Source organism: Ixodes scapularis, unplaced genomic scaffold (assembly GCF_016920785.2).
Source record: "Ixodes scapularis isolate PalLabHiFi unplaced genomic scaffold, ASM1692078v2 PGA_scaffold13__105_contigs__length_92229423, whole genome shotgun sequence".
NCBI lineage: Eukaryota > Metazoa > Arthropoda > Arachnida > Ixodida > Ixodidae > Ixodes > Ixodes scapularis.
This window is the reverse complement of record NW_024609839.1, coordinates 8501693-8573781: the sequence shown is the minus strand read 5'-3', so window position 1 is coordinate 8573781 and position 72089 is coordinate 8501693. Positions and strand designations below refer to the sequence as shown.

At 45.0% G+C, this 72089-nt stretch overlaps 1 protein-coding gene and 2 pseudogenes across 1 annotated transcript; all 3 read right to left on the bottom strand.

Annotated features, from left to right (window-relative positions):
* Positions 1-22362: 22362 nt before the first annotated feature.
* LOC121835507 lies at positions 22363-23026 on the bottom strand (annotated as a pseudogene).
* Positions 23027-50464: 27438 nt separating this feature from the next.
* Positions 50465-54156, bottom strand: LOC115317573 (annotated as a pseudogene).
* A 1070-nt stretch (positions 54157-55226) lies between these two features.
* On the bottom strand, positions 55227-57493 carry LOC121045523. The gene is made up of 2 exons (XM_040499709.1): positions 56161-57493; positions 55227-55360 (listed from the first exon to the last, which is right to left on the bottom strand). Exons 1-2 carry the CDS (start codon positions 57491-57493, stop codon positions 55227-55229), a joined length of 1467 nt encoding a protein of 488 aa, XP_040355643.1.
* Between the last annotated feature and the right edge of the window lie 14596 nt (positions 57494-72089).

The window sequence follows — 72089 nt, the reverse complement described above, 5'->3', positions numbered from 1 at the left end:
TGAACTGCCGTAAAACGTGTGAGAGGTATCCAGGCATCTCATCTGTGGAAGTCATCACATGCCGAGAGGTCGGATGTATACATGGCCACTTGCGCAACTGAGAGCTTTAAGCTTAGGTATGCATAGTTAGCGAATTTGCAGTGCGGAACCGTTTTGTTTTTGTGAATTGTAAGCTAAGTAATGGCATTCCAGGTCAAAGTTTTGTAAAATATAAAATACATGCCAGAACTAACGCTCACAATGTTTGGTGATGTGCGGCAAAGCCACTAGGAAGAAGACGTCGGCTGCCCCAAATAAAGGTATGTCGTAGTTTCTCCCATTTGGAGGTCATAGGTTACGCAAGGTTTTGCCACCACAAGTTAGTTTAAGTCACCGCAACGTGCCAAAGAAGGTTTAAAAAAAACTATATAAAAGATGAAATTTTTTCATTATCTACGCCCAATCTTGCACTATATCGAGAAATCAGCTGCATTTCCGCGTTACTATCAAGAAGACAATAAAGGGTGGGGATATTATCTTTATATATTCGTAAAAGTAATTTAAATACGCGCATTTAGATATGTTTTGTAAAGTATTATGAAACATGGTTTATTTGTAAAAATATTGTGAATATGTGTCTAAAACGTGTTTTTATGCCACATATGACTTTTTGTTTGCATAGAAACATTTCACTGATATTTTTATTATTTTGTGTATGTGTTGCATATATTTTGTAAAATGTGTTAAAAAGTTATGATGAGGTGAAAGCTTCGATGAGAAAATGACCACTGTGCAAAGTAGCACCGTGACATCTCAAATTCCAGCCCTCGAGCTTCCCTATTTTATATATCAAAAAACAATTGTTACGGCGTTGATATATAGCTGAATATTCCTCCCAAGAACATGGCTTTCATATATAGTTTTATCAAAAATATCAAAACTATGACCCGGACCATCATTGCACAAAGTGACGTGGAATCAACCTGCTGTGAGTAATTAGGGTATAGGAAACGCAAATGATCCATATTGACATCGTATTACCATAGCCAAAAAAATATTAACAGGTCAATATACAGGGTGTCACAAAAGAAAATTTACACGGTCTTTTTCACCGCAAAAATAAACTAGGCATCGCCGAACGCTCATTGTCCGCCCAAAGGAAGAGCTAGAGGTCACAACCAGATGCCAAAGTTTCAGCCCGATCCGATAACTTAATCGAAAGTTATAAGTGATTTTCTGAAAATTTCAATGGGAAAATGGAGGCCGACGGAGTTTTCAAACACATGGGGCTCTATGGCACCAGAAACCGAAAAAGGGCAAAAATGGGCTTCATTTTCCCATTGAAGATTTCAGAAAATCACTTATAACTTTTGATTAAGCTATCGGATCGGGCTGAAACTTTGGCATCTGGTTGTGACCTCTAGCTCGACCTTTGCGCGGAGAATGAGCGTTCGGCGATGCCTAGTTTATTTTTGCGGTAAAAAAGACCGTGTAAATTTCCTTTTGGGACACCCTGTACAAATGGTACCGCTGGTGCTTAAAGGGATGGTGAATCGAAATTTGGATTTCAAAAAAACAATGCTGGAGATGTAGGCGGGACGCTACAATCCTCACAACACTACTAGTAAGGCGATATCTCAAATGGACGACCGTATTTTTGGAAAAAGAAGTCGAGACTGAACCAGGCCGACGAGGCGCGTGACGTCAAGATACCTTGTTTCCTCCTCTCCTCGCTTCTCTCCCTCAAGGCCTCGAGGTGGAGAAAAGGCGAGGCCGATCCCTCTCCTTCTCGGAGAAACATGGCGTCAACATTCCTGCCAAATGCGCCTCTTTTTCTGAAAAAATACATTCATCCGTTCGAGATATCGCTGTATGAGTGATGTTTTGGTGTTTGTAGCATCCCGTTGCACGCTTTTGCCGCGTGTTTCGGGGAATCCAAATTTCGGTTCAGCATTCCTTTAAGCTATCTCTACGATCAAACAAAATAAACACAAACACGAAGGACAAGTAACCATCAGGATAAGAACAGCGACGAAATACAGAGCGCTATTTTCCTGTACATGATGACCCAAATGCCCGAAAGGATCACTTTGAAACTTCATTATGCGCACCTAAAGTTAGCCATTAGGAGCATAGTTTTGATACATATTTTATCATGACTAAGTTATTCTTGAATGGCATTAATGGTGATTGTCAATGATGGCTATGGTGCATTTGTTATGGTGGTTATAATGGTGTGTATGGTGTATCTGTTGTGGTGCATATGTTGGCCTGAGTTATTATTGAACGGCATTAACAGCTGCTTCGATAATATCGGGTGTTATATAATGCTCGAAAAAACGTCTTCTGTGATATTTGCCGCAAATAAAGTTCAATATCGACGACCGAGCGCTTCAAACTAAGGCTTTCCACAAACCTAAATTTACACGCTAAGCACCTAGTACTTGTAAAGCAACAACACTGCATAGTTCGGAGCAAAGAGTATTTCTCCATATTGTTCTAACATCGGGAAAGCTGCCATTCAATTACCATAATCTGCTACTCTACAAATTCCGATAAGTACGTCTTTTTTGCTCAAATGCCTCAGTACACGCATAGACCGTACACAATACGCCTACAACAGAGCGTGGTTATTTTTAACAACCCTGCTTTGTTCTATCGGCCATAAAAAGCTCAGCGTCGTTCTGTATTGCTATCCGCCCCGAATACACCTTTTTCACTCTCTTTTCTCACCCTCCATGTCAGCGGCGACGTTTCCTACGATTCGAACTCCGGGGTGCCATGGTGGCGGTTCAGTGTCGGGACACCAATTAAGAGAACCCGGGTACCGATGGCTGCTGGGAGGTCCTGGGGATTATTTTCAGACTTTGGAGCACCCAGCTGCAAGGTTCAAAGCTACGAAGTTGTCTCGCAGTTGGTCACGGTTCCGCTGACCAGCGTCAAGGCTTCTTCCGCATCTTCTTTTTTATTGTATGCACTCTTACCGCACCCACGTACTAAATGTGTACACGTACTATAGCTTCTCGTTTCCTAAGAGACTGATATTTCTGCTCCAGAAAGAAAAAATTATTCATGCACTAAACCGACCAGCTTCATCTGTTATGCGAATTAAGCCGCAGTTACGCAACTCACACACAATACAAAGTACACAGTTTTCGGATCAAACGTGACGAAGCGTCTCAAGCAAATTAGAAGAATCTTTGCTTCAGAGATATACGAATGCTTGTGACATGGCTCCAGAGGTATCTTATTAAAAGCGCAACAGGACGGTCATGCAATAAAGAAACGCGTCTTAGACATTCTCTGCAGACTCTCTTTTCTATATTGTATTCGAAGTCTGCCCAATAACTGCCATTGCATTCGAAAAACACAAAAATACGAAGGATTCACGGAACTTGTTTTATAAAGTCGCACCGTCATCTTCTCACTCTGGCTTTCCCATGGTAGGAAAAGGAGTTTGCGGCGAGAATAATATTCGAAAGCGATGGATTGAAGTAGAAATACCGAAACAAAAGCGAAGAGAGTAGGAGTGTATTTAATTTTACAGATCACCCGTTCATTAGACTCTTTCGCTAGAACTAGTAACACAGGTCGCGATTGCGTGTATTTATGCCAATGTCGATCCTTGTTTGTTGGGCTCTATGTAATGGTATTTCATCTAGACAGGATGCGCAGTCTGCAAGCTTGCAAATGGTGTTTACTGATGCGCAGCCGAAAATTTTAGGAGTAGTTTTTATGGTCGGTTAGGACGATTTAGCAAGCTCGTGAGTCGTGACTTCACTAAAATTCACATATTGATGAAAAAAAAAGGTTCTGTGGTTCCCTTTTGTTTATTATACTTTAGCTTTCACTGAATTTTTGCGAGCGTGAAGAGTAATCATTCTTGTGTCCTATTTTTAAGCATACACTAGATCGCGGATTTAAATATAAATTATCGCATTCTTTCTTTGAAAATGATAGAGGTGGCGACATGCGCTCCACATGAGGGCCGCTGATCTCGTGGGCGTAGGATCGTACAGGTTACAGCAAAATTTAATAAAATAATGTTGCTTTAAATGCACCTCAAAACGTTTCGTCTACTTTTCCAAATGTTCTATGCCAGGCTGGCAAGATAGTTTCATAAGCTCAAGAAAATAAAGAGATCTCATTGCAGTCATTTCATAGCTTTATTAATAAATAATCTAGTGTCGCTAGAGATGATCAAAGTTTATTTTGAGAATTTTGTTTAACAAAACCATATTTGCGCAAAAACTACCCGAGCCCGTGACAGTGGCCTCCATGGTGACGCTTATGAAAGGCCTCTAACAGTAAGATGGGTGATTCCAAGTCCAGGGAACTAATCCCTCCGTTCTTCGGGGTACATAACAACACTCTTTGCTGGTGGCCCGTCCCTCGTGTTCGGATTATTGATTTTTCGCAACGAGCAAGATACTCTTATCATGACCTTGTCCGTCCTTAATTTAAAAACCAGCGGCCCAAGCTAAAAGTTTAGCATTATTTTAAAGAAAAAGTGTGCTTCCTGTTTCTCAATTTTGTGTCACAGCCTTCTCATTCAAAAGAGACGAGTAACCTCGCGAGCTTACATAACCCCGTCACCGAATAGACAACCATTCTCTTTTCTTAGCTTTCAAAGCCCCTGCGTTTGCGAAGCGATATGAGGCTCAGGGATGTCGGCGTCGTAGTCCACAGCGTCGTCTCCTTGTAGACGCTTACTTTTTTGGAGTTTAGTACGTACTCGCACACGAACCTTAATAGCGGTCCACACATCTATCAGTTATGAGTTTCCCAAGCTTGCTTCTTGCGCCGGCGGCGTCCACCCTGCACCCTCATTTTTTTTTCTCTTTAAATAATTGAGTTAGAACATCCGATGGGTCTGTGCCGCCAAAGGTTTATTATTGCGTTCGGACGAGAGGATTGCACGATCACCGCAAAGAGGAGAGACTGAGGTCTTCTCGCAAATAAGGAATATTACGGCTAAGAAATTGGGAAAACAGAAGAGCGAAAGAGAAAGAAAGCACAAGTGAAAATATTAATTTCTATCGCGGCTCGTCGTGGACGTTGATATGGTTATGTTTCACTGTGTTTTCTTTTTTTTAAATTTCTGTTTTAATGTGTGTTGATCTTGTAGCAACGTATGTTTAGGTTCTTTTGTAGTTTTAAACCTACTTGAAATGTATCACGCTTTGTTTTTAGGGCCTTGCAACAATTTTTGGATGTTTTCAGTACGTACCGTTTTGGATGAATACTTGGCCTTCGTAAGCAACGCGGCAAGGGCAAAGACCAGTTAATTTTTTCTTTAGTTTTGTTTCAAATAAAGCGAAATACGAAAAATGATTGAAACAATAGACGGGGTAGTTTTGTTTTCACCTGCGGCACAACCATAACTCTGCAAATAGTAATACAATGTTCGATCTCTTCATTTGTGTAAGCAGCTTACTTCTTTCCCTGAAGTGCAAGTGGTGTTGATTCCTGCAAACAGAAAATGCTGCGCTTTTAGGCATGAATCGCAAAGCCACTCTCGCCCGCCGCAATCGTATCACACCTTGTTTTAGTCCATCCTATCCTGTTTTGTTTTTCGGTAGCGGAGAAATGAGCGAGAGAAAGAAAAGTAGAGGAAGAAAGAAATAGGGTGTTAACAGAGTGAAAATGATGCTGAATAGAAAGTGAGTGAAAATAGATACAAAGCGAATGCGAACAATTGGCCAACGTGAAAAGGAGAGACTAAAAAGTAAGCAAAAAATCTTTAAGAAAAAAAGAGAAAGAAAGAGAAATACAAAAATAAGAATTAAAAGGCCGTTAGCGGCCGAAAGAAGGCGAGAACAAGTTTTGAGATTCGAAAGTTGTCCTGGGCGTCAAAGTATAATAAATAATAATAATAAATATTTATTTTCAAGTGCCCAAGTGTATCATCTGCTTCGTCGAGTTACCTTTGTTGAAAACGGTATTTTCGGAACTCGAATCGTGGAACGCGAAGGCCGGGTTATCCCCGCAGTGTCTGTTTTAATCCCGCGGAGTTTCTACAAGTTTCGGAGCGGCGGGTGACTAGTAAGTTTGTGGAAGACGATTGAGAGCTTAGGGGTACGCGAGTCTGGGTTGAAGTCTTAGTACGACTCGACGTCCTGCGTCGGGTGGTTTGACCAAACCGGTGTGCTTTCACGATGTTGATCCTGTCGGCTTCCAGATCTGTAGTGAGTGTAGCGTCTCCTTTATCTTCATTGATGGGGTGTTTGTCATATGTTACCCCTACCATGTAGTATGGCCGTAAGTCTGAAAAAAACTTGGACGGCGATCTTTTCTCAGGTCCTTATGTAATTAAAGGCAGCGCAAACTATTGCCTGAAATGGAGAAGAAAAATTTCTTCTAGTCCAAGCCATTTAATTCTAAAACATCATCTTACCCCCTCTAATTGAATTGGGTGTGACACGTGAGCGTTACCTTCCCATGATCCCGAGCGATTCGGTGGTCTTCTCCTAACCTGCTCCATTTCCGTGCGAGGTATGGCGGCGGCTGCGTTACTTACGGCCCAGCAGTAGGTTCTTTTTCTTTTTGTACTACAACTCTCTGTGGCAACGCGATGCCATCTTGCTGCACTGCGAATTGTACGAGCCGCGCTGTAAAAGGGAAGAATATTTTTTACCATCCCGAGGGAAAAAGTAAATCTTCAGCGACGAAGACAATGGCTCTTACGGATTTGTTGGAAAAGTCTTGACTGCCTTCGAGGGATACTGTGCGAGTTAAGTGATTGTAGAAGTCTGGATCGTAATACTTGTCTCTATAGGTCTCGTCGATAATGATCGCCTAATACGATCGTGAGACGGGACAAACACGGAAGTAATTCACCCGCATGAAGAAGTTTGACGTGTCTTTTCGCGCGTATTTGATAATACGCGCGCCTTCCTCGTATAAAGGATTTGAAGTAAATAACCAAAATAAAGCGTTGACGAACGCGCGTGCAAGATGCCATTTGTTTTGGGTATTTGCTTTAGAAACGTTACTACATGCGGATCATTGCGAAACGAAACAGAGGCAGCAAAACGCGTACTCGCATCTGTATGCTTTCTCTTTTTCCCCCGGGACCACGCATCGAGACCTTGAGCAACTTTAGAGAATGGGTGCTGAAGGTGAAAGACAACAGCTTGGAACGCTCCGAAGAGTTTTGAGGTTGAATTGCAGAATTCCGGTGTCAGGGTAAAAATTTCGAAACGGTCTGAAACATTTCAAAATATTCAGTAGCATCTGCCAGACGGCCTCGGACGCTGCTAAAACTATCACTGGTTGCTGCCCGCGTTGCCTTCTAACGTCTGGAGATGCAGACCATCACCATGCTTCCAAACTATCGATTGGCTAGGTCCAAGGCAAGATACAATTCACAAAACGTTTGGGGTTTAGGCGTGCTTCTGCTTGTAAATATTAAAAGGACACCGACACTCCCGAATATATATACATATATATATATATTTTTCCAGGCGATCCATTACATGGTGTCAGAAGACTGCATGTTCAATGTGTTGCTACAGTGCCACGTATATTTCAATAAGGCAAAAACAAACGCAACTGTTCAAAACCGAAACCGAAACTGGACTGGGGAGGAAGAAGAAATATAGAAAAGAAAGTTATCCGATATTACGTGTCTGTGCAGCTTTCGTTTTCTTCAATCAAAGTATTTGCAGCTTTTTAGAAGCCACAACAAATTGGTAATATAGTTTTTTTTTCCATTTGTAATATTGAATCTGTACCTTCGATGACCCACGACTTTGATTATCGTTGGTGGCTATGTTCAAACCATAGAAAACGGCGTGTGACCAGGCAGAAGAGAGTGAGCGCGACTTAAATCGGCCAGTCCTCGATCGGCGGTTTTCTGGAGGAAAGAAAATGAATTCTGAGCAGCAAATTGTGTTCCGAGTAGTTGGGCTCTCCCATGTCATGTACAAATAAAAAGCTCGGCGACCATAAATACCCTGTCATTGTCCTTTTAAGATCAAGGTACGTCGAGTTATACGACGGACATTGAGAATGTTTCCCAGTTGAAGGTCAAAAATTAGTATGAACAAACGAGTTGTACCTTTTCTGGCAACCTAAGTATCTATGCACTGAACGCGTATACCCATGAAAATGAAGAGCTACTAAACTTAGAATGTGATATTTTTTATTTCAGAAACTGTATCGCGTATAAATATGCGGCATTTGGGTGCTCAGATATTTTTCTTAAACTTTTTAATTTAAAAGCAAAATCAGACTTTTATTCATGCAGACATCACCAGCTTTGGCAAATTCTGAACTGTAGGACCAATTATGGTAAATAGAGAATACGTTACACTTTGCCTGTTTTATTGAATATATACTTTGTAGAAATGTTGATGTTGTACATCTGTCCGAAACCACTATCCTTGAACTGTTCATTTAGCCTTGCATATTGCCCATTATATGTCATACTCACACACTTTGTAAATAGATTTCCCTGTGCTCTGTCGTAGCTGCTGAATGGCGGGGCCGGAACTTAGTCAAGCTGCATTTCTTCAACTTTTTTCGCCGGCCTCCCATTCACCACATGTATCTGTGGTGAAAAATAAACTCGTATCGTATCGTAACTCAAAACGTTTGCATCACTTTAAAAAATCTTTTCTGAGAAAAGCACATGAATATGGCATTGAATAGTTTTAGAGCTTAATAGAGTGTCAACAGTGTTGCTTGAAAATAAGCAGAAAGAAAGGACTCTAGACACTGTAGGGGTGGTTCATTTAGATATTTGCATGATGGTATATAACGTCACATTGCCATGATATTGTTTAACAAACATCGACTCGAGCACATCTGATTATTATGGGGCTTGTTAGAGTGGATTACTCAACATACGTGTTCGAAGCCAACGGCTGTATGTGCAAAATATAAGGTCAAGGGGACTCAGACAGGCGTTATGTCTTGGCATATTGAGATACTTCCATAAATTAAAGGAGGAATTAGGCGAATAAGAAAATTACACATAAAAGGGTAATAAAGCAGGAAGGGAGCTTGAGTTCCATATCGACGACAATTGATTGCATTTGAAACGGTGGTCTCATGAAATTAAGCGTAAAGTTTATCTCCAAATCTGGTTCGTGAAGGTGTCAATAGGTGTCAGTAGATTAGCCACAGTTCTGAACGAGTTGGGCCCTGCTTATAATTACAGACATAAAGCGTATAAGTTCAATATTAGGCAGAACGCACACAAGTACGCGTAGGCTGTAAAACATAAATCTAATGCGTGCTGTTTCCTATTTATTTCATTTATCACTTTGTATGTTTCTAAACATCGCTTATTAAACAAAACTAAATTGAAATCTAATCCTCTTCTTACCGAGTTACCCCTACAAAAATATGTATGGACGTCCTATGTCCATACTTTTGCCGTTCTATTACCTCTTTGTCCATCCTATGGATTCCTGTAGACAGTTCTTAGACCGTCTATGTACCATTGGTTTGCCACAGAATGGGCACAAGAACGCTATAGAGATCTTCGCGAAAGAAAAAGTTTTTCATTCCTTCCTATTTCCGTTCTATGGTCCCGGCGAGTCTATGGTCATCCTATTGCCTCCCTATGGTGTGACCTATATATTGGTGCATTAATAAAGTGATGCCGGGTAGACGTCTTCTTTGGGTGTAGCGAGGTGTCCGAGTTAAAGAGTTGTTAATTAAGTTCCGGGTATCAATATGTTACATTGATGTCTGGAGGCATATCCAACCTCAGGGTATACTCATTGTTGAGATGGAAGGGTTTAGTATGTGCCGGAATAATGTTTTTACTTTCTCAGTGGGAGGTAGGTATATGTGGGTCGCTGCGGCCCCCGTAGATATTCGCAACTTTCACAACCCATAGGGGGCGCACTGGTGCCTATCATAATTGCGGTCATCTGGATGATCGTTAAAAAGCGGTATACTAGGCTCGGTCTGCGCGCGACGCGTAAGTAATTGTAGTTTTGCTATATACGCGCAGTATCAGAGGCTTACTTTATGTTGTTTTTTTTCACGTCAGGAAAGTGTAGGCAAGCCATTTTATAATGAGGCCAATCATTTAGGAGCTAGGGAGTGCGATTCTCACACCGCGGTACCACCGCCGCTTAAAGTGGCTTCTATATGGACCCCGTAGTGACTCCGTGCAGACCCTGTATGGCATCTCTGCAAACTCCATAAGGAGCCCGTGTAGACCCTGTATGGCTTCCCTGTGGACACTGTATGGCTTCCCTGTGAACCCCTCACGTACTCCTTATAGACCTTGTATGGCTTCTTTGCAGACCCCTAAGGACCCTACACTCTTTAAAATGACTTTTACAGGGCACGTTTTTGCGTAAAAACAAATGGGGAAAAGCTCTTTTTGTAGAATCCTTTATTGGAGGTCAGTACAAAATGACAAGAGCCTGATGTTTGCATACACTTTTAGCTTACAGGGTTTTGCGGCGCAATTAATATTTTTTTTTACAGCCATGCCTCACCGGCGACTTCAGGTAGCGCGTCCCGACTTGGGTGCGTCCTAACTTCGGTGGCAATTCGCGGCGTGTCCGCCTGGGAAGCGGGGGTTGGCATCCCTGAAACCCCTCTTCTACCGTATATGTTTCGGCGCCAAAGTGGCCGATTAAAGCCAAAGCAGAACAGTCACATGCTGTCGAATATCGATAGTCCCAAACCAACACACGCAGTCGTGCAGTTCTCCAAGTGGCCGCTGCGGGTGGAATGGTGGCGTTGCGATCGCAATTAGTTTGGTTTTCGAGTACAGATCGGTGCCGCTTTTTCAGAGCAAGCTCTTTAGCAGTTTCCCAACTGACTTATTCTAGAAACGTTGGTCGGTGCGGACCCCGTAGCAGACCCCCTGCACACTGAGTGGCTTCTCTGCGGACCCTGTAGGGACTCCCTGTAGACCTGGTATGAATTTTCTGCAGACCCCATGAGGACCCTGTGTAGACCTTGTATGGCTTCCCTGTGGACTCCTTAGGGACTCCTTGTAGACTTCGTATGGGTTTTCTGCGGGCACCCTATAGACACTATAAAGACCCTGTGTAGACACCCTATAAAGTTCCTATGGACTCTATATGGCGCCTTGCCATGGAGAGGGTATAGGATGACCACACATCATCCATACAATAGGACGTCCATAGAACGTCCGTTGGCCAATATTTTATAGGGCAGCCATAGGACGACTTCACGGAGGCAACAGAGGTCGTGGTCTGCCTATAGATGCCTTTTGTTCTCCCTATGGACGCTGGTCTATAGAACGTCCTAGAAGTGTCCATACATATTGTTGTAAGGGTATATGCTCAGACAGGAACTTCATGCACGCGATGGTAAATTTGACGGGGTTGGCAATCCCTCGTGATTACTTCACGAGCACCGAACGACTAGACGCCCACCAAAGGTGCCATCGCGAGCATGCTGCATGTGTTGGAGGCTTGTCCGTGCCGGTGGTTTTTGTTTGTCGATCTAGTGGGACTCCGGCATTACAACCAAAGGCCCATTTGCACACTTGCGCTTGACTCCGACCGGCTGAGACAAGGCCGGTTTTTAAGACTTTTGTAATGGCGTACGATCGGCCGCATTGCTGCGCATTCCGTCGTAAGCCGTCGGAAAAGGCTTAAAAACCGTTATTGTTTTATTCGGGCGAGGCCAAACACATTTTGCACGCCTTGAAAATTTCAAATTCCATACGTACATACCTGAAATTGTGCGCGCGAACGTAGTTTCACCAGAAGCTTTATGTCTTTTTTTAGATCTCATATATGAGTTGGTAAAATGTTAAAAATAAAGCTAAAATGGAGTACATGCCTTTTCTCTCTCTTATACCAGCCTGTTTCTCGTCTGCGCACTGGTTTTTGAGCTCTCTCCCGGATGCTCGCTGAACTCAAAATCGGTAAAAATCAATAGCAGAGGCGGGGGGCGAGCAAGATTATCGCTATAGTTGATATTTTAACGAGATATATTAACAGTGCTTAACGAGGAAGCATACATACCTAGAAAATGAACGGCCGCAGTTTTTGCTTCATTTTAAATATTTTACCATCTCCCACTTGAACATTGCAGGTAGATCCTGTGAGGTTGTCGCAATGGGCGGCAGCAGTCGAAACGGCGCACCATCTTGAAGAGGTTTGTGGGTCCTGAAGACGCCGCTTGAAGGCGGCTATTTGTTTGTATACACGGCGGCCCTGTCTCAGAAGGGTGGTTGGTGGGGGGTCTTTCTTCGGCAGTGTCGGGCCCCGGTAATTGCGCGCCCGCGGCAGTGCAGCCGAGCAGACCCTGCACGGACGCGCGACACCGCGGCCCGCCTCCCCGCGCGGAGGCGGCTTGCGGTCGCGGCTTCGGGTGCAGGGATCTGTTGTTGAAAGACGGCCCCCAGAGAGCAGCCTTCGGCCATTGTCGGGCCGGGCATAAAACGGGCTAATGGCTTCGTTTCAAAACCCAAATGGTTGTTGCGACAAATCCCCGACAGACTGTGCTCAGCGTGCTGCTGTCGTCACTTTGGCTTTGATGGTACTACACCCCACTATGCGTGGAATAGGGTGCCCGTTCGGGCCTTGCGACCCTCCCTGCGTTCAAAGGGTCCTTGTTCCGGCCCCAGGGGGGGGGGGGGGGGGGGGGGGGGTGCGTGACCTCTCGCCTGTATGTTATGAGGGTGTCGCCGACTGCACCCAATAGAATGGCTATTGGACTGTGATTGGGTGGAACAAGTGGCGGCCACGAGTTTTTGAACTTGAGGAGGACTGGAGAAATGGCAGTTTTGTACGGGCTCCAGGGAGTCACCAGATATACGCTCCCAGCCCCGGTTTTGCCAGGAAGACACCTGCTGTATCCGGCAAGGATGACCGTTCTGTAAAATTTTGCTCTTGTAATTATTGCATTCGCTCTCAGTTAGTAAACGTCTTCTTGCTCTTGTTTACGCCAAATCTGCCTTACTCGACATCCTCGACGAGAGGCGAGACTTCAAAGACGACATCAAGCAGCCAGCATTAGCATCAAACATCATCATTCAAAGGAAAAGAACCTCATTGATCCTTTCGTGGATTATTAAGAAATGCGTTAGCATGACCATTGGGAACCGCTACTTTTTGGGAATCGCTAACGCTAAACGTTCACTTTTTTGTTTTGGATTTCTTTCTCTTTTGCTTTCTCCATATTTTGCTCCCTCTTTTTTGCCTCGTTATGGGGCCAGTGGTAGCGTTTCGCAAAGGGAGACCTGTGTGGCGTTCACCATGGGACCTGTGTGGCATTCCCTTAGAATTCACCAATGGATCTTCTCATTTTTTTACTCCTTTTCTTTACTCTGCCTGTCAGAGTACGTCGATGCCCTTAGATACGGTCACTCCTCTCACTCGAGGAAAACAACTACATCCATAGAATACGTAGAACGTCTGGCGAAACCACATTTGCGTTTCCAATTTCTAGTATGCACGTTTGAATGGAATTCCGGAAAGTGCGTCAAGCGTGTTAGGCTTTACGGTCGCAGTTTGTATTTTAATGACAAAAGACAGATACTGAGATACATCTGTATCTTAAGTAACGGCAAATTATTTAGATACTTCTAAGAAACAAAAAAAACAAAATTTTTGTTGGTCGGTGTGTTTGCTTGTTTACTTCCCGCTGAACTTAGCGGGAAAATTGGTGTCAGGTGACCATACAGGAATTCAGTTTTCCCGTTAAATTTCGCAGGAAAATCGATGTCGCGTAACCTGCCGTCATGGGATATACGGACCATTGTACTTTCCCCACTAAATGTAGAGAGAAAATGAACGTAGCGTGACCTATTTACCAATTCAGTTTCCTCGCTAAATTTGGCGCAAAACTTATTGCCACGTGACCAGACGTCACGTGACCTATACCTATACACCAATTCTGTTTCCCCACTATATCTGGTGGGGAAATTAATGTCATGTATCATGACGTTACGTGAACTTACACCCAATTTAGCTTTCCCCTGAAATCTAACCGGAAAATTCTATGTCAGGTGGCCTATACACAAATTCGGTTTCCTCGCCACATTTGGAGAGGAAATTCATACGGCGTGACCTGACGTCACGCCGTGACGTCAATTTTCCCGCTCAATTTTGCGGGATAATCGACGTCACATAAACTTGCATCGCGTGAACTCACCCCAATTTAGTTTCCCCGCTAAATTTAGCGGGAAAATTGACGTCACGTGATCCGACCTAACTTGAACTATATTTTTATATGCATATTTTGACGCCACGTTATCTATGATTCATATTGCAGTTAAATACAGAGTTTCAAGCGAGCTGGACAAGAAGGACGAAACTAATCCCTGGAGACGGGGAACAAGGACAAACACAAATCTCCAAACACAGCTAGGTGACTGGTGCGCGACCAAAGAAATCCGCCTGGTCCTGGTATCGAAACAAAGACGTCTCCATTTCCAGCGGAGCGCTCTACTGTCAAATATTGTATATAGCTTTTAGAACAAATTAGAACGATCTGTTTCAGTGTGGGGCCTTTGTACGAGATGCGGGTTAGGCCTTGGAGTTTGTGTGAAGGTGTTGTGAGTTGGGTCCGACCTTGTGAGTTGTGACAATGGGGCTTTGTTTGCAATGCTGTGTACGAACTGAGTACAGTGGTTTGAAATGAGGTCAAGACGAGATGTACCCTGGCTGGAAGTCCTAGGGGCGTGATCAGCTTCAGGGAGACGTGTCGGAGAAGTGGCATATAAATGACTGTGCCAATAAAATTTAGTAGCCGCTTTTGAGACGTTTTTTTTGTGTTGTCCCCTTTTTCGTCCGTCGTGTCAGGTTTTTCAAAACTGTGTAACTTCAACCAGCTCGCCTGCCTACTCACTTTATCTAGAACGGTCGGTTCTTAAAGTTGGCATTTTAAGAATCGCAGGACTTTGAAGGTTATGGTCGCTGACAATATTTTTTTTTTAAGTGGTGGTACATGCAGATGGCGCCGTCGTTGACTAATGCAAATGGTTGCTTGTGTTTCTCTCTTCGAATACACTGATGCACCTCCCCTTACCTAAGGCTCTACTGATAACTGATATCCATAATGCCGCTTAGAAATATCGCCCTCAGTGACCGTCTTGGGTACTGAAGACCAATCAACCACCGGCAGCCATGCTGGACTAAAGGTGGCTTCTCGAAATGCATTCTATCTTGCTGTAAGGGTGCGTTTACAATCGTCGTCTACGTGCTTATCAGTCCCCCAAGGTGGGGAGAAGGGAAAACAAAATGTAACCCCGGTCGGTCTTTATTGCATGTTTTAAAACGTTGAACTGGATGAGGATTATAGATTAAAGAACACTCCGGAATAATTTAACAGAATGATGGGTTTCGGAAAGACGTCCCCAGAAAAAAACGTCCCCGGAAAATATGTCCCCGGAAAAAAAGTTCCCAGGTGAAAATTAGGAAAAAATTACCCAAAAGGAACATTTTTCTACTGCCCTAACATCCACTTTTGGCTTTTGTGCGTGAATCCAGAGTCTGTCATTTTATTCCTGATTTTGTAACAATGCATCTCAACTGTTTTTGTTTGCTTTCCATTGTGAAATAAATATTTATAACACTTCTAGCCAAAACCAAATTACTGTGTTTGGGAAAATTTGAAAGGTAATTGGGTACCATTTCCAAATAGGTAAAAAGCGCGACACTTGGCACGAACAAGCAATCGCTAGAATATTCCAAAAGCCGGGAATCATAATGATCAAAAAAACTGCTCCGACTTTACTCAACAAGATTAACAATTTAATCAAACGTTTCGTCTCCCATGCAGGAAACATCGTCAGTGAAACCTACGAGCAGGAAGGAATTCCTGCTTGTAGGTTTGACTGACGATGTTTCCTGCATGGGAGACGAAACGTTTGATTAAATTGTTAATCTTGTTGAGTAAAGTCGGAGCAGTTTTTTTGATCAAGCAATCGCTAGTTTTTTTTTTGTTTTTTTTAGATCTTTTTTTATAGCAACGAAAGGTTAATTGTCATCAAAGTCATTATAGGTACTTAAAGTTCTAATTTGGGGATATAATGCAGACGGTAAAATTTCGTTCCCACTAATACTCTTTCTAAGTGAAATGTGAAAATGCGCCGATGTAGTGTTCGCGCTAACAATGTCGCGATGTGTACCTCGCTAAATCGTATATTTCCTTATTTGTTCGAGCCGTTTTTTCCTACTTGCCACACGGTGCCTTTTTTTCCCAAGGACATATGCCCGGGTCGTTCGAAGGCCATGAGGATCAGGGAAGCCCAGAGGTAGAAAATATTTTGGGGACATTTTTTCCTACTTTCCACCTGGGGCCTTTTTTTCCCAGGGACCTTTTGTCCGGGCTGTTTCTTTTCCGGAGACATTTTTTCCGGGGACATCTTTCCCTACACCCCAGAATGATTCAACGAGAAAGTTTGAAGTTGTTGTGCAGGATTCGTTCTCGTCAAATCAACAATTTTTGGGAAAGAAAAACAGCATTCATTTAGTCTCGCCCTTAAAATAAAGTGTCCGCCAACGTGCAGTCACCGGCGCATAGGATGTGAAGGTGAATGGCTCTTTAACATTCTTGAAAACTGCACTTATGTAGCAAAAACTTTCTTTTTTTTAAAGTTAACTTACTGCTTGACCAAGCACCCGCGAGACGGAAAGGTGCGAGTCTCAGCTACTCTCAATATTATTGTATTCCCTGCAACGCAGCGCTGCGTGTGTTCACTTTACAGTTCCCTCTATCCATCTATAATGGTAATCTTTTTCAGTGCCGTAGGTAACACCATAACGTTTGTCTTCCTTTATTCGTCTCGCTTACTTTTGTTTTCTGTCGCTTCTTCACGCAATAGTATTTTTTTATCCTCGGGCAAAAATACGGCTCTTGGTTATAGTCAGCAATACCTTTGTGGATTATTTTGACACTGAGATATTCAAGTTTCACGATGCACTGCGAGCATTCGAATTTCCTGACTGTGCAAATGTAGCCTAGAGAGCAGACTCCCCCTCCCCATGCCCTGCGTGCTCAAAACGCGCGTAGTCGTTTCAGAATAGCTCCGCCGTCTACACCCGTATATCTCTATAACCGTCACCAACGTAAAGATTAACGATGCATTTCCGTAAGCACTGAACCCACCCTAACGTAGCGTTTAGGCGCCTGGGACAAAGTGTAAGAGCCTTTGTGTTAAGGTCTTCTTATTGAGAAACACTGCGATTTTCGAGAATTTTACGATGAGGGAGTATCCCCCAGCGGGGCATCCGAATAAATGAGGACGGATTGTCTTTACTGCGGAAAAACAAGCTATTTCTGTTTTAGTGAATATTTTCGAAGAATAGCTTATCACGTTTGAGTTAAGGAAAGTTGAGACACTCTTGCTTTTTGCCGGGTTGATTCGCGTTGACTCCTTGCCTTCACTATCGGCACTGAAATCTGCGAAATATAGAGTGGGGCTTATTCTGTTTATGTTTTTTTTCCGCGATTATTTCTATGTCGTTGTTGTGGGCTAATGCCGCATACTCACTGACTTTTAGACTACAATAACGTACGTGTGGCATTGTACAACCCTCGGTTAACAGAGCTGCCCGCAGTAGCATCGCATCATATGTGGGTGGCACGCCGTCAGTCCTACTCGCAACACAAATACCCCAACGAGCCTTACCATGACATTAGCGAATTTTGAAATAACGTAAACTCGCGGCTATTTTTTTTTTCTTTTGCGTACACAATTTAATGGCGCCGCCGCCAAATATGCGTATGTCCGAAACGCGGTTTGGTCTTGGTGCACGTGCAATGGTCATGACGCTATTCTCTTTTTTCTTTTTTGCTGACGCAAAGTATTTACGTGGGCCATCCTAAAACTCACTTTCTACAACTTGTGTCGAAACAAAAACGTTTTTCTGTGTGTGTGCGTTTCTTTACCGCGAAAATACTTGTGCATGGCGGAGCGTTCGTTATCCTCCTACTGTAGTGCTAGTTGTTCGAACCAGATGTCAAATATTTGGATCTAACTTTTATCTTATTGAAACGATATAAGATTTTTTTTTTTTAAAGAGTTCCGTCTGACGAAGTTTAATTGGTACGTAAAATAAGGGTATTTTACACTGTACGTCGCATAACACAGCTAGTGTGCAGTTAAAGTGTGAAAACCTAACCACTAGCTTTCGGTGCTTAAAATTATCGTGTACTCTTATTGAGCGTAAAACCGAGTTTCTGGCTGAAATTTTTGGGTTTGTTACTTTGAATATCGCGTTGGATCCTAATTCGTTTAGTGTGGGGCACTAACTGGCGGCGTAAACACTAAACGCAGTCTAGACTTCTGTCTTTTTCGCCACTTAAATTCCAAAACACCTGTTTCGTCACCATTTTTTTTTAACGTGTGCTTTTTACAAAACAACGCCAGTGGCGAAAATACCTTTTAACAAGATTGCGACTCCTACGATTTGAGACACGTGTGCTGTACAATCCGCTTCTCCAGATGCTTTATTTTTCTTAAATTCCGTTCTTTCGCCTGAGCATTCGAATAAAGTTCGCTTTCTTTTCAATCGTCACTTTCGACACCGCACATTTACGGTTAGGCGGGGAATTTGAGCTTGTTTTCTCCAAGGACACATTCTATGGCAACATCTGTTTTTCCAGCCACGAAGGCCACTTTGCGATTCATAAAAAACAAATACGCCGATAAAAAAAAAAAAAAACACAATGAAGAACACCATGCGCGGCTTCTACTTTTTGATCTGTTTGTAACGTACGCGGATTTCGCCTGTGTATGTGCGCGTGCCGGGTCATCTTCGTGCCGCGTTGTGCACGCGACGAACTGTGCGTGTGCGCGCGCGTCATCTTCGTGGTGCGTGCCACGCGCCCTGCATCAAGGAAGAAAAGAGACAAAGCCGGAAAACAAAAAAATGGAGTATGTTTGAGAGGGCAGACCAGCGTGCGGCCTACCCCATGATATACACACACATATATATATAATTAATTCTTAAGTAAAGAATTAGGCTTTTTAATCTTGTTGTTGGAGTCCGCGGGAAACAAAAATACGCAATGAGCTATTTTCACGTACAACATAACGAAGACAGTGCAGGGTGATAAGGGAGGGAAACTGAAGTAGAGAGGAGCGACCTCCTTTCCTCAATGTTTTTTTCTCGTGCCCGCCCTTTTACCCCTCGCACTGTCTTTCTTTGTAGTATCTGACTATAGGCGTTGCGAAGAAAGACAATAATATACAAAAAAAATTGCAGCTTTTTCTTTATTTGCGCTTGACAATTTGATTTTTTTCAATTGGCACCGCTGTGGGGAGAGAGGGCACGGAAGATTATTTTACCTGTATAAATGTCCCTTTTTTCTTTAATAAAAATGTAACGATTTACAACAAATTCGTTAAGTCAACAAGCAAGGCAATTTGTCTAGAAAATGCATAACTATTCCGTTAAAAAAATTACTCACAAATGTAAGGGATTGCAAATAATGCCATTGCTTGTAATGGATTACGTACCAGACTGATCACCGTGGTACGTCATGCAAGCAAAAAGGAGTGATCAAACTTTTTCACCCTAGGGCACACGTGCGTCGAAGCTGGCCTGAAAGAGCCTGTAACAAACTGCGCATTTTCTCAAACACGTCTTAATTGGCAAAGCCTGCCTGAGCTAGAGCTCTGTCCTTCACAAGTGCGCGTCAATTCACTTTAGAAATAAACAACACCTTGCTATTTTTTTTCTTTTTTGTAGAACTAAGAAGTTGTTGATGCTTCAACCGACATAGCAGCTGCTTAGTGGCTTTCTGACCGTCTGAGAGTGTGACCGAGATATCGTCATATTTCGCGTATACCTTTCGCGCCTAAGATCCCATATATTCCACTAAAGCCCCGTCAAAACGTGATGTTTTGTGGCTCCAAGAGGTAACATCGTAACGTCGCTTTACGGGACGCCATGACGTCAGGCGCCTGACGTCATGACCAATAAACTTTAATAGTCCCGTGACATTACGGGACACCGTGACGTCACAAGACAGCAGAGAACCCGCGACGTGGCGAAATCTTTCTTTCTTTCTCCTCTACATTCCTGTGGCATCCTGGTACAAAAACAGTTTGCATCTGTAGAGAGAAGTTGTTTACCGAAAATCTGCCATATGAAGTTTGTGTTGGACGAATGCCTGTCAATGTCAACAGCCGAAGCAAAATAAAATGCACATTAGGTGATCTCTTACATCATCATATACCGTGGCATGTTTTGTCGTCGTTACTATGCTCGTGCAAATGAGGTCTTGGTCGCTCTTGCCCCCGCCACTGATGACCTCTGTAGAAACAGTCCCTTTGGGGCCTTTCTTCGCTCATCGCCCTCGGAAACATTGGCGTGACACTGTTGTTGCGTGACGTGACGTGGTGGCGTGACGTGACGGGAACATTGTCGTAACGCTGTAGCCTCGGCGTTGCCGAACCTCTTGGCCTTGACATTTTCCCGGTGATGACGTTCGACACGCTTCGGCTTGCCACCGATAAAACGCGCCTCTCCGTGTCGACACGGAAAACGCAGAAGATAAAAAAAAAAGATTAAAGAAAGCGCGGGCGGAGTTTTAAGTAGTTTACTTAGTTTAATTACGCTGTTTCGCTCCCTTACAATCTTGGGAATGCGCGAGAAGGATAGTATAAAACATTCAAGGAGCATGGCAGAGAAATGGTAACCCAAAAGTGTTGTTACAAAACACGAGAATCTCAGCCTGTGCGAACGTCATGCCTTTCTTGCTGATCAGACATAGAAAAATTAAAATACAAAAAAGTACAAAAACGAAATCGTCCTTTCTTTTTGTTAAGAATATAATTTTTTTTATCTTACTTTCCCAGCCTAGTTTTTCAAGACCATCATCTCACCTTTGCAAGCCCTTCTATCACTGACTTATAGCTCAGCTTCCCTTTCCCAGAACTAACACATTTTAATACTTTCACCTTTTTCTTACCATTACCGATTGTAATTCCTTGCCCCACACATTGTTTGTGAAACATGAAAAAAAAAGTATGTGTGATCTGAAAATGTTTTTTTGTAAATTATGTTATATATTTTTGCTTCTGCTTTCTAGTGTTCTATGCGTCATGTTGAAGTTACACCTCCCAGTCTCATGTTACGGGCTCATTTCTGACGGGAGAAACTCCTGGAATTAAAGTGCACAACTTGGCTTCTCTAATTCCCCGTGACTTCCCGTTTTATAATATTAAAATAGCAAAGTTTTTAGTTTGTAGTCGTAACAATAATTGTCTTTGGATTTCATTGTTTCTGAGTACGTTTGGGTAATTTTTAAGCTGAAATGAACTAAAGGCACCAATGGCCTTTGTATAATCTTTGGCAGTTGAGCACTTACCATATAATATAGTAGAACTGAATGCAATGTTCTCACTGCAACGCCCAAATACTTGCTCAGGAAAAATGCCGTATGCTTCTGCCTGTAAGTTTTGCTATTTTATAACCCGAACGTCCATCCCCCCTTCTGAAAAACGGGTTTCACCAAAACCTTGTTGTGCCCACTTAATATATAATTGTGCGGTCCGCTCTCTGAACCTGAATTGATCAGCCTCCAAATTTGTATTCTGATCGCTATATATCCACAAGCGGCGGCCGGTTTCAAGATTTTAATCAACGGATTGAAAGACAAATATAACCCCCAAAGCGAATTTACATAGTTAAGGTCTATGCGTAAAGAAAAAAAGAGCATATAAGTCGCACAGTTGTACACAACGTGCCACGACACTTTTAAAGAAAAAATAAATAAAATGCGACCTTAATCACTGTACTTTAACAGCGGAAAATTTAGTAATCGTATTGTATGTATGTTTGGCAGTGGGAAGTTAAGCACGAGAGCTTGAGGTCGCTGCATTGAAGCGTTCTGCCGGAGTTCGAGCACTCGCGCAAGAAATTAACCTCTCAGAGCGAGTAGCGCGGGCAAGCTCGGGCTTGTAGCTTTGGCTGCAGTCTCAGCTTAAAAAAGCTGTACAAAAAAAAAAAAAAAATTGGGTTGTGTGTAGGTATATACAGCCTAGAACTTGGTCTGCCTCACAGGGGCGACGAGTCTCCCAGCTGTAGATGAGAAATTTAGCCAGTGCGGTACAGCCGCTAGCCTGGGGTCTTTAACGTGCATCACGCAGTAGTGATACACGACCGCACGCCGGTACGATGCTCATCCAGATCGAGACGGGCAGGGGTGGGGCTCGAACCCAGTATCCTGGGTTCTGCAGCGCGAGCTTTCGCTCCACGTGCTTCGAGCTGGTGTGCGCTAGACCACTCGGCCACCGATACCCTGAGTTTTTTTTTTTTTTGTATTTATTGCATGGAAAGGTGAGAGGACAAACGGCAAACATACAGTTCGACAAAGTTATTACTTATAAGAATAACAATACAAACAATTAAACGGTTCTTGATCACATCAAAATATTGTTATCTGTTTACGCTCGGGAAACGAAGAAAGGATTCAAGATAAATGACATAAATAAAAATCAGGAAGATGGAGACATCGATCAATGAGAGCATACCAGTCTGGGCGTTCCTTAAGATGATCTAACACATTTCTCACGTGAGATACAGTTTCTATGAAGTTTGATTTTGTAGTCCGGGGTGGATCGGCGTTTCTGTCGATCATTCTCGTCTTCCAGAGACTATGCAAACCCATGAGCGTGAACAAATCATAAGGAAAACTATCGTTGGGTTTTAAAGGTAAAAACCGGATTGTGTAGGCGTTGACGTCCAAATCTTTTTTCAGTGTTTTCTGTAGGGCGTCCCAGAAGAGGTAGGCATCAGTGCAGATAATAAAACAATGTTCTATAGTTTCTGGTTGGTTACAAAGACGGCAATTCACTGACCAGGGTACAAAAATTCCTCGTTCGCGAAGCCAGGGTTTCACAGGCAACGTTGAAGTGTGAAGTTTAAAAAAAAAGAACCGCGATAGGTGAGACGCGCAATTTTCGGACACGCGTAAGAACATCTTGTCCTGGTCCATGGTTGAATATACTTCGATACAAAGGTACAGGAAAAGTTATGTCAAGAAGATCGGCATATAATGCTTTGCGTGATATTGTAAATAAATATTCCAAAGAAAAACGGGCTCTTAGAAACTCTATTGCGCTTACTACTTCTCTGAGGAATTCCAAGGGACGTGATGTTCCCGCCGATACCGATGAAACCACCAAGTAAAGTAAAGCATCTGAGAGTTCTGCCTGTAGGTAAGTACGAAGGAAGTGATGTGATGTTGTTCTGAAGAATAGAAAACGAGTTATTATTTGTTTTAAAAAGATGTGTAATAGTCCGACACCACCGACATCAACAGGGCGAAAAAGATTGTCCCGTCGCATAGGTTCGCAGGTGGAGTTCCACACGAAAGTAGCAAAAACCCTGTGAAACTTTTGAATGTGGGTTCTGGCACAGCAAATAACCTGAAGAACATACCAAATTTTCGCTGCAAGAAAAATATTACACGCTTTCGCTCGCCCAAAAACGAACCACTGATTTGTTTTCATAATGTTAGCTTGACTTTTGATCTTTGCCACTCGTTCTGTCCAGTAGTGGTAATTGTTCCGAATACAATTGAGGGGCACTCCTAAGTACTGGGGAGCGACGCAAGTCCACGATATGCCAGCATATTCTGAGGGTGTTGTGGCCCATTGCCCGCACCAGAAGCCAACGCATTTCGTCTTATTAATAAGAGCACCGGTAGCATCACAGAAGTTTTGAGCTAAAGTGAAGACATTGTCTATGCTTCGCTTATCAGCGCAAAAAAGGCAATATCATCGGCGTATGCTAACACCTTAACCTCTGTGGAGTACAAATGATAACCTTCCATGGTAGGGTTTCTGAGCACGCTTAAGCACAAAGGTTCCAGATATAGAGAAAATAAAAGAGGGGATAAGGGGCATCCTTGTTTGACCGATGATTCTAGTCGAATTGGACTTGAAAGCGATCCATTGATTATAAGCCTCGTGGCACAGTTGCGGTAACACATCTCAATGCCCTTCAAGATTGTGGATCCTGGGTTTACATGACGAAGAATATTGAAGAGGAAAGCGTGGGACACCCAGTCGAATCCCTTCGCCAAGTCTACTTGCACCATGGCAACTTGTCCAGCATGCAAAACGCAGGTTTCTATTACTGCACGTGCCACGTGTATGGTGGTTTGTATGCATCGCCGCTTAATTCCGCAGGCCTGGTGATCCCCAACGAGACTGGACGTAACAAACTGAAGTCTTTTGGTCAGAATTTTTGCAAAAATCTTATAGTCTACATTGCATAAAGTAATTGGCCGGTAGCTTTCAGCGGGAATGAGCTTATCTGGATCTTTACTTTTTGGAATCAGGACCGTGTGGCTGTTATAAAATGTAGGCGGCAAGGCTCCCACTTCATAAGCCTCCAAGAAGACCTCGAGTAGAAAAGGGCATAGCTGCTCTTTGTACTTCTTGTAAAACTCGGACGGGAGTCCATCAGGTCCTGGTGTTTTAGAGTTTGGTAGATGATCTACCGCCCATCGAACCTCTTCTAGCGTTATTGGTCCGCTAAGCAGGTCGCGTTGAAGCTGATCAACCTGGGGCATCAAAGAAACCAAGGGCTTGGCTAATTGATTGTCTACGGGTTGTTTGTGCCCAAAGAGGTTTCGGTAATGAAATTCAAACGTTTTCATAATGTCGTCTTCGTCTGTTGAGAGCGCCCCATTACAATTTAAAAGTTTAATTTTCTTTGAAAGTCCATTTCGCATCTCGTCGTCGATTGCGCGGCGCGAAGGTGTTTCAGAGGATAGAAAACGCTTGCACCTAGACCGTACTAGTGCACCATGGTAACGGTTTTGTTCATAACGCTGTATCTGACATTTAACGCGTGTAATTTCTTCCTGAAACAAGCCGGGTGTTTCTCTCTCCAGCTCATAAAGAATGTGTAAATTTTTCAAAAGGGTAGATTCTTCTTTCTTTGCATGAAACGATGCAATGCACGCGCATTCAATTGCCTCGTTTTTAACCTCCTGCTTGAAAGAGTCCCATTGGGCAAAAATGCCGATATTATGATTTGTTGTTGCTTTGTTGAAGCATTCGCGCACACGGTCTTCGAAATCTGTGTTCTCTAAAAGTCTCGTGTTAAATTTCCACAAAGCCCATTTTGGTTTTGCCTTACGTTGCGTGTCTGTTCCGATACGGACGCTTACAAGGCAATGATATGAAAACGAAACTGGTTTCACGTCACATGCAGTCACACGTGAAAAAAGTGAACTTGAAACGTAAATACGATCAAGCCTGGCATTACATGAAGCTTGGAGGTGGGTGTATCGGAAAGTAGTACTTTGAGAAGCTCCAGCATCAAATAGGTGATACTCATATGTGAGAGTGTTGAGAGTGTCAGCACTTCTATCAGGTCGAGAAGGGGTGTTGACCTATCGTTTATATTACACACACAGTTAAAGTCGCCGAATAAAATTATTTGTTTGTCGGTATCTAAGTATGGGGCAAGGTTTTCAAAGAAAGAGCATCGCTGTCGAACGTCGTTATGAGCATAAATACAAATTAATCGCCAGTATGTGCCATGCAACGAGAAATCGCAACATATCAACCTTCCGTCGTCATCGACGGCGTGTGAGAGTGACGTATATTTTAGCCTTTTCCTTAAAAACAAAAAGCACCCTCCCGAGAACCCATCAGCATGACTAACACATACCTCATAATTTGAGAGGAAAGGGTCCAGTGCACGAGCCGTGTCCTCATCAGACGATATTTTTGTCTCCTGGACGGCAACAAAATCGATCTGTTCTTTTGAGAAGAGCCTATACAATTGCGATTGTCGTGCACGAGAACACAGTCCTCTGACGTTCATGGTAGCGAAGCTGAGGGAGGAAATGCCAGAGAGATGTTAGTTAGGGTGGCAGTGCATCGCTGTCTTTCACCAGGTGGTCAGGCTGTGGGGTCTTGCTGTGCGGCTGTTCTCGCACCGTGGTCGGCTTGCGTTTCACGTCACCTCTCTCGTCGTTCTTGTCTTCTTAGTCACCTGCTGTAGATGACTGGGACGTAGTCGCTGTTGAAGGAGCGGGTCGCTTGACGGGTGCTCCGCTGTACGGGGTGGGACGTTCTCGTCGTGGTACACTCTAAAAAAAAAAGGAGTCGACAAGTGTCGACTCGACTCTTTCTGGAGAGTATCTGGGTTGTCGCAAACCGCACTCTCTATGAAGAGTAACGGTTACTCTTCAACGACAAGAGTCAGTTTAACTCTCTCATGCAAGTGTTCACTTAACTCTTCTATAAAGAGTCACGCCAATACTTTTGGAAGAGTCAGGACTACTCTTTTGATGTGTAAGTGTGAGAGTTAATTTCACTCCTTTGTGTAGAGTAACTATAACTCCATAAAAAGTGTTGTCTAAACTCTTTGACGAGAATTAATATCACTCCCTTGTGTAGAGTGACTATAATTCTATCAAAAGTATTGCCTAAACTCCTTGTTAACGAGTTAAGGATGCTCTCCAGGCAGAGTTACCAGCAGTCCTTCATGTAGAGTAACTTCAACTCTATTAGAGTGTTGCCTTAACTCTGTATTCAAGAGTTACGCAAACTCACCAGGAAGAGTTACCTTCACTCCATCGTGTAGAGTAACTACAACTCCATTAGAAGTGTGGCCTAAACTCTGTATTCGAGTTAAACATACTCTCCCTGAAGAGTTGATTTCACATTTTTGTGTAGAGTTACGAGAACTCCATTAAAAGTGTTGTCTAAACTCTGTAGTAAAGAGTTAAAAAAACTCTCCAGGAGTTGCTTTCACTTGTTTGTGCAGAGTAACTACAACTCCTTTAGAAGTGTTGCTTAAACTCCGTATTAAAGAATTAAGCATGCTCTCTAGGAACAGTTGTGATGACCATTTTGAGGAGAGTAAATACAACTCCATTAGAAGTGTTGCCTACACTTTGTACTGAAGAGTTAAATATGCTCTCTAGCAAAAGTTAATGTCAAATAACAGCACACTTGAGCAGTTTGTGCGACCCCTTTTCAAAGAGTGCTTAACTCTTTAATAGAGTTAATTACTCTCCACAAAGAATTGTGTAAAGTACACCCCCGTTAGAAGTGGTGCCTAAACTCTGTATAAAAGAATTAAACACCCTCTACAGGAAGGGGTCACACAAACTCTGCTCAATTATACTGTTATATGTTCTTTTTGATGGGTGAAATTTAACCCAGTAAAAAGTAACACAAACGCCTGAAAAGAGAATTAAAAGAACATAAGTGTAAAATTGGCTCTTTGTTAATAAAAAGTTTGCTGGGAAAAAAAAAAAAAACTCTACTGGCAATTGGCATTCCTAGCCAGTTGAAGTGCGACCACTGTACTTTTCTTTTTGCAATTATTTTATGAATGTCAATACCTCCCTTGATTTCACTGTAATGTGGAATACTTTTGGCCTTATTGCAGGAGTTGTTGCATACAACTAGGTACAACTCTTTTGCAAAGAACAGTAGCCCTAAAATCTAAAAGCGGCTATGTACATGTTCACAAGATGGTTGCATAGGAAATCTGGAACGGCACATAGAGCATGAGCCTGTACAGAGGCTACAGGTCTTCATGAAAAGTCAGCATAGAAAGAATAAAAACAGTAGAAAAGAGCTTAATAAACCAAGACTTTAATTTCAACACATGGCAAAAAAAAGCAAAACTGGCACCTAAATACCCTCTGGCTAAAAGTTTCTAACTCTGATATCAGAACCAAAGCCAAGACGGACTTTATCTTGTACTTCAAACCAATGAAGTGCCCAATCACTGCTAGTGACCGGCTTGCTTTTTGACGGTAAGATATGTCGTGGACCCAGTGCAGCGCAAGAACGAGCTCAGCACCAGCCACAATATCCGTCACCTCAAAGAAGTGGTCCTCCGCCAGCAGAGTTATGGCACTTGAGTCCTCTTCATCAATGCGCATCACTGGACAGGTCGATCCGTCGTGCCCCTCCTCCTGTGAAGAATGAATGCATAAATGTAAAGTCAGCAATATTAAAAAAAGTAAACAGCTTGCTAAGTGCCCTTAGTTAATACCAGCGCACTCATTTGCAAAACAATAGACCATTTTCGAAAATCCCAGGAGCCATTCATAGGATATACTTGAATAGTTGGCTGGGACTTGCTTTTTTGCCGATTGAACAAGAGTCCAAACCGAACACTTAGGCAGCACTCATGGCTAGCTCGCTCAGCCTTAACCATCCAAAACCATTAGTACCCCTTCTGACATGAACACGTAAGAGAAAGATAATCCACCATCTCTCTCCCTCTCTCTCTATTTTCTCCTTTGTATGCAATGGCAGCCGTAAGTGGTTGCATTCATTTATGGCATCCCCAAGTTAGCACCCCCTGGCACGTAGCCAGGGGGGAGGCCTGTGGGGCCCGGGCCCCCCTCGAAATCTTCCATTTTGCTGGGACCTCCCCTCCCCCCTCCCCCTCATGCAGCATTTTGTCATGGGCGGGCCCCCCCGAAACCAAATCCTGGCTACATGCCTTGCACCTGCTGCCAGTGGCAGGGGGTACAGGGTACAAGGGGAGGGGGCAGTTGCCCCCCCCCACCTTTTTTTCGTGACATTTGAAACAATTATAGCAGACAATATGGGAGAGGGGGACAGTGTTTAGCTTCCCTGCACATCACCCCTCCACCTTCCAAACGGAAGCAATTCAGCTGGCCTCTGCCCACAGTGGCAAAAGACATAACTCTATATTTATACAGACTTTCCCGAAGGGTAGGATGAATGCAATTTCTTAACATCTGGATTTGTCCAAGTGGAATTGTCAAAATTTTATAGATTAATTAGATTGAACAATTTATTGTGTTTCGGTGCTGACTGCAAATATAATAGAGTTTATTTTACAACTTTACACAAAAAAGCTAGCAAATGCATGTAACATCTCAGTTTGGGGAGACCATTAATTAAATGTAATTTCAGCTCTACAAGGAGCTAATTTGCTATAAAGTACCATTTAACCTTAATTAAAAAAAAACAATTATACACACTAAAATGCACAAATTCTAGAAAAAAAAATATATATATAAAAGTAGCCAAACCCAAGAACACACGGGTTTTGGTTCGCAAGAGTTAAAATAATTGATAAATGAGCCACATGACAAAACAAAGAATGCATTGTGGCATGCTTAAGCTCCCACCACAACCAACACTACTAGATAGTCAGCAAGCTGTTCATGTGTGCCACTTCATCATGCAGCTAGCTGCACAATAGATGTGGCCTCTAAATTTCTCGTTGCATGTGAATGAACTGGTTGCACCACTCTGAATGCAGGTGCAGGCACATGCATTGCAAGGTCGAATTTAGAGCTCTTTTCTTTTTTTTTAATAGTAGGAAGGTGAATCTATAAATTGCTTAGGCCTACTCTCACAACATCATAGTGACCCTGAACTTTTCATCTAACCTTAAAGAGCCTCTGAAAAAAAAAAAAAAAAAAATTCTTTTAAGCAGTTTGGTTGGTACGCACGTGTCAAAAAATAAATTTTATGCGAAAAAAAGAAAAGTTTAGAGCAATATTGACGGCAAAAGATTGATCTGAAATTATGCGGGCCAAGTCCATGACATCGCAGCATGGTCATTTGCTCTTTCCACCTCAACGTGAAGGCGAAGCCGATCCACCTCTCCTCCACTTGCCCGAATGCCAAGAGAAAAGCAGTTGAAAGGAGGTGACTACTGACTTAATTGCAAGGCACCTCGCGCCATCAATATTTCTCTAAAATTTTTTCGCTTCAATTTTCTTTAACAATCAGACTTAAAAAAAAAGCTTTTTTTTCTTTTCAGGGGTTTTTAAGAACTGATAATTACAACCTTGTCATTTAAGTTCATGCCTATATTTGTATGTTGATTTGAAAACAAAAAAAAATGTTTTAAGGCTTACGGTATTTGCGGCACAGAAATATGTAGTCATAAATGTACCCATAGTGCCTCCATATCATTTACAAGTTAAAAATCAAACCGCTGGCCTCCCTCTTCAGCTCACCAGTGTCAAATGTACTACTAAATTAAGTTGAATAAATACCCTGTTATACGAAAGAACATGATAGTTGAACAGAACATGACATTTGAATGAATCAAGAAATTAAAATAAATCAGTCACATAAAAAGAACTCGTTGAGTAAAGACAATTACTGGCAAAGATATTCAAATATTGCAGTGACATAACTGACACTCCACTCGCACCCAACATGCCGAATCTTGGCAAATAAGGACTAACTCAATGCTCTGTGGCATTCGGCTTTGGACCTACTGGGAGGACTTTACTACAGGACACATCTACCACCAAGAAGACAGCCATATTTTAACAGCAAAAATGAAATAAACATGACTTCGAATACAAAAATAACCAATCATAACGTCTCTCACGGACTATTAGAATAAAAAGCACTTACAAATAGCGCTTTACAGGGCCTTGTGCCGTGGATTACACGCTGGACTCGTTGGAAATTCCTGGTCCAGAGTTAGACACAATCCAAGCTCATGGAATCCTGACAAAAAAGTACATTCACTGTAAAAAAAAAAATCCGACAAATTAATAGAAATTGCCACCTAATTTTTGATGCCGGTACAATTACCGTTGTCTTCCATAACGGTCACAGCTTTAACTATGTATTACGTGTATGAAAGTAATGAGGCCCTGCGGTTTTCCCCGTAACTTGACCCGTAGAAGCATGGCAGAAATCTATAACTCTCAGTCACTGTACTGCACATGATGCACGAATACGTGAATTGTTCCGGCATCAAAAATTAGCTGACATGTTGTTCGTAACTTGCGACGGCGAAAAACCACAACTCTCAATCCCAGAGTTGCACGTGACGCACGACGAGGAGAATCGTTTAAATTAGCTGGCGTGTAGCTCGCACCTTGCAGCAACGGCCAGAGCCTATTGAACTGCTAGCTGCAGTGACTTAACAAAATGGACGTCTCAGTGAACAATAAATAGAGCATTTTACTTATATAATTATTGTTCCCCGAGACGTCCGTTTTATTAGATCATTGCAGCTAGCAGCTCAACAGGCTCTAGCCGTTGCTGCAAGGTGTGGACAACACGGCAGCTAATTTTTAATGTCTGAATGATTCACGGCAGCTAATTTTTAGTGTCTGAATGATTCACGGCAGCTAATTTGTAATGTCTGAATGATTCCCGTTGTCACGCATGACGTGCAGCTCAGTGATTAAAAGTTGCAGCTTTCTGCCGCCGCAAGTCACGGACAACACGCCAACTAAGTTTTGATGCGGGAACAATTCAAATTAAATATCTAGTGCCCATGAAATGTGATTAGGTTGTGAGGCCAAGTTACTTTCAGGAGTTAACGCCAGCTGCGCATCCCAGCAGTTAGCAGGTGCCTAAGCACTGTTAGAAATTTGAAGCAAGTGCACACAAGATACAGTACTAGGTAAAACATGTTCATACCTTTTTTTCTTAAGAAATAATTAGTGGGCCATTTCCAGCTTTCATGTAGAAGGCAATCTCTGATTTTCAGAGCAATGAAGTCCATATGAAGAACTACAGATCCCGGAAAAAAAAGTGGAATGTGATTAGGTTCTGAACAGAATGCAATGACAAACTAAACCTCCCGATTTCTGCAAACTATGAGTTATACATAATCGCAGTGCAGGTAACTCAGATTCATTCTGCCAGGCACTAAACAGTGAAACCAACTTGTGACTTATGCTATGAAACCATTTTAACAAGGCAAGTTCGAAAAATACTTTTCAAAATATTTCCACATTCAATGAATTTCTTCAAGCCTGCTGTTACAAGTTAATTTCAGAGGTTACTGCCAAGTGCACCTCCCAGAGATAGGTGTTTGAACACCGTGTTAGTAAGAAATTTCAAGCAAGTGCACACAAGATGCAGCACTGAGTAAAACATGTTGGTATCTTTATTCTTGAAAAATAATTAGTGGGTTACGTCCAGCTTACAAGTGGAAGGCAATGTTTGTAACTTGCACAGCAATCAAGTCTATATGAACAACTATAGAACCTTGAAAACAAAGAAAAACAAAAAATGTGGAATGTGGTTAGGTTCTGAACAGAATGCAATGACAAACTAAACCACCCGATACCTGCAAACTATAAGTTACACGCAAGTGCACTGCAGGTGCCAGTGTGATTTGAGAAAGCTGTAAACTCAAATGAAATAGCTTGAAAGGGCCAGGACACAGAAATTAGGCAAGTTAGAATATTCATTACATGACAGCACCATAGGTTACTGGACATACAGAAAACCTTTCAGAATATTTAAAGCTCCAATAATTACAAAAATATATCTTTTAATGTTTCTGATTTTTATCTGGCGACCAGGATACCTAGGTGACCGGGCGATGCCTGAACATCGGACTCTGAGAACACCAAAGCTCATTGCAAGGGACCGCATACTAGCAATTAGCGGTGCACTGTCGAGATTGCGGGTGCAAACCGCAGTTCTCCAACACCATTGTATTATTTAAACACCAAAACCGAGTGTGTAGAGAAATGAAGGAAACCTATTACATAATAAAACAGACCATCTTGAGTGAGCCAACGTTCACTGACTCCAACGAACGGTGAGATTCATTTTCTGGATCTTGGTTAGCATGTGGAGTGTGCAATGAAGAAGAAAGAAGTGCAAAATCCATGGTGCGCACTATGCCTGAGCGAATATAGTGCCAGCTACACATTCCAGTGAAAAATCAGTTGTTAGTCAGCACTTATCCTGGGTAGTCCTTCCTTTGAATCCATGATAAAGTGAGAGAATCAAGATTCAGTGAGGAAAGTTTTGATATTAAATGACAGAGAGATACATGATCAAAAGCCTTAGAGTAATAAAAAAATATGGCATCATATTTGGGAGTTAGTGTTCATATTAACATGAATATCATGGGTGAACTCCAGCAACTGCCTCTAGCATGATTATCTTTTACGAAACCTGTACTGATTTCGGTAGAAAAAGTTGTTAGTAGATTCCAGATGCGATACTACATGAGAAAATATTTAGAGTTCTAACAACTTGCATACAACGCTGGTTAATGATATAAGACGGTAGTTTCCCACAGAGTGACGGTCGCCACTTTTGTAGATTGGAACGACCTTCCCAACCTTCCACTCAAATGGGACGCAACCAGTGGACGAATGCTGGAAAAGTAGACTGCATATTACTGCGTGCTTAGGGGTAGCCCAGTGGGCACCGCGCCCGACTGTCATGCAGAGGTCCCGGGTTTGAATCTTGGGACGGCAGATGTTTTTATTTACTCCTAAGACGATGCTTCTAGAAAATTTGAGAAGGCCGTGGTTAATTCTAGAACAGAATGTTCTAGAAAGGAGAGTGCTATAAAAGAAGCCCCGCGTGGCCTTATGCAATCAGCTATAGCTTGTGCTCGACCCTGTTGTATTGAAGACACTCGACGCCTCCGACGTGCTGTTATTTCCCTTTAATTTGGGCAAAGTTTGCCCCATTAAACGTTTACTTTTACTTCGCCTAGTCACCTATTTTTTGTGCCAATATTTCACTGGTTACATACACCCTTGGTATTTTCTTAGAATTTTTGTATTAATTGAGTCGACACCAGCCGAGCTGAAAATTTTGAGGTTATCATTAATATCGCTATTTCAGACGGTGTAATAGAAATAGGGTCCATATACCTAAAATCGACATCTGGTACAAAAGGTAAGAAGGAACTATCTCCATCAGTAAAAGTAGACTAAAAGCAATTGTTAAAAACCGTAGGTCATTCAGCGTCCGAAATAACACTGCCATCATTGTTCATCAAGAGTATTGAACGGAATGACTGATATGGGAAAATAAGTTTCCAAAACGTTTTTTCGTTATTCTTTAATATTAAAGGCAGGTCAGTTCTAAAATTTGTCTTCGAAGAAATGCATACGTTCGATACAGAGTTTGGCCCAAGAGTTATATTTGGTCCAGGCTGCCTCGAAATTCGAGTTTTTGGCTACCTGAAATAGTCTTTTCTTTCTGTTGCCCTAGTTTTCAAAATCTTCCTTGTACCGGGGTTTAGTACTGTCTAACCAAATACGAACACATAGAACAAAGGCAAGAATAAATTCTAGCAGCTTTTGTTTGGAAAGTAACTAGTTTTCATTAACTGTACAATCAAAAAAAAAAAGTGAAAGCCGTTTACAACTTCCTGTAACGCCGAATTGGAGCGCAGCTCTTGAGGAGGAGGAGTGGAGGGTATATTCCTCCTCCTCCCTCGTGATCATGCCTGCTAGTCCTCCTCCCCTCCTGCTCCCCCTCCCTCTCCTTTACCACCTCCTCGTCCTTCAAGCTCCTCCCCTCCCCTCGCCTCCGCCTCCTCGTCTCTCCTCCCCCCCTCCTCCACCTTCGTACTGCTTTCCTCCTCGCCGCTGAAGTCATGTGACCCCCTCCCCCGAGGTCACGTGACCCCCCGAACCAGACAATGAGGGGAGGAGGAGGAGGGGGAGGAGGAGGAGGGCAGAGGTCCGGGGGGTCACGTGACCTCGAGGAAACGGGATCACATGACCTTGGGCGGGCCGTCACGTGACCGACGGGGGGAGGGGAGTCACCCCACGGGGTCACGTGACCTGGGCGGGGGAGGAGGGGGAGGAGAAGGAACGGAGGGGGAGGAGGAGGAGGGGGAGGGGCGACGCCGAGGCCAACGCCGACGCCGCACAGGCTGGAAACGGGTCATGTGACCCCCTCCCCCCGAGGTCACGTGACCCGCCCGGACCATACTACACAATGAGGGGAGGAGGAGAAGGAGGGGGAGGAAGAGGAGGAGGAGGGGAGGAGGAGGGGGAGGAGGAGGAAAGGGGCGCGGTTACGCCGACGCCGACGCCGACGCCGACGGCGACGGCGACGGCGACGCCAACGGCGACGCCGCTCAGGCTGGAAATGGGCCCCTAAGAGCTGCGCTCTAAAAACATTTACAACATAATAGTCAGAAAACTTAGAGAGAGCTGTGTTAAATTTGGCAATCACTGGGCCACAATACCACTAGCAGACATTAGTTGCTAAAATGACAGCAAGCTGAAGTTTTCAAATAACCAACCTGCAGCAAAAAGATGTTCGAGTGCTCCATCACGGCTGTGGTAGCCTGCCCCGAATGACTGGCATGGGATAGCGGCTTTTGTAGAGGCATTGCAGCTGACGACCAATGTTGGCAGGCTCCTAACTTGAAATCCACCAGGACGGGTTCTGGGAGCCGCTGTTTTCCCGTGGTTGGCTCGAGAATGATCGGTTCAGTGGCGTCCCATGGTCTGTCCAGCACATGGGCCCGTCATTGCTGGCGATGCTCAGAAGTATAGACTGCAACAAAAATATGTGTGAGTGCTCCATCATGGCTGTTGTAGCATGTCCCCCACCCCTCCGATTTCAGCTTTTGGAGCAAGTGATTCTCGTTCATCACCTTGTAAAAAGCGATGCAAGTACTATAGAAAACCCCGCAGTTCCTCAAAGTGCCATAAAAACTATTTTAACTGTGATTATAATACAGACAAATATTAGCAGCAAAACGATTGTTGTTGGAAGTGTTGTAATAGAAGGGGATAGAAAGTAAAAACGCAAAATGCCTTTAAATCTCGATCCATTTACTAAATCAGTTCAGTCTTCGACAACTGCAGGGCAATAAAACTATTTTAACAGAGCGAATAAACTACACGTCACAACATGCACTTTTCCTTAAAGGGATGGTGAACCGAAATTTGGATTTCAGAAAACGATGCAGGAGCTGTAGATGGGACGCTACAATCCCTACAACACTACTCGTAAGGAGATATTTCGAATGGACGCCCGTGGAGTCAACGTATCTGGTTTTCTCCTCACTTCGCTTCGCCCCAACAAGGCGACGAGGCGAGGAAGACGCAAGACCATTCCCTCTCCTTCTCGACTCTTCTCAAAGAAACAAGACGTCAACATATCTGTCACATGCGCCTCCTTTTTTTAAAAAATATGGTCAAGATATCGCCATATGGGCGATGTTTTGGTGTTTGTAGCATCCCGTTGCACGCTTTTGCCGCCGTGTTTTGTGGAATCCAGATTTCGGTTCAGCATCTTTTTAAAATGCAAATATAGCGAGGAAGAATCATACGAGTGTTCCTCAAGTAATTGGGGCCACTGAAACAATGATTGACACCTCACTTCCTCCCATGCAAGGCATCAATAATTGTTCCAGCCAAAGGGAAGCAACTATAAAGGGAAAGTAAAAGTTGAACACTTTTCTCGGAAAGTGGCTACTTTTCGCTCGAGCACATATTTTAATAGTTGCTTTTACGTAGGGAAATATAAGCGAGTAACTTGGGGTTCCTTAATTTCATAAAAGAACAAAATTGTTTCCGTCTATGGCAGAGTGCTCGCTCAGCTCACCGTGGGACAGAAGTGGTTTGTGTACCTCAGTCCTATTTATTATTGAGCGGTAACACATCATATTCGCTGAAAGTATTTAATAAATCATAGCGGCCAAAGCAGGTGGCACGTCATCGTCAGCTTCCAGCCAGCATCTAATGATGTCGGTGGCGCCATCCTGCGGTACGTTATGCGAGCACGGTCGTCGTTCGCCCGCTAGGCCTACCGCGAAACGAACGAACCACCGGTCCTATGACAATTTCCGGATCACGCATCCCCGCTTGCTCGCTGCAGCGCGAGTGCGGCCACCGAACAACCATCTTGCACATTGAAAAATTGTTTTTGGAACGTGGCGGAGGCTGGCGGCAGCGAGCTGAAGACATGTTTTCTACTTGTTTGTCGTCATTTGCCAAACAAGTTTTTTAAACCCTGTGTAAGCCGTGAAACTTGCCATTGAGAAAACGTGGAAATTTTTACGGCAGCAGAGTGCCACAGGAAAAAGGCACAACTTGTCGAAAGCAGGTTTCACCGGTCTAGTCGCGTGATCAAAGCTTCCCTGGCCCACAAAAGCACTGCGTCTCTGTGCCTTCGCATGCTCGGATGACAATAAAGAATCAACGTGTAAATGTGTTTTGCGAGTACAATGTGTGTGAAGCCATATATGTGCTTCTGGGGCAGCGTTTTACTTTACCCCGACGACTGTACAGGGTGTCACAAAAGAAAATTTACACGGTCTTTTTTACTGCAAAAATGAACTAGGCATCGTCGAACGCTCATTCTCCGCCTAAAGGTAGAGCTAGAGGTCACAACCAGATGCCAAAGTTTCAGCCCGATCCGATAAATTAATCAAAAGTTATAAGTGATTTTCTGAAAATTTCATTGGGAAAATGGTTGCCGACAGAGTTTTCAAACACATGGGGCTCTATGGCACCAGAAACCGAAAACGGGCAAAAATGGGCTCCATTTTCCCATTGAAATTTTCAGAAAATCACTTATAACTTTTGATTAAGTTATCGGATCAGGCTGAAACTTTGGCATCTGGTTGTGACCTCAAGCTCTGCCTTTGGGCGGAGAATGAGCGTTCGGCGATGCCTAGTTTAGTTTTGCAGTAAAAAAGACAGTGTAAATTTTCTTTTGTGACACCCTGTATTGGTAACTTCCAGCACTCGCGGTCCAGAAAGAGCTTGATCCAGTGGCCAGTGGCAACGAACGAGGAGGGGAAAGTACACATCATGATACTGTTAGCGCGAACACGACATCGGCACATTTTACTTCCAATTAGTATTAGCGAGCACGAAATGTTTTTGCTTACATTATATGAGCTCTTTCCGTAGCAATAACAACTTGGATGACATCCCTTGGTTTCAAAGAGAAAAACTGGAAAAACCAGCGATCACTTGTTCGCACAAACTGAGTCGCACTCAGTACGTCTTTTTTTTCGTCGTTAGACGGTTTACAGAATATTGTGCACGATAGCTCCTCATCACTGATTAGTGCTGAACCATTATAAACCTACTTTATTGCACTTGACGTTTGAGCGCGACTCACCTAATTGTGATTGGCCAAGGGACTGCACACGACCGCGTGGGTCGCGCTTCACAAATTTTAATTCTCGCTGTCTTGTAGTTTTGCCTTCGAAAACCAAACTTGCTCCACAGCGTTGCTCTATTTGTGCTGCCATGTGATCCATTAGAGCAGATATGGAACATGGTTAATAGCCATGGTTAATAGTGCATAAGAGCAACCGTCCATACTGCTTTCCCCTTTATTCAAATCAACTTGCCGGAACAGCTGGACGACCCAGAACTCCGTGCCCGATTTATGATACAAAAACATCCACGCGCGACACACCTTCAAAACTTTGCCGCGGCACCGATTCTTGATCGGTATCCAAGCGCGCGAAGGCAGAGAGACGCAGCGCTTCGGCGTGCCAAGGAAGCTTTGATCACGCCGCGGTAAAATTGATTTCGACGAGTTGCGCCTTTTTCCTACGGCACTGCGCTTCCGAAAAACTTTTGACGTGTTCTCAACGGGAAGTCGCACGGCTTACACAGGGTTTTAAATAACTTTTTCGGCGAATACCGACGAACGAGTAAAACACGTAACTTCAGCACGCTGCCGCCAGCCTCCGGAACGCTCCAGAAAGGCAATTTTTCGACATATAACATGACCGTCTGGTGGCCGCATTCGCGGAGCGGGGATGCGCGATGTGAAACGAACACACCACTGCCTAAGACAAGAACTTTATATATATATATATATATATATATATATATATATATATATTTAGACAAAAGAAAATATGACATGCTCTCTTAAATTTCAGCACGCGGCAGCGCCCATTATAATTATTCAACGAGCGCGGTTCAGTGTTTTTGACTTCTTCCGTTCTTCTTACGGCGCCGGAAAGCGAAAAGGTACGAACAGGAAGTGTTCGAAAGAATCCACAGCAAACCAAACTCCCATGGCAATGAGCCCTTGTCCTGCACACGTCAATCGAGTCGAGTCTGATGCGAGGAAGCGTTGACCTCGTGCGACCGAGTGGGGAAAGCGGAAGCAACAAGGTGGAGCGCGTTTTCTGACACAACACGCGCTATCGCGTTAAGTTACGCATCTTTCATTCCTTCTGCACTTCGATTACCTCTCAAGGCGCATGCGAAAATGAGCTACTTACCTTTTAAGTGCGGTTGAATGGTGACAAGTGGTCGCGGCAATGAAGTCATGGAAGAGCTGCCGTCGGCGTGCTAAAGCAGGGGTGCCGACGGTGCGGCTAGTAAACATCACGTGACAGACGTCTTCGTCCGCGAGCTGAGTGCGCCGGCTTTCGGGTGGGCCTCCCTCCGCCGCTCCGATGGCGAAATGCCCCAAAGCAAAGAGATCTCGCCTCGACGGCGTTTTGGCGCGCGCGCCTCTGAACGCTTTCTTCTCTTCTTCTTTTTTTTTTTTTTCTTTTTCTCTTTTTTTTTTTTTTAGTGTGTGTGATTTGCTTGCTGGGCTCCGTCACTCCTAAGCTGAAAGTGTAGAGGAAGCTAAGGGGTGCCCGGTGAACTAATCGCACGTCTGTCTTTAACCACGTGATCACGCTCCCTCTTGTAACCAGGCGCAGAGAGCGAGGCAGGTGATAACTGGTCCGGTGGGCGCTTAGCTCGCTCGACACTGTCAGCTTAAAAATGAAGGGAGTCCTCCTTCAAGGACGAGTCCTCTTCGCTTACAAAGAAGAGATTAGAAGAGATTGGTGATGGGTGTGGGGGGCAGTGTGGGGAAAACGGGAGGGGCACTGTTCTCTCATCACATTCTCTCGCCCTTTCCCAGGGAAAGAACGAGTTCTTGCACCAGGCCGAGCGACCTTGTAAGCATTCCGTTTCGAGGCCGTCGGTGCGTGCGCCTCGCCCCCCCCCCCCCCCCCCCCCCCCCCCCCGTGTGGGGGAAGGGCGCTCGAATTCTGTCGTTTGTCTCTGTTGGTATTTGCTTGCCCGGTATCCAAAAAACCAATGTGATAGAGATTGCTTAAACATGACAGCTCTAGAGCAAGAAGACAAAAAGAGTCTGGCAGACACGACGCTCCGAATTCAACTTGAACCCTAATGTCAACATTAAAACGAGAATAATAAATCAAATGTCTCCCAACGAAAAAAAAAAAAGAGGCAATATGATTTTTAAGAAAATCGTCAGCCACTTCCCGTTGCCTCGGAGCACCAGCGAGGCTAACTAGGTTATGCCTCAACATAAACAAAACAGCAAAACATGCGCATAAAAAAAAAAATGCACGCAAACATGTGGATTGCACCAGATCTGTAGACTAAAATACCAACCACATGTGGGCGATCGTACAGGTGTAGCATCATTGTTCCTTAACCTAAAATGTTGAAGGTCTACAAATGACGGCATGATTACGTTACACACGCTCGCTTGCACACTTGCTGTCTCTTAATTAAAAGCAGAATGCTTCGCCATCACGGTGAGAACCCGGCCGTATGATCTGGGGATTCGCGTCATGGGCTTCTGATCAAGCTAGCTTTTTAAAGGCGGGGCTAAAGGGTGGGGTGTCAGTCGTGAGGCATTTGACACGGGCTTTTGACATCGGGTGCTTTCGTGCTCCACCAGACCAAACACAGCTAGGGCATGAACTTTCTGTAAAGCGGTCTCCCTTGTGGAACTTGGCAGTCCACTGTAATAAGCGTTCGTATGATTTTTTTTTTTTTTTGCTAGATAAAATATCTATTTTGGGCAAGTAGGTACCGAAAACAGAGGGGAGAATTTTCGAGGCATTCAAAATCAGTGCAAAAATGTTCCAAAAGCCGGGTGAATTCATGATTGAAAAGGTTTACTCCGACTTAACATAACAAATTAATAACAAAAGGTACAGACGTTTCGCCACCTATGCAGGTGGCATCTTCAGTATACGCTGACACGTGTCAGTGTATACTGAAGATGCCACCTGCATAGGTGGCGAAACGTCTGTCAGTGTATACTGAAGATGCCACCTGCATAGGTGGCGAAACGTCTGTACCTTTTGTTATTAATTTGTTATGTTAAGTCGGAGTAAACCTTTTCATTCAAAATCAGTGTAAAGAAGGATGACGGTTGCATCAGTGCGTCGTCGCTCGTTTCAGCAAATAAGAAATTCAGATTCATTTGGGGTGAGGTATAATAATGTGTGCACATATGTTCGTGTTTTCCAAATAAAATTCAGTAGCCAGTAGCGCTCCGAGTGTGCACTCGTGCTTCTTTGTGCTCGCTTTTTTTTTTTTTTTTTTTGCGTTTTGCAGCTGACGTTATTTCCGGCTAAACTCTAAATCAAAAACAACGTTATCGTCTGCTATCAGTGCCTTGGTGGTGCCATGTTGGAGGCATTCGGCGTGTTATTGTGGCAGTAGTTGTGCCGTAAAGTCATAGAGCCGTCCTTGTATAACCACGTTTCAGAATATGTTCTTGTGCCGTCAATCGCAACGGGGTTCTTCACTGGACACGAAATGAAGTCCATAAACCCGTAGTTAGGGTACGAAGCTTTTCTCTCGGGGTCATAGAGTCAACTTAATAATCTGGAGCGAAAGGTCCCGCATGGCGAGGCATTGACGCGGACATCGGCAGCCCCATTTGGCGGCCCCGATGAGCCCATATCGAGACATTTCTGAACGTAGCTTTCGGTCCCCAGAAACAAACATACGGTCCTCATATCAAGATCGGCAATGAAATTAAAGAAATTCTTCATTAATCCTTTGCTCAGGTGTTGTCATAAAATGATGTACTTTTATCCGAATCTCTGGAAAAAAGTGCTGAGGTTTCGCGCGGGTCATCGAAAAGCTTTTGTCCGGCAGAGCTCTTGTTCGGGATTCATGGATTCATCAGTGACGATGTTTACATCGCCCGCATGGATTATAGTCACGTGACCTTGTGACTATTGTATTGAGCGCTATTTCCACTGTGGTTACGTGGTGGCTCCAATCTGTTGTATGGTTACAGACGACCGACCGGCGGACCGTTACGGACGCGTAAAGTGCGCAGGGCTCGCCCATAAATGCTATCGCAAAGCAAGCTACGTTGTGAAACGACACAGCGCTCGTTTTGATGAAACCGTCGATAGGACAGCGCAGTGCCGACGAGACGATTTTGTCGATGAAGCATCATCCAACAAACCGATTGCCATAGCGAATGAGACACGTCGATAAAACCCATTTTCCGGATTGCTAGTTGGAGGGGTTAATAATCATTTGATATTCGTAATACCGAGGCAAGAGAGAGCCGGTGCACTACTGAAGGAATGCCCCCACTAAACAAGAGCTCACGCGTTGAAAGCATCCGCCACAGTAAATATATTCAAACCAACATGTCCGGAAAAAAAAAAAAAGTACATTGGAGAGGGTTTACCATTTTACAGCGATAGCTCTTCGAACCTCTAAAACCCGCGAACGGTTCCACTTGCCTTCACTACAAAAACAGATCTCAGCTTAATATTTGAATGATTAACTGCCGTAAAATACCAACCTTTGAAAGACTAATCGAAAATTATTCATTCAGTTATTAGCGCACCCTTCCCGCGGATATTTATTTGTTCTATTTATTTATAAAATTGCCTACAGTGTGCAGAGGGCATTATTTAGGGATTAATTTCGTACATAAACTATCAAATTGTCACCGATAGAGAAACACAGCGTCCGACTACATAAAAGTCCAATTGTCAAATTGCAAAAAAAAAAAAAAAAAAAAAGAACAGGAATAATAAAAAGGAACACGATGCATCAGGAGCACAGCACTCAAATGTCACGCCAATATGGCACTATACAGGTATCACTGGTGACCGGTATTCTCGGAGATCACTCCAATCACGAATCAATTTTTTGGGAAAAAAGAATAAATAGAAGATTATTCAAACAATTACAATCTGTTTCTAAAAGTGGTAGCTTACGTTAAAATTGCTTACGCTACTTTCGCGAGCACTCTGCTCGTGAAATAGATGCGGGTGGCTTCCAGCTTTTCTCCTGCACTTCAAAATACTACTACAACACCAAAATATATTTCCGCGCGAATGCTGCACGTGCCCGAGGCTTGTCCTTAAACAGCAAAGGCTACCGGCACGAAAGTGCAGCCTTCAGAGGTGTTTTCGCGGAATGACCGCTTGCGCTAGAAATTTCTGTTTCAAAGGGAGGATTTCGCGCTAGCCCGCGCGTGTCGCTGACTGGTTGGAGCTAGGAGCACGAGGAGCGCAAGCTCATTCTACAGAACGCGCTATTAACACCAGGAATACTTCGTCTCAACTCAGCATGGACCATTGTTGGTCACACGTGCTAAAAGCGCGAGCTAATTGTTTTGGATGACGCCTCGGCGGGCACACGAGCGCTCGCGGGTGCACAAGCACTGAAACAGCATCTGCGGTTCATTCGGAGGTGAAACTAAGTATAGCGCGTGATGCACGTTAACGACCTCAGGTTAGCGGTCGTGCTGCACTAGCTACTCGTGTCTCATGTACAGCGTGAACCAGTGTCGCAAATCTTGAAAGGCAGACCGAGTTCACGCCGAATAATCTCTCACGAACAGTTTGACCTTTGAATCGAGTGTACACCAACTCATTGCGTGTAAACAAGCACGCGTTTGCACACAAGAGCTCCGCGTACGACGCGCTGCATGTACCCATTTTCCGAAGTGTGAAGCGTTCGGCCATGCTCCGTTCAACAGGCTGTACCACCGCCTAAGCGCGACGTCATAGATTTGGTGTAGGTGGGACTCTTGTTTAATTAACGATTCACTATGGCACATCGACTGTAATTCCGCCCTCATTTGCTTTGAAATAATGTTTTCATCCGAAATACTATCTATAGATTACGAATGACGAGTCACTGATCATTTATACGCCAGGCGAGCACGGGATGGCGGCCCCTCTCATTGGAAATGCACCGGTGATTTTGGCACGGGTGTTTATTTCAAATTTATAATATAAAAGCACTCCTGACCTGTCCTATCAAAAAGATGTTTGCTTTTTTTTTTGGCAGCAATGACAGCAGGGTTGCACAGAAGCACATATACATTTAAGCACGTCCCTTATTATAGGTAAAATTTAATCGAGAAAAGTAATTAAGGTAAATTAACGTTACGTTCTTTTGTATAAAAATAAAAAAAAAATTCTGCCATATAAGTGCACACGTCAGTACTTAAATGATTGTGTTGTTACCCATGAAGCGCGCGAGAAAGACCTTCTTGAGAAAAAATGTGAAACAGATAATTTTATAAATATATTAATTCATTCATTTATGTATTTTCCGTGTTCACAAACATAACAAATAAATTATCGTTGTCCTATATATTTATGCATAATTGCGCATGGAATACCTACTATCAATGACACATTCATAGTGTCACTAAATCTTAGCTCTGTGGAGATGCCAAAACGGTATTCGGTCATATATTCCTAAACCGTTCGTAAAATCAAAAACAGAATAAAAAAAAAAAAGATTATGGCAGCGCTACTCTTCCTAGGCCCCATCGTTCGCAAGGCATCCGTTCTAAAGTTCCGGGAAGCTTGCTCGTGGGCAAAACGATCTTGTTGCTTTCAAGGTTGGAGGTTTCGCGCGCAGAAAGTGATGTCAGGCGATAACAGGCCGGAAATTGATTGTAGAGGTGAGCTCTTATTTCGTTCATCTCTAAGTTGACAATGCGGTGAAGCTAAGCGTTAGCCAACCATTCAGTGGCCTGACTCCTATCGCTTGATTTCGCTCGCCTCGCGTGTGTATGCGGAGAAGGGGTGATCACGTGGTGCGAGACTGACAGTCAAACGGTCTAACAAGCACGCAGTTTCCACCGCGCTGTCAGCTTACGGGGGATAAAGTCCCCGATCCATGACTAAAGGCTTTGTGTGGCAACTGAGGACAGCGTGTGCTTCCGAAGGCGGTAATCCAGGGAATCCGGACTCAACGGGCGCCTCGCTCGTTCCTTGCGCACCTTGCACCCAGCTTGCACTAATGCTCCATACAAACAAAAAAACAAAACAAAACAAAAATAAGAAAAAAATATTAACGAACTTTAGTGTCCGCAGCATGCCCATTCCACACTATCTTTTTTGTGTTTATTTATTTGTTTTTTCGAAGTTTTTTTTAAAGTTTTTTCGTGAAAATATTTGCGTCGTAAAAGAGCTGGTTGGTCGGTGCTGGTTTGTTGTCGATTCGGTAACTAACAAACACAGGAGACCAAATTAAAGTTCACAATCTTTCCACATCATGACTTTCAGCTGGCAGGATTGGTACCAAGACCAAGCTTATAAGTAAATTTGGCTGTCTCTAAAATACAGATTTATTTATCTTCTAAATTCCTCTAAATTTATTTACTCTCTAATTTCCTCTGGGTCCTCTAAATTCCTCTAAATTTATTTGCTCTCTAATTTTATCTGGGTCCTCTAAATTTCCGCTTGCGACACTTCCCTTACTTCCGAAGTACTTCGATGGTGAAAAATTTTTTGTGAATCGGATTTCTTTAGCTCACGGATGCGGCAGGCTCTGCTTCTCGGGACGCGCTGACCCACGTCTTCTGTACAACCCATTTAGGGCATTCGGACGGCACTCCAATGCGTGCTTAGAGTGCCATCGGACGTGGACACTTGAACGCTTGGCAAGAGTACCACGGCACTCTAGACACAGGCTTTTTCAAAGGCCATAGATGGAGGAAGCTACCACTACTTACAGAACAGACATTTTCGCTCATTCATTTTAACTGAGCTTCTGTCGTCCGTGTTTCGTACCTCGGGGGCATCGAACCTAAGAAGCTTAGCATACTTTTTAACATATCGTAGGGCGACATAGAGCAGTCTACGTTCTTCCCAAAATAATTGAGCTATCGCTTGCTGTGTAGAACCAACTGAACGTAAGGTGAACCCGTCAATGGCAGTTTAAATGTGGCTCTGTTGGACAGCGAAATAAGACTTCTGTAATACACACTAATGTATATATATATTTAAAGCCAGTGAGATCCGTACCACAAATATCGATATCCGGAATGCTACACGGTGCTTCCGCTGTACATTAGGAACTGTTTGATGAACAGCGGAAAAGAGCAGCGATCTTGAATGTTCCCTTATATCGAAAACCATCCTGTCAAGGGAGCTTCGGAGAGCGAGGTTAAAACAGTTAAAGGATGTAGCCAACTGTGCAGAGTTAAAGGTTTAACCCCCCAGAGCTTTTCTTGAACAGAGCAGAAGACTGATCGACTCCCGCGCTTCGGAAAGTAAAATGTAAATATTGGAAAAAAAGGTAGTAGTCAAGCCAAGTTTATTTAATGACTCAAAACAAAGACCGCATAACAAGTTTGGAAATCATCGCTAACAACTTTTCCAAACGCTCTGGCTTCGTCGTTTATTTTCTCCACGGCGGTGAAAATAAGGGAGCCCCTAGTGTCACGTACCATAAACCTGGCTTGCCGCCGCCATGTATAGGTTTTTTGAACCTATACATGGCTTCGAAACGAACGCCGTGTTTAGGGCGACGCTTTATGAAATGGTCGTCACGTGGCGTATGCAATAGACCGCGCGAAGCCGACCTCTTCTGTCGCGGAGGGAGGTTTTCCTCTTTGCTTGCTTTTAATGCGAATGTGGAAAAAATACTTTTTTTGTACATATACCTGTTCCTACGATCAGTGAGGTCGGGCTCAGCAGTAACTTGAAACGACCCCCCAAAAATATAACAATGCCCCAAAAACGTCCCTGGGCTACATAACAACCCTAGGCACTTATGTAACGAAACATAATCGCACACGCGCGTCAGCATCCGCTCATACACCCGTTTACACACTGATCTATATGTTTATTGTTTAACATATCTGTGTAGCAAAAGCATTAATTGCCTATTGCTTGGATAAAGGAGTGTCCACCGCTCCAATGATCTTCCTGCCGCAGGTAATAATTAAGTTAATAAATACTGAAATATAAACCCGTCAAGGCAGGCTGTACCAACTCATTTATTAAAACATCCTTGCCCATCTCCCCCCCCCCCCAAAAAAAAAAAAAAGGAAAAAGAAGAAGAAAAAAAAAGAAAAAAAGAAAAGCGGATAGGAAAAAAAAGGTTTCCCCGAGAAAACGAAAAAAATACCTGCGCCGAACAGCGTCGAACTTGCGCCGAACCCATAGCGGCGCCATCTATCGACAGCCCGTGATATCGCGAGGAGAAACTAACTCTCGTTACAGTTACTCTCGAGGTCGAGGGAGGGTTAAGTTAGAGTATCATCGAAAGAAGCGGTCGGGAAAGAGTAACTTCCATGCAGATAGAGTTAAAGGAGAGTAAGTTAGGGCACTTACTCTCCCTTGACACCTTTTTTTTTTAGAGTGTAGCAGCTGTTGGAGAGAAAGCTCCGGAGTCGTGTTTGAGGGAGGAAATTCGCTATTTGGCCAATCTTCCTTTGTTGCCTTGATTGTGTTTCCTTGCGTTACGGGGCCTAGCCCTGCGTTAGGTGTCGTCTTCTCAGGGCTGACGGACTGTGACTGCTGTGTCAAATTTTCCAGATCAGTTTTCGCTCTCGAGGAAGTGGGAGCGATCCCCTATCCTGTGGCGTCGACAACCTCGCTGATGTCCATGAGGTGTTCCTGGACAATGTCGTCAGTCGGGCTTCTTGATTTGCCTAGCTTGTCTGCGTAGGTCATCACACACTCACTCGTAGCGTGGCCATAACGGCGGCACTCCCCGCATCGTGGGGTTCTATACTCACGACGGATGTGACCTATGCGATTACATCGAAGGCATAGTGGAGGACGGCCCGGCACGAGCACCAAGCTTCGGCAGCCAAAGACTGTGAGCTGGTGCGGAATTTGGCTTGCGTTCATCCCTTCTCGAAGCGTCAAGGTCACTTCTTTGTTGAGCGTCTCCATCTGTTCCATTCCGGCGCATCTCCACTTTTCCTTCACGATGGAACGAACTGTACCGAATGGTGCCAGCGCTTTCTCGATACGTTGACTTTCCATGTGGACGGGAAGCCATAGTAGCTTCAGTTTTACATCTCTGGTGTCCGGGTCGATAATCAGGCACCTGCGTCCCTTTACGCGTAGTTCAGCTTTGTTGACGAGTTTGGCCTTCGCGTGTGCACTTGCGCAAGTCACCATCCATACGTGACTCATCAAGAATTGGCCTATCCCGATGATTTCCTGGCTATCGACCACGTCTCGTAAGGCGTCTCGGAAGTCCGGTGCTCTGTATGGCCTCGCTGCCAGATCTCCGTGCAGAAATACCGAATTGAGGCTCAAATTACCTGTAGGTAGGCGGGGTAGGACGGTCCGGTACTCTTCAGTCGTCATGTCAGTGGTTCTGGCCGAAGCCTCAGCAATTCCCCGGCCTGTGGCCGGTGTATTTTCACTGGAGAGCATCGAAAAGCGACCGTTTCGAACGGCGTCTTCTTCTTTCTCCACCGATCCCCTGAGCTGTGAAACGATATTCAATTGGAATGTTTTTAGGGAGTTTTAGAATAACGTACGCAATTTTAGCGCACGCTAGCGCTAAATTTAGCGCTTGTATTAGCGCACGCGACGCAAGAGAGTTTTAGAATAGCGTTTCTCCGCCGCGACGCAAAAGCCCAAGCATCTCGCGCTTGCGACGCCACCAAGACACAGTAAAAAATTTTATTTCACACACGAAATGCTGGAACTTTAGAAAAAAAACGAGTTTTTTGGTCCAGGGTAGCATTTTAATTTGTTTAAACATGAGAACGCGACGTGAGCGGTTGAGCGGTCGTGTCCGCTTGCGTCGCCTCGGCAAGAGAGGTCTCGTGTACTGACCTTCGCACATCATACCTTCGCCGTGAAATGTTCGCGCGTCGCAAGCATCAAGTTGTCGGTAATCGCTGCCAAACCGAGTACAATGTCGTCCCGTATTGAAAATTGCAGTCGCGAGGATACCGCCGACGTCGCACTCACGACGCTGACGACGCCGCCAAAGCAGCCGCCGACATAATCCTGGAAGCCGCCATTTTGTTTTAACTGTGCTCGTCTTGGATTTAGCCAACTTCTCATCACGAATCCTCCTAGGAGAAGCGCAAAGACTCTTTGCGTACGCACGCTATTTCCGAGAAATAGCGCACGCTAAAATTGCGCACGCAAAGCGCAAAACCTGGTTTGCGTTCGGAGCATGCGCAGTGGCGACGACGCTATTCTTTGCGTACGCAAAGCTTTAGCGTGCGCTATTCTAAAACTCCCTTTTCTCTCTACACGAGCTTACTGGCACACATGGGACTCAAGGATACTCACACGCAACGCCATTGGCCAAGAAACTCCTTTGTTGCGGTGTAATTTCAAGGTCAAAAGCGATCATTTTCATTCAATCTCTCCTTTGCAAAATTTGATAACGTAACTCGGGGATCGCAGTACACCCAAGTGACGATATTTGAATGCGGTTCATAGATTGGACCCGAGCATTGCGTGGGCACTCTACTTGGGCTCATGACAATTGCTAGCTCGAGAAGCATTCGGGTAGTGACCCGTGTCCAATCGCCGCAACGACGACAACAGCCGAGCCATAACAATGTCTGGAACTCAGCGCGTGTCCTGCGCCTTGCCAACTCCAGCGCTTGGCTATGATCAACACTGGCGGCATATAATCGGCTCCAGATCACGTGACCGCTTGTTCTGGCTGTGAGTTGAGGGGGTGAACGCTGCTCGTTTTTTTTAATTTTTTTCTGCGACTTCTATTGCGTGGGGTGAAGAACGAACGCGTGTTTCATAGGTCATTAACGTTAGGGATCCGTTTTAAGCGGTATTTGCGCAAAGTACAAAAATTGTTGCATAGCACCTTTAAGGGTGAACAGAGATATAGCATGATTTATTTAGCGTGCATCGCGCAGTGGTGATAGACGAGCGCGCGCCTGTGAGGATCATTATCCAGATTGAAACGGGCAGGGGTGGGGATTGAAGTGTTCTGCAACGTTCGCTTTGCGTGCTCCCGGCTTCGGTGCGGGAACACGCTCAGCCACCGATCCCCTCATGTTTTGTGAAATATTTAGTGTAAGGTAAGAAATGTCAGGTTATGAACGACTAATCATTGTACTTTTTTTATTACATAATCCGCCATAGAGACTGAAACAAGGGCCAAAAGAAACACCGAGAATCTAATCTAAGGGAAAGATGGCCTCAAAAAATAATTTGCTACGTCGGGACGACTACGCGAACTTGAATCATTGATTGCTGCTTAGTGCATTTACTTCGCAGCAAAGGCGCTATAAATGGACGGCAATTTTTCTCTACTATAAAAAACACTGCAAAAGTCATGGCTTGTTCGGCTGTTCCATAATAGACGGATCTCACCAAGCGTTCGGCGCATGCGTGATGTCGTCATCCCTCTAGTTCAAAGGTGGCAGGCGGCAGTGCACGAGACGGCTAGTGCCGTTCCGTGCTCTACACGCGCAGATGTGCAGTGAGGTTTTCGCACGTGCACAAGGACTAAAGTTCCCTCGATGCATTTCGCCAGCAGTGGCGTCGTCAAACTGGCTGGTGACATCGGTCTGTTGGCCGGTCAGCTCAGTGTAAGTTACTTATGCAGGCTTTTTGAAGGACGTTTACTGTTGTTCTCTAATTTCTTGATATATTTGCTGCGAAAACATAGGCATCGAATCATGTGGTCGGGAAAAATCAATATTCTACATTCGACAAAAGAAAGCGAAGTTGTGTTCTGTAAATGATACCATGTCGAAGATAGAGACGACGTCCCTAAGAGGATGGCGTAATTGCCACACATGTAGTTGAGATGTCTTAACTCGGTAAAAAGAGAGAGAGAGAGAAAATCACTTTAATTAGAGCACAGATTAAGTACCCAAGATATCCTCCGCCTGAAGTACCAGGGCGAGCTGATCTTCCAGTTGCGGCGACGCCAACCATGCACTCCAGGAGGGTGGTGGGGGGTTAGGAAGAAATGAGGTGGTGTAGGCGACCGGGCAATGAAGGAGACAATGTTCTTGTTTGGCATAGGGAGCTGGGCAGTTGGGACAGGAAGGGTCTGATCGATAGCGGAAGAGGTAAAGGCGAGCAGGTGTGACGAGGGTGTTTGTCTGGATTTTACGGAGAATGTGGTTCTGCGCGACACTAAGCTGTGGATGTGGTCGAGGTAGAAGTCCATGAGATATACGGATCTGTTTGTAATGTAACTTGAGTGTTTTTTTGTATTCTGCTGCCTCGTCATTGGTCGGGGGGCTTAGCCAGGGGATTGCAGGTGCCCGGCTGTGAAATTCGCGGGCGAGCTGATGTACCAGCTCATTACCTGCTATCCCTGCATGACCAGGGACCCATCGAATCGTGACCGAGGATGAGGAGAGAGAGTGTAGGGCCATTTCAAGGTCCTCTCGAAGATCGGCAGGAATTTGTCTCTGTTGCAAGGAGCGTATAGCAGCCATAGAATCAGAGTAGACAGTGTAAGCGGACGTGCGCGGCAATTGGGAGAATGATATGATGGCATGGATAATGGGGACAAGTTCTAACGCGGTGATTGACGGGGGGTCGCTGTATGGACCGCACGTGTGAAGAATAGGTAAGGAATGTTTAGGTATGTAGATTGCGTACGCAGCCGTGCCGGTGTCCAAGATGGAAGCGTCGGTATAGGCTACCGTCTGTGTCTGAAATGGTGGATTATGATGCAAGGCCTGAGCATCTCTGCGACCGTCGTCCAGGCCCGGAGCCATGCGGCGGGGCAGAAGAGCGAAACGCAGATTAGAGGGCAATGGCGAAGCGGGTAAGTGCAAGTAAAAATCAATTGGTGAGAGTCCAGCTTGTTCTATAGGATCCAGCGCCCTTGATGTGACCCCGAGAGGCGGGCTAGCTGTCGGTCACGATGGAGGTGTAGGAGTGAGGAGAGGGGAAGGAACAGGCCGGTCTCGTAGAGTCTTTGCGTTGAGGTATGGATTGGAAGGTTAAGGGAGGCCTTGTACAGAGTGCTTAATGCAGAGCTGAGTTTATTAAGTTGCTGTCGTGTGAGCGTGAACTATGGAACCGAATAAAGAATTTTACTAAGAGCCAATGCATGAACCAATTGACTCGCTTGTTTTTCATTGAGGCCCGCACGTCTTTGCACGACTCTGCGGACAAGATGTGTCACCGAGTGGCACGTGATTATCGCCGGAGTGATGTTAGCCTGATTTGATCGATTGTGGAGATGGATGCCGAGGACCTTTCATAAGGATACTCGCGGGATGGTCTGATGGTCTAAATAGAGAGAAATGAGATGGTTTACAGAGCGCTGATACTGGGTTTGAGACAGCAGGAGTAATTCCGATTTTTCTGGGGCCGGTTTCAGCCCTGCTTGGGTTAGGAACGCAGTTATGGTGTCTAGACCTTTCTGAAGAGTAGATTCAACTTCCCCTGGTGATCCGTGAGTGCACCAGAGGGTGAGGTCATCAGCATAAAATATGTGGGAAAGGTGGGGTATCTGCTGCAGGCAGCGAGCTAGCTGGGCCATACCCAGATTGAAAAGAGTAGGGGAGAGGACAGCCCCTTGAGGTGTACCTCGTGTGAGTGAGAGTGGTTGGGACAACTCGCCCCCTATACGAAAGCATGCAGTGCGGTCCTTAAGGAAGTTTTGGATGTAGGTATTCGCGACTCCAACTAACTATAGGTGGCGCCACTCATTTTCCAAGATGGCGGGTTTAGTGAGGGTCAGAGATGCGTGCGCCGCTGTTGAGCCGGTCTAGTGTGCTGGCTTCACTGAGCGACACTAATATATATTCGGTAATACGAGTAAGCTAATCTTTTATGAGCGCAAGTCATATTTTTAACCTCAAAACAAGAACGGTGTTTAACGTATTATTTACAGAAGGATGCGCGTTTTAATTCTGGAGCGAAACCGAAACTTACCTATTTTGGATTTAATTTCTCGATAGAGGTCTTAATTTCGGATTCTTTCATGACTCAAGATGTGTCTTAACATCGAAATTATTTACTTATAAATGTTGTTCTCGGAAACTTTATTTTGTGACGTACTGTTCGATCCAGGCTGATATTTGTAGTTGTTGAAAAAATCAGTGCTGATATCTGCGTTCTCGCTGCCTTTTTCTCGCTCAGATAATTGTCATGGGAAATAATGACAATTATCCCAGCACAGGAATAAGAGAATAATTCCAATTTTTACAATATGTCCACGAAACGCATAAACTAATAAACGCTGCTCTCACTGCAACAGCCCAAGACAAAATCCGACTCAGACAGCTGAAGTGTGTGTGTGTTTTTATAGCACCGCGTGACGCGTAGGACTTCATATTACATCCAGTGTTTGACTGTTTGTCTATCTTGATAACTATGTCAGAGTTTTTCATATGCTAAAAAGAAAACAGAATTATACCTTTCTGGAAAGACTATTATGCTTAAATAGCTTATTCTCGTGATCTTGGCGTTGATTGGAGGCATACATTGCCGCGATTTCTATTATTAATACTAATAATATTAAAATTCAAATATTTGAATAAGTAATTCTTCAAGCTCTAATTTAATTTTCTTGCGTATAATCTAATTTTAAACGCGCGAAGAAATATGACAATGAAAACTGGGCTAATTAGCATCACTGGTTCCAATTGCTGCATTTTAATTACCAATGAAATAAAAATAGTCTAAAATCAATTAAAAGATTCTAGCTAATGTGAGAAATCCATGTATAATTACATTAATTGTGGGTAAAGTATATTGTGCTATCAAAGTCGCAACTTTTGACAATCGGCGAAACGTCCAAAGTCGCCGCCAATAGACCTCCAGACCAAATGCCCAAATGTAAAAAAAAAAAAAAATGTTTTTTTTTATTTATTAGTTTTTTATAACCTTTATTTACTTTTGTATTTGCTCGCCGTCATTTTGCCAATCTCAGCCTTTCCAGTTCGAAGGAACGCCTACCTGCTTGCACGTCTGCTCACTGCAGCACGTTTCGTTGGCGTTGGAAGCCGGTGAAACAGTAGTGAGTTCTAATATTGCGTATACGACCGAACTCAAGCCCTGTGTGCTTGCGTTAGCTTTGCGCGTTCCACACTGCGCGTGCGCGGAGCCCGAAATTCCGGTCTTGGATGGCGCATGGCGATGAGGCGCAGGCACAACGTGGGGCACGCAACTCGAACGCAAACGCACACCGCTTGCGTTTGCTTCTACGCGCAATACTAAAACTCTCCAGTAAGGTACAATCCCATACCGGCTGCAGCACTACGTTGGGACAGTGAAGAGCGTTGTTTGCATTCGGAAACGACATTTCGCGAGCCATGATCGCGAGCAGTTCCACCGTGCCCGCTGAGGAGGAGAATCGGGAGACCCTCACTAGAGCGCTTTCCGTTTTCGCCGCGGGAGGGCGAGCGTCGAGCTGGAGACGCGAATACAAATTTTGTCCGCATTCTGTTTCTCGAACTGAAGCGAGTATGTGATCATGACTTATGTTGTCAAATGCTTTGCGAACGTCTACTGTGACGAGCGCATGCACCTGACAGGAAGATGGGGAGAGGAATGTGTGCTGGAGTAAAAGGAATAGGTCTTGAGTGGAAACATGGGAACGAAAGCCGATTTGGGTGTGTGGCAGGAATGCAGTGGCTTCAAGATGTTCTTGAAAACGATCGAGGACCATCCGCTCCATCGTCTTGCTCACGCAAGAGGTTAAGGAAATGGGACGGAGGTTATTAAGTGATGGGGGTTTTCCAGGTTTGGGGATCATGATAATAGTAGAAGATTTCCATTCCTTTGGGTATGTACCCTCCGACCAATGTTCATTTATGTAGGTCAGGAGCGGTTTTTTATTCGCTTCTGGAAGGTTACGGAGGAGGCAGTACGTGATGGTATATTCTCCTGGGGCTGATTTTCGTGAGTTTTTTGCTAGGGCCAAGTGTAAGTCTGCTAGTGTGAAAGGGCTGTCTAAAGTCGGGTTTTCAGGGCCCGAGTAGGAGGGGTAGTTTGAGGTCAATGCTGGAGGGATGTATAGGTTCTGTAAGGCTTGGATAAGGTTAGTGCTACCTTGTAAAGCTAAGTGTTTGTCTAGCGTGGGAGCGGGAGGTGGCTGAGGCCCTAGAAGTGAACGGAGGAGATGCCATGCGGTCTTTTGGTGGAGGGTACCGTTTATCTGATCACATACTCTGTTCCAGTTCGAGATGTCGAGAGTGCTGCAGTGTGTAGTAATGTCTGCATCGAGGTGTTGTAAACGTTCTCGGAGTTGTTGATTGTGGGGTTGCTGGCTAATGCATCTTAAGATACGCTTACGACGTCTCCAGAGACGCACTAGATGCGGGTCTGGCCTTATCGCCGGGGCTGTGGTGTTTTCTATTTTTGTGGCTTGTGTTCGGGCTTGTTTGATGGCGCATATCCAGGTCTCGTAAGAGCCTGATTGCTGCCCGGGTGAAACAAGGATGCTGCGAAATTTATCCCAGTTTGTATTTTTGACTGATATTTTCCGTGAGCGGCTAGAGATGCTGAATGATATTGAGAGAATGAAGTGGTCACTTAGAAGTCTCTCTTGAGTATGAACCCAGACACTCGAGTTTCTGCCGTGGTATAGTGTGAGATCTGGGGTGGTACAGTGTTGCTGGCGTGTGCCTTGTCGGGTTGGCATGTCGGGAGTAGTTAAGACAGTGAACTGGCGCTGTGAAATGTACGATTGCAGAAGTCGCCCTGGGCGAAGTGTGGATAGGTAACCCCAGCTGACATTTGGGGCATTAAAATCACCGCCCAGGGTACCTCGTAATTAGGTGTCAACTCTGCAACAAAGTCGAAAAGTGATTTGAATAGGCGGTGCTCTGTGGGGGGATTATATAGGTTGAGGAAGCATATAGGTCTGTGTTTAGGGAAGGGATAGTAAGCACATGCCACTACATTTTGTCTGGGAGATGTAGGGATGATCAGTGGTTCATACTGGATATCCCGTCTTATGAATGTGTAAACTAAAGGGGCCTCGTTTGGATGGTCATGCAAAGCTCGGTATCCTGGTATGTTAACTGCATAGCGTGTCTCCTGGAGTAGTAGAATATGGGGAAGAGAATCTAGGGTAAGGAGCCATTGATGAAGGGGAGTGCGGTTTGTTTTGATGTTCCGGCAGTTCCACTGGATGACTTGGAACTGGGAATTTTCTACCATTATGAGGTCGTGACTGAGGAGGGGGCAGGAGGGTGTGCCCTTTGAAGGGAACAGGGGTGTTCAGTGGATTCAGGAGAAAGGGGTCTTTTAAGAGATTGGGATGTTGCTTCCATGGGTGTGGGTGATGCGGAGAGCATACCGACAGCTTTTTCGAGGGATGCTACCGCCTTTGTTAGTTCTTCAATGCGGGATACGAGAGGGTTTACTGTGCCTAGTATGTTGGACACTAGTGTTTCGATGTTGGCTATACGTTCTGTGAGTTGGGCGATTTGTTCTTCACATGGGGTTAGTCGTTCTTTTAACATTATGAGTTCATGCTCCATGTGTCGTTGGTAGTTAGGAGAATCATAGACGGGGGGAGTAAGCGAAGTGAGTGCAGGTGAACGCTTGCAGGGAGAGGGAGTAAGTGATGGAGCAGGAGCACCTATCGATGGCGGCGATGGTGCTGGTTCTGTGAGGTTTGCTCGTGTGGTCTTCGGTTCTCGGGAGACTATGTCAGACTTTGGTTGAGATGTTGTTAGGTCGGCAGGGTGCAGAAGTGACCGTTGTTGTGGTAAGTCTTCAGTCTGGGATGACGGTGAACGTGGAGTCGTTGAGAAGCCCGCAGAGGCGTGCCCCCAGGTGGCCGTTGCAGGTAACATTCCCTTACGGGTTTGCGATTCTGTCGGTTTTTGCGCGTTGCGGAGTGATGCTTTCAGTTGCGCTTGTGCCTCTAGATGGTACTTGTTTAAGGATGGTGGTTGATATGAGTTTGAGGAACTCAGCTCCGTCTTGTGTTGAGCCGCCGATTGCTTTTTGTTCGCAGTCTGCACGGGGTAAGCTGGGGGCTTTTGCATATTACGTGGAAGGGTTTTTCGGAGATGCACACGATGTTCGTATGCCGCCTTCATGCTGGCTTGATCTTTTTGGCGCTGGACCGGGCAAGTCGAGTCGAAGGAAGAGTGTTCACCCCCGCAGTGGTAGCACCGAGGGGAGCAAGCGTGAGAGGCTTGTTGGTGAGGTATTTGCGCGGCGCATGTGGGGCATCTCCAAAATGTTGGGCTCTCTGGGCAATTAAATGTCCGGTGGCCGTACATACGGCACTTCTCACATCTCAGGGCACGTGGGCGGTGTGGGTGACACCGGTAGGTTGCCCGGCGAAAGAGGATGGTGCGGGGGACGTTGGCTCCTTCGAACGTAATAAGGACTGACTCAGTGTCCCCCATCATGCGTGCGGTGATAATGGTGGTTTGAAAGCTTTCAAGAGAGTGCATAAGGTCATTGGTTGTGAGTCCCGCTTCTACACCGTGGATGACCCCTTTGCAGGAATTTATCGGGGCGGCTAGGTAGGGGCTGATTTCATGGAGCTGATTCCTGACACGAATGCGTTTAGTTTGGCTGAGGCGACGTGCTGAACTTTCAAAGGCGGTTTTAAGGAGTATGACTCTTTGTTGGAGGCGGACGTCGATATTTACCTCTTCACTAGCGTGAGGTGGCAGGGAGGCTGCGGCCAGGAAGAAAGGGAGGAGATCGTACCGTTTGATGTCTTGAAGTTGCAGGCTATGCGGAATTGGCACCACCACCGTATGGAGCTCATTTACCTGGCGCGGCAGGGTGCGTTGGTTCCTGGACTTGCGGGGCGTGATCCACCCCTCGTTCGGGTCTTCTGCCTGGTGAAATTCGTCGGAGTAGTGCATCGACTCGGTGTCGAAGGTAGCTTCAGCAGCCGACGTGCCTACACATGTCGAGGCCGTCGGTTCCAGTTCGGTGGCATCCATTGCTGGGCGGGTTTCTGAAGTCAGGCGTCAGGCGCTGACGACGCAAGGCTTAACGGGGCTACCGAAGCCTTGGAACTGTAGATCGCTGGTAATCCGAAAAATTAAGACATACAACCGATGATATGATGTGAAACGGGAGCTGGAAGCCTCAAAGCCACGGTCTGCACGAATATTTCAATAGGTGAAACTCGAAAGCCAGGTGTCGCCTCATGTTTTGTGAAATATTTAGTGTAAGGTAAGAAATGTCAGGTTATGAACGACTAATCATTGTACTTTTTTTATTACATAATCCGCCATAGAGACTAAAACAAGGGCCAAAAGAAACACCGAGAATCTAATCTAAGGGAAAGATGGCCTCAAAAAATAATTTGCTACGTCGGGACGACTACGCGAACTTGAATCATTGATTGCTGCTTAGTGCATTTACTTCGCAGCAAAGGCGCTATAAATGGACGGCAATTTTTCTCTACTATAAAAAACACTGCAGAACTCATGGCTTGTTCGGCTGTTCCATAATAGACGGATCTCACCAAGCGTTCGGCGCATGCGTGATGTCGTCATCACTTTAGTTCAAAGGTGGCAGGCGGCAGTGCACGAGACGGCTAGTGCCGTTCCGTGCTCTACACGCGCAGATGTGCAGTGAGGTTTTCGCACGTGTACAAGGACTAAAGTTCCCTCGATGCATTTCGCCAGCAGTGGCGTCGTCAAACTGGCTGGTGACATCGGTCTGTTGGCCGGTCAGCTCAGTGTAAGTTCCTTATGCAGGCTTTTTGAAGGACGTTTACTGTTGTTCTCTAATTTCTTGATATATTTGCTGCGAAAACATAGGCATCGAATCATGTGGTCGGGAAAAATCAATATTCTACATTCGACAAAAGAAAGCTAGGTTGTGTTCTGTAAATGATACCATGTCGAAGATAGAGACGACGTCCCTAAGAGGATGGCGTAATTGCCACACATGTAGCTGAGATGTCTTACCCTTGCAAAAATATGTATGGACACTTCTAGGACGTTCTATAGACCAGCGTCCATAGGGAGGACAAAAGGCATCTATAGGCGGACCACGACCTCTGTTGCCTCCGTGAAGTCGTCCTATGGCTGCCCTATAGAATATTGGCCAACGGACGTTCTATGGACGTCCAATTCTATGGATGATGTGTGGTCATCCTATACCCTCTCTATGGCAAGGCGCCATATAGAGTACATACGGACTCTATAGGGCGTCTACACAGGGTCTTTAGGGAGTCTATAGGGTGCCTGTAGAAAACCCATACGAAATCTACAAGGAGTCCCTAGGGGGTCCACAGGTAAGCCATACAAGGTCTACACAGGGTCCTCATGGGGTCTGCAGAAAAGCCATACAAGCTCCACAGAGAGTCGCTACGGGGTCCGCAGAGAAGCCACTCAGTCTGCAGGGGGTCTGCTATGGGGTCCGCTATGGGGTCCGCACCGACCAACGTTTCTAGAGCAAGTCAGTTGAGAAACAGCTAAAGAGCTTGCTCTGAAAAAGCGGCACCCGATCTGTACTCGAAAACCAAACTAATTGCGATCCCAACGCCACCATTCCACCCGCAGGGGGGGATCGGTGGCCGAGTGGTCTAGCGCACACCAGCTCGGAGCACGTGGAGCGAAAGCTCGCGCTGCAGAACCCACCCAAGCAGCACCAGAAAGTGAATTTCGATCGGCCGACGGTTGGCCAGTGTCTGGACAGCTTGGCCACTTTAAGTGCTTGGCCACCGGAGACATAAACAAGGCCGGCAAGGGTCCGGCCACAAACTAGCTATTTTTAGCTTGTCCGCCGGAGACATAAACACTGCCGGCAAGCGCCTGGCCAGAAGTGCTCATTTTCAGCTTGGACGCCGGAGACATAAACACGGCCGGCAAGTGTTCTGCCAGCAGTGGTGATTTTCAGCTTGGCCGCCGGGGACATAAACACGGTCGGCAAGTGTTTGGCCAGCAGTGGTGATTTTGAGCTAGGCCGTCGGGGACATAGACACGCCCGGCAAGTGTTTGGCCACAAGTGCTGATTTTCAGCTTGGCCGCCGGAGACATAAACACGGCCGGCAAGTGTTTGGCCAGTAGTGCTGGTTTTCAGTTTGGCCGCCGGAAACATAAACACGGCCGGCGAGTGTTTGGCCAGCAGTGCTGATTTTCAGCTTGGCCGCCGGAGACATAAACACGGCCGGCAAGTGTTTGGCCACCTGTGCTGATTTCCACCTTGGCCGCCGGAAACATAAACACGGCCGGCGAGTGTCTGGCCAGAAGTGCTGATTCTCAGCTTGGCCGCCGTGGACATAAACATGGCCGACAAGTGTTCTGCCGAAAGTGCTGATTTTTAGTTTCGCCGCAGGGACACCCATAATCTAAACTTTCATCGCGTTGACGAAACTTTGTTATAACGACGGGCAGCGAGAGAAGCATCACGAGCGAGTGGTTGTCAGAATATTAGTGCGTGCATCGCGCGAACACTGTTAGCGCAAGCAAACGATCACCGTTTTATTCAGTTTTTTTTTCGTTAGACTTGAAAGGCTATTGTCTTAACTAGCACTGTCGTGTGATATGTTCATTTGGAACATTATACTAGAAGTGGGAAAATATTGTGCCCGTCGTTGTTCTATGAAAATAAAATACGAAAGCAGCGCCGACGTCATCTTCGCGTTAACTATACCGCTCTGTCGCCGCGCGGCACTCTTAGCGCGAATGCCACATCCGCGATTTTTCGGTTACCGCTCCAGATATTTACTTCCCAACTGCACTCGAAGAAAAAAAAAGTTGTAGTCGGGTGCATCGGGCGCAGATGCTCCCCTTTCCTGGAAGACGCACCCACCGTTACCCAGCCAGTGTACCTGTATACCGACCATAAGCCCCCTTCTCTAGCTTAAAAACCTATAGGTGTATCAATGCACTCAGTTTAGTAAACCGCCACGCTAGCCATGCACCCCGATCAGCTTGTGCTTGAATCGGATAAGATTGGATATTTCAGACTTTGTGTTTTGGAAGAGCCTAAACAAGACGTCTCTCATATATTGATTAAACTTAAGCTAGTCTCAGTAATGTTTCATATAGGTGCTAGGATGCTGATTTCCTGTGCCAACGAAAGCTAACAGCTTCGGTTAAAACCGCAACGGAAATGTTCAAAATCGAGCCACACGTAAAAGAAAAAGAAAATGAACATCTCGACCTAGATGTGCAGAACGCTGGTTTTGTTGTTAACAACGTGATTGTTGGCGGGTGGTGGGCAACGCCGTGACGCTATTGACGCTATCGTGGTGATTGACGCCAGTGATGCTCGGCCGTACTACACAGTAAAAGTTTTTACTGTGTAGTACACCCTCGGCTACACCTTTTTAACAACCTAAAACTAGGAATACAACCTCATAATTTTACCGAAAAAGGTGCTGTTTCGTGTTACACCCTACATTTAGTGAAGAATGTGAGAAGGGTGTAGAAGAGGGTGCTAAATAAATAATGTGAAATGGTTTTGGAAAGCTTATATATGGCTCTGTACATAATGTACAGGTAAGATTTCTGCTTGAAAAGCAACAGTTGTTAGCAGTCTAGTTTCTTATAATGTCAGTTGTAATTCATGCAAATAGCTGATAATTAAGTGCCTCTTTTGCATACAATTTTTATGTTTGAAAACAAAATTTTATATATGAGTTCATATTTAATTTTCTTACAAATCACTCCATGCTCAGAAATCGGAAAGTAGGGTGAAATGCTCTATACTAGCATTTTTTACAAATATTGATTGATGGAAGTGTACAGTGAGAAAATCAGTTAGTCTCGAGTTTATATCTGGCAACATGAAATCAAAATATTGTGAAAATGTTTGAAAAATATTTATGACATGCTGCTAGAACCTGTCTCATGACCATGTCAACCCGAGTAAAATATTCATTTGAGTATATGGTAACATGCACAAAAACTCACACAGATAAAGAGGCAAATCCCATAATAAACCAGGCCGAGACATCCCATAAAAAATGGCCTATGGTCGTCTATGGGAAATTCAATGGGAGGCTATCACCCCCTGCAGCTTCGCATGGTCGGCCTTAAAAATTTATAGATACAGCTACAGCCAGCTATAGAAAAGTTTAGGGCCCTGTGTCTAAAGTCTCAGGGCTATGTTTCAATAACAACAACAAAAATAATAATAATAATAATAATCAGTAAGTTAGTGTTTTAACAGTGTCCAGGGACATCCAATTGTTCTTGCGGGCGCAGTGCAATAGAACGAACAAACAGACGCTTGCGCGCTCGCAGTCGCACACATACACGCGCGCTCGCAGTCGCACACATACACGCGCGCACGCACGTACACACGCATGCACACGCGCAAACCTACGCCCGCGCGCAGACGCACACGCACGCACAACCGGAAACGCACACGCGCATGCACGTGGACGCATCCACACGCGTGCGCACAAACACACGCACGCGCCTGCACACACGCACACGCAAACAATTACGACGAAGGAAACGTTGCTTGTGTTAGTTTCGGTTTCGGTTTACACAAAAAAGAAACAACCTAAAGTTTAAATAAAACCTAAGATTTACTCACTTTTTGTAATGTTTTACATTATTATTTTAGTGAAATTCTTATTGTTACTAATATAAGTTTTTTTTTTTAGTATAGTTCTAAAAAAATAGCATTAAATAAAAAGGAAAAGAGACTCTTGAAGACTGCGCAAGACCATCGCTATCGCAATCAGCTTCCGTTGGGCTCGTTTGAATGGTCGTTGAAATTCCAGAAGCTTCGGAAATCTCGTTTTTTTTTACGTTTTAGCCGTTTTAGTGGATATTTTAAATATCTTCCTTACGAATACCGTGTTCAAGAATAACAATCGATGACTGAGAGCTGGGAGACGCTGTGTCTTGGCAACGCCCGTAAGTTCAGAACCGCCCATGCACGACTCGTGCAAACGCCGATTAGCAACTTTCTTTTGTTTCTGCGAAGTGGGCTGCTGTTTCAAACTTTGTCGTGTACCGTGTGCTTGCTAAGCTATGCTTGATTCTAACTATGCTTCTGCCCTGTGTTATTTCGTTATTTGAAAAGGGCGTATCTTCTTCAAAACCTGTGGCTCGCTCCGCAGTGTGAGAAAGATTCCCGCGCGGCGGAACCTTGAGCATGTTCTTTGCGCCGTTGTGCGGCGCTCGTCCGACGACGCTTGTGCGGAGCGTTCAAGTGCCGTCTGACGGCAGTTCAAGCATTCAGTCGCCGTCCCAGAGTGTTAATCACAGGCCATGCTAGTTCTGACATCTTGTCCTAACAGCCGCTCGCCACCGATTTGTTTCATAAAGCGGGAGCGAGAAAAACGTTAGAAGAGCGAGCATGCAGCATGATTTTTTGCATAAGCTAATGCCTGTGCGTAGAGACGCGCGGTCGCTTCGTCATTATTCCGAGGGTAAAAGCGCTAAAAACAACGGACAAACAACGCCCTGTGTTTGTTTCTTTTACTTGTCCGTTGTTTTTAGAGGTTTCACCCTCGGAAATTAGGTCTCTTCGCGTTTACCGAACCGGCACACTTTTTAAGTTTACGATTGTGTGATGCAAGAAATAAAAAGAGTTTAGATGTCACGTTTTTTAATAGTGGCGAAAGCCCTTACAAAAATCAGAGCAGCTAGAAAAAACAAAAACATGAAAAAAGGCGGAAAAAATTAAAGGGGCTCTCCGGAGCTTTCTGTGATCGTCTGTTTATGTTGTTATATTGCATAGTAGGTGCAAGTTAATATGTATACAAAGTTTTAGATTACAAAACCGTTTATTAAGCAGGTGGCAGAAGAAATATATCGGGACTATTTTCTCTTGGAAGACGATCCCCCATTCCCGGCCCATCGCTAAAACTTGACCAATGGAAATGCTGCATCTCGCGGTGAATGCGAACGTTATTATTGCAACACTTTTTAAGCTTGTTGCAAATTAGAGTTTGAGAAAAACGTAAACTGATTGTGGTGCGGGAAACATAGCCCGCAATTATCGCTCCAATACCAGCGAACTATGTTTTCTCCCCGCAAGCTTGTTGCTAGTGGGCGATGCGTAGGCGCGTCGGCTCGTCTGCTTCCCGGGGCGTCTGCAGGCGTGCGTTTGCGGGACACATGTTCCTCCTTTCCGTGGATCCCGACTCCGAAGCCAGCTTTGCGATCCTTCCACGTCAACGAGTCAAACTTTTCCTTGTCATCTGTGGGATGCGACTGCGTATTGCAGTAGCAGCGCGACGGTGCGGTGCGACGAACGACGACTGCCGAGCACAAAGTCCGGGCCCCTTGACGACGGTCCGCGCGTGTTCAAGAGATTCCTCCGCGGGTCGGCGGTCGGCCGCGTTGGTGACGCGCAGTGACGCCGGAATCCTTCGCTTGCTATTGGCTGACGCGTAAAGAGATGCCCCTCCCGTTTTCCGGGCTCATCTCAGAAAGGGGGGCGTGCCGTAGACTTTGATAGCAATTTTAGTAGAGAAATCCGCCGCGCATGACCGTAATTTTATGATTTTTAGGATCCTTAGGGCCTGTAGATTGAGTTACCGCCATAAATAGATCATCGCATAACGATCCGGAGGGCCCCTTTAACTAATGTCAAACCTGAATATTTGATGGAGTTCAAAGACTACCACCGTACCAACTCGCCCGGTTATTCTTTCTGTCAAAGAATAATAGCCAATAGTAATAAACAAATAAATGCCAACTATTAATTGGTTACAAAGACGTAATTGGTGCAGTGCAGCCCTACGCTACTCCACTCTTTTGATGATATCAGGTAACGTGTAAATGTATAGGGCAGTTCATAGCAACCATTTATGTCCGACCCATTATATTGAGTTTTTTCTTTATATAAAAGTTATATGAAAAAAAGTGCTCTTCCTAAATTAAGCCGCACCACTGAATGTACAATAGCGTGTAACGTTTATGTATGTTCTCAGCGAAAGAAAAGGATGCATTAAAAAAAGGCCAATCATTTTGTTTCCTCTCTGTTAGAGCTTCTTTCACGTGCACGCAAAATGTGGGTGTCTACGTCTAAAAGAGTGGAATTGACATTTCCTGCAGGGCTGGAAGGCCTGACTCAGTTTGGCTAGCAGCTTGAAACCTATGGGAACCTGGGGAACTGAACCACAAGAGTGAGAGTGACACCCGCCTTGCACTTCCTGAGCGATGGCACCATGAGGAAGGGGGAGCTGCCCTAAAGTGAATGCAATAGCAGATGGGTCGTTCCAGTGAACCCCTATACAGATGATACCAAGCAGAAAATTATTAATGAATGTGTTATTAAAAACATGGAATGTGAATGGCACGTACAAGAAGGAGATCAACACAGCGCTGTGTTGTGTTCAGATCCTCTGTTCCCATATTCTTCATGATTTCTTTTCAATAATTGGCTACTAACTAGTGCAATCATCACCACTAGTCAATAAAAGTATGCTGCTATTTATTACTATGCATTAACACTGTGCTTGCAGTTGAATCGTACAGTCATTTATTAATGGTCAAAAACAAAAAGGAGGGTGCAAGCTAGCTAAACAGGCTAAACACATAATTTATTAAAGACGGGTTCTCTGAAGGATGACACAAACGCAGAGAAGTATCAAACACAGCTGAGTATTAATGGGCAAAAAATGAATAGGCGACCCAAAAAAGAAAACGCAGGAGAAGACATGAAGTCAGTTTTTACAATTCCTCTTCTGCTTGCCACCACTTTACAAAGGGAATTCCTTCCTGGGCCTTACAACGTTTTACTGTTCACAACCCCTGACATACCCAAGGACAGTAAACATAAAAAAGCAACCTACTAACATTTGGGTAAATGTGGTTGAACAAACAACAGGGAATGCCTTGAGCTTTCAACCTAGGAAATAAAAAATTGCACAACATCAAGATTAAAAAAAAACAACAGACGGACGCATCCCACCTGTTTCTAACAAAAATATAGGCCAAGAAACTTCTTCCACTCAATGGCAAAACACAGGGAAGGCACTAATATATTTCTAGGTTTAATCAATGTTAGTGATTCTTTCAGTATGCCCTTGTGGTCACTCTCTTTAGTCAAAATTGTTTCATCATCATCATTCATTAAATCATCATCACAGTTGTGTTCTTTAAAGGGGTACGGAAACAAAAATCGAAATATTCAAGTTTCGTTTGGAAGTGAATCAAGTATGAGGGATAATAACCGTAAATGATAATCGCACGTTTGTATTTTGAACGGCTGGCTATATTTTGCGTTCCAAACGGTGCACTCCAGCAAGCGCTCGAAAGAAGCGAACGGAGAGCGCGATGCGTCAGGGGATATCCGGCGCAAACAAAAGCAGAAAGAAAAGATTCCCCGCGTTCGTGGAGTAGCAAGGCAGGCATGGTTATCAGCTTTGCCCTTGGTGGCGCTGGCAGCGTTGTGGTGGTGTCAATAGCGTTAGCGCGTTACAACCGAGCCGTTCGAAGTACCCGTGGCGTGACGAGCGTGTGGCTGGCCCACGTGGGCTGGCCCAAGGAGCACGTAGCTTCCACAACACTGTCAGCTTAGGGCTCAACGGGATGGGGAAAGCAACTTTTGTTCGAGTTTTAAGCGACGGGCTAATCTTCTTGGGGGAGAATGGCTGTTTCCGGTTGCACGAACGAGGGTCCGAGAATGAGGGGAGTCCTTCCTTTCCGTCTTCTTGGACCGTTTGGTACAATGCGCGGTTTGTGAGTTGAGCCAGATGCGCGTAGGAGACAAGTGATAAGCGAAGCGTGGGTTGCCTGCAATCCCCTGAGACAAACAAAACATGTCACTTGATCTCCAAACAGGAAAGCTTTACATGCTTCGTTTGTGGCAGACCATGATGTTCACAATGGTTCAGCCGTGCAGTGCGATGCTTGGGGCCACTGCTTGCTCACTTAGAGTTCGAGAAAGGGGGTTGCCGTAGCACTTCCCAATTGCCCACGGGGTTATGATGTGGCATGCAAGGAGCTCTTTTGTATTACTTCATGAAGTGAGTTGTGTTTAGTGTGACTCATTATTTCTTTATCACATGCCTCGTATGTGGTGATGTGGCAATCCCTCTAAGTGAAAAAGTGTAAACGTGTTCAGTAAACATGATAAGCTGTAAATCATGTAATAATAATATAAGAATATGCAATACCATATATGATTTTTGTACAATTTACAAGTTCTGTTATGTGTATTGGACACATTCCAATGAAATGTTCACTGGGGTCTATACTTCATTTCACCCTTCGTCCGAGCGCGGCGGACGCTACCAGCCAATCCAGCGTCGGGAGAGCGTCATGTGACCTTGTACTCCACATAACCAAAACGTCGCATGATACTCTCCCGGCGACAGATTGGCTGGGGTGGCCCAGCATCCACTGGGCCACCCCAGCAGGTGCCCATTTCATGCCAAGCACCCTTTACCAAGGGTGTTAGCAAGCACCCTTCATAAAGGGTGCTTGCCTGAACGCCATAAGGGTGTTAGCCCAGGGACAAACTGATGTACACCCTTAAATGTGTAAAAACTTTTACTGTGTACTCAAGGCTTCTCTTTCCCATTAGTGCCAGTAAGCTTGTGTAAACTGAAAAATATTGTAACTGAAGAGTAGAGAGTTTTAGTAGATCGCTCCCATGACTCCGATAACGATACCCGATACTCCGCCACCGCCTCCCTTGCGCATGCATAGTATCGTTATCGGGGCTATCGGAGGTATCGGAACGATCTACTAAAACTCTCCATTGTTGCACTGTCCCTTCACCTAAAGTTACTTCTTTTTATTTTTATTTTTTACTGCTGCACTACCGGGGGATCTTAATGGTGGGACAACATACCATCCCTGAACCCACGACGACTGGAATTGTGGTCGCAACCTGCGTCGTAAGACTTAGTACTCAAAAAGGTCCAATAAATATTGAGCAGACTTGCAGCAGCTTCGCGTGTCATTACTATGTAAAAGTTTCTGGGGTTGAGTTCTCAAACTTGACCTCCCGAAACCCTTGACAGTCTTCTGAAGAACACCCAAATTTTCTGGCAGTCTGTGATAAATTATGTATCAAGTGTATAACTACAGCCACTTTTGGCCAGTGACTGGCCGGAAGTCAATGGCTAGTGGCTGGCCAAACGTGAATGGCCAGTGGCTGGCCGAAAGTGACTGGCCAAAGCTGAATGGCCATTCTCTGGCCTAAAGTGAATGGCCAGCCACTGGACAAAGGTGAATGGCCAGTCACTGGCCTAAAGTGAATAGCCAGTCACTGGCCTAAAGTGAATGGCCAGTCACTGGCCTAAAGTGAATGGCCAGCGACTGGCATAAAGTGAATGGCAAGTCACCAGACGAGGACGAAAACACTGCTATTGCCGAGCACTTTGGCCAAGCTTGGGCCATCGAAAATCTGGTTGGCCATAGTACACTTGCCAGCGATGGCCCATTCACAGCGTGCTGCTTGGGCAGGGATCCTGGGTTCGAGCCCCACCCCTGCCCGTTTCGATCTGGATGAGCATCGTACCGGCGTGCGGTCGTGTATCACTACTGTGTGATGCACGTTAAAGACCCCAGGCTAGCGGCTGTACCGCACTGGCTAAACTTCTCATCTACAGCTGGGAGACTCGTCGCCCCTGTGAGGCAGACCAAGTTCTAGGCTGTATAAACACACACACAACCCAATTTATTCCACCCGCAGCGGCCACTCGGATAACTGCACGACTGCGTGTGTCGGTTTGGGACTATCGATATTCGACATCATGTTACTGTTCTGCTTTGGCTTTAATCGGCCACTTTGGCGCCGAAACATATACGGTAGAAGAGGGGTTTCAGGGATGCCAACCCCGTCTCCCAGGCGGACACGCCGCGAATTGCCACAGAAGTTAGGGCGCACCCAAGTCGGGACGCGCTACCTGAAGTCGCCGGTGAGGCATGGCTGTAAAAAAAAATTAATTGTGCCGCAAAACCCTGTAAGCTAAAAGTGTATGCAAACATCACGCTCTTGTCAGTTTCTACTGATCTCCAATAAAGGGTTATACAAAAAGAGCTTTTCCCCATTTGTTTTTACGCAAAAACGTGCTCTGTAAAAGTCATGTTAAAGAGTGTAGGGTCCTTAGGGGTCTGCAAAGAAGCCACACAAGGTCTATAGGGAGTACGGAAGGGGCTCACAGGGAAGCCATACAGGGTCCACAGGAAAGCCATACAGGGTCTAAACGGGCTCCTTATGGAGACTGCAGAGAAGCCATACAGGGTCTGCATGGAGTCCCTACGGGGTCCATAGAGAAGCCACTTTAAGCGATGGTGGTACCGCGGTGTGAGAATCGCACTCCCTAGCTCCTGGATGATTGGCATCATAATAAAATGGCTTGCCTACACTTTCCTGACGTGAAAAAAAACACATAAAGTAAGTCTCTGATACTGCTCGTATATAGCAAAACTACAATTACTTACGCGTCGCGCGCAGACCCAGCCTAGTATAGCGCTTTGTAACGACGATCATCCAGATGGCCGCAATTTTGATAGGCACCAGTGCGCCCACTATGGGTTGTGAAAGTTGCGAATGTCTACGGGGGCCGCAGCGACCCACATATACCTACCTCCCACTGAGAAAGTAAAAACATTTTCCGGCACATACTAAACAGTTCCATCTCCACAATGAGTATACCCTGAGGTTGGATATGTCTCTAGACATCAATGTAACCATAGCCTCCTCTATACGGAGAAAGCCTGGCGCGTCGCGTGAAAAGACGGCCGCCGTAAATGGGAAAGGAGGGGCGGAGAAACGGGAGCGGAGAGAACCTTGCCCGCTAGCGCCACAAAAGAGCGAGCGGCCAAACGCAGAAACAATCTTTTTTTTTCTCTCTCTCTTTTCTTGTCGCTATCGTGGAGAGGAGAAACTCAACGTCCACCCTTTCCCGTTTCTCCCTGCGCCCTTTCGGATCGCCGCGCCCGTTTCTCCCGGAGTACGAAAACGACGGTGACGAAAACACAAAAACAAGCGTGGTTCGGGGAGCGGCCGCTCACGACCCAAGCGCTCGCTGTCTAGGTCTGCCCTTTCTGCTCTGCGCTACCATACTGGTCACCGTTCGGCGCGCTCCTCCTCTCCTTTTTCGTGCGGCCGCGCGCTCTATGGCTCCGTCGTCGATGGGCCAGGCTTTCTCCGTATAGAGGAGGCTATGATGTAACATATTGATACCCGGAACTGAATTAACAGCTCTTTAACTCGGACACCTCGCTACACATAAAGAAAACGTCTACCCGGCATCACTTTGTTAATGCCCCAATATATAGCTCACACCATAGAGAGGAAATAGGATGACCATAGACTCACCGGGACCATAGAACGGAAATAGGAAGGAATGAAAAACTTTTTCTTTCGCGAAGATCTCTATAGCGTTTTTGTGTCCATTTTGTGGCAAACCAATGGTACATAGACGGTCTAAGAACTGTCTACAGGAATGCATAGGATGGACAAAGAGGTAATAGAACGGCAACAGTACGGACATAGGACGTCCATACATATTTTTGTAGGGGAAGGTGGAGGTCAAGGTCCGTTCTAAGCCCCTCCTACAGACCAGTGGCCTCCAACATTACTACTGGATTGGCTTGGCTGCTTGGCCGAGCGTTCTCGGAAGCCTATTGTCTCCATTTTCCCAACATCCGGTGCGTCTAGTCGGGAGTCTGACATCGCCTGCTAATCGTGCGAGCAGACGTGCGGCAGCCTTCGGCCTGGTCTGTTGCTACACACAAGCGTCTATTCGCGACTCCAGCGACCTATAGGGGGCGCCACCACCAAACAAACATGGCGGCTGAGTCCAGGTCGCGGCGGCTCGGCCGGGCCGTCTGAACAGGTGGCGCGTTCAATTTAACACATTTTCTTTTGTTTAATGCCCAATTTTATAGGTATTTGAACTGAGACGGTTAAGTGTAGCCGGTGCAGATAAACTTGCAAAGCATTTTTTTTTTTTTTTGCCGGTGTTTTTTTGTTCTTTTTTCAAACTTTCGTTTCGGCGATTTCGTTCAAAACCGAAACTATGGGCTCCGGAAAGACGGCAATATACTAATCAGTTTTGATCATCTAAGGAAAGCGGCGATGACTATAGAATTGTTCTACAGAGAGTAACTTTTCAGCTAACTCGCATGCCTCGATCATGCGACTTATCTGTCTGCGAAATCAAGCTTTTGTGCGTATCCGCGCTTACGAAACAGCTCCAGTCGTCTGCTCGGCCAACAACACAGGCTGCAGAAACATTACGAAAATTAAGCAACCGCTTCTTGAGCCAAGGACCATGTTAACCTGCCGGCGCCCCACTAAGCAGCTGATACTCGTATTTCAATTCAGGTTTATGTAACAATCGAGAAGTCATTTTGACGAGCGGGTTATGTATTATATTACGTACTATCTCCCACTAAAGCGATATTAGTATATCCTTCGGGTTGAAACATGAGCTTAGTTGACTAGTTATTAGGTGAGCTGCTAAATAAAAGTATATTTGACAGACGGAGACATACTACTTAAACTTAACCAAAGGGTTCTATAGTCGGCAGCACGGAGACAAACTGAAGAGTCTTCATTGAAGATCCACGCAGAACCTCTCTGCATTGAACTTTGCTTCGAATCCTGAACGGAGAAAATTGGTATTTTTTTTGGCCGGTCAACCTGACCAATGTAGACGTATATTGCTGCTGGCTTCGACGTCTTCGTAATATAAATATTGGAGGCGCGATAGGTCAAAATGCCGTGACAGCATCTAACGTTGCGAGACTTGTCTCCCACCTTTTGAAAACAGATAATTTCTCTCATTCATCATTTGCAGCGAGCAAGTTTTCCTGAATCAAGTAATTGCTAAATCAGCCCAACTCCTTCAGTGTGGTCCAGAGGCTTTTTCGGCGAAAAGCAGCCAAGATGAATAGCCAACGCACCGACCGGCGTGGGTGGCTCAATCTTATAGCTAATTGAACAGAACCAAACTCAAGAAAAGCAGCTATCGAACCTTCCCATTCACTTGGCTGCAACATTGATGTTCCCTCCAGTATCAGTTACCAAGCAGTCGTCACTTTGAATATGATTCGAGACAGACAAGAAATCAAAAAGTTTTTCCGTGATTCCTCCCCATCCAAGAAATCGAAAGCACGCGACCGTGTGCTGTGGAGTAAACGGGCTTTCAAACACGTAATAGAAGAAAACAATCTACCGAGGCTTCACCACACTAATGATCATTCAGGCAAACTTAAGAAATATTCGGACGTTCGTCAAATTACACTGTTCGCCACCGCGCCGACAACACGTGTCCGCGAAAGCCACCAGAGACGCGCGGAGGGGCGCGGAGCGTCCTGGACCGGCTGGTTCCCGGTTTTCCCTCTTGGCGGCGTCCGTTTTGCTGGAGTCGCGAATAGTCGTCTGCCATGCACAGACGTGGACATGAAAGCTGTTCGTCGGCGTCCGTTTTCGCCTTCGTCCGTCTGCTATTCCGCTTCCGTCTAGAAACGTCGGCAACGCTTTCGAGACGGGGCCATGAAAGCGGTGTTTTAGAGTTTTATCATGCACGAGCCACGGTCCAATACAAGCGTCGGTCAGCGTCTGTAAAAATGCGGTAAAAGCAACCGAGAGGACTAAAAATAATTAAAAAAAAAATACGTGTGGTCATTCTAGCTTTTCTGT

What these genes read in the sequence shown, in the direction of transcription:
- LOC121045523 (XM_040499709.1), bottom strand. Translation starts at nt 57,493, where the DNA reads ATGGATGCCACCGAACTGGAACCGACGGCCTCGACATGTGTAGGCACG. An exon ending in ACCATCGCCGCCATCGATAG is followed by an intron (nt 55,361 to 56,160) that starts GTGCTCCTGCTC and finishes ACTTTGTTGCAG; the next exon opens with AGTTGACACCTAATTACGAG.